Below are 72,089 nucleotides of genomic sequence, written 5' to 3'. Positions count from 1 at the left end.
TTTCTATGACTCATGGGATGTTGCCTTTGAGGTGCGTTTGAAAGATATTGATGATGGTTTGCATGAGGATCTTGTTATTCATGTGTGGTATGCAAAGGAAGATTGGTATGCTATTGCTAGGTTTATTATAGGTGTGATTAATTCAACAAGATTGGATGAGGATGAGAGTTATACTTGGATAAAGTTCATTGTGAAGGAGCATTTCCAGTAGCAAACAGTTGTTCCAGCTAGGTGTTGGAAAAGAATAAATAAGTAAATATATTGGCACCGAATACTTGTTCCAACTATGTGTTGGAGGAAGAGAAAAAAGAATATCAACAGTGACTACTTCATTTTGTGAATCTATACTGACAAAATTTTTCCTACCATGGGAGTAGGATGCAGGAGCATCATGCATCAGAAAAAAAAATGTGGGAGATTTGCATGTTAGTTTTCTTGTTGAGGTGGAAGCTTGTGGTGAAGATAAAGATGGTTCTATATCTTTCTTTTGGTGTCAAAGTGTGGGACACACTTTTCTATCTACTAAGGGAGTCTGATGCAGGAGCATCTTGCATGGCAAAATTTAATTATTAGAAAAGAAAAAAAATTGTGGACGAGAGAGAAAGTGACGAAAATAGAAAGAAAATAATAAAAAAATTGAAAAATAGGAAAAAAGGAGAAAAGAGGAATCTCTATTTTCAAGGTGCATAGGTGGTGTAAATAGAAAAATAATAAAATTAGTTATTATTCCATTAATCGAGGTGTGTAGGTGGCATCTTAGAAGTTTATGGAAAGTTCCTTAAATCATGCATTTAATATTTGTTGTGATCCATAAAGGAAATGTAATTTTCTAATTGGGCCACATGGTGGTGCTTAGTTTTATTTAGGTGGAAATTCTAGAAGGTTGTGGATATTCTAGAATGTTGTGGATAGATCATGCATTGGGTGCTAAGTGCCTATTTAAGGAAGGCTTATGTTCATTTTTAATCAAGCTCTTCGAGTGTAATCTCTTGTAAGGAAGCTCTCAAGGTGTAGCGAACAAGCTCTTTGTTGTAAGCTCTTCTAGTTGGAAGCCCTTAGTGAGGAATATCTCTTATATTATAAGAGTTTGGAGTTTTTTTCATTTGGAGAATATTGTAATGAATTGCAAGTATTAATGGATGCTTTATGAAGCATTTTTGTCATCTCTTTGTCTCCATATTTTTGTGATCTTGGTTGTGAGTTGGTACGGGTGGTGTGGCCCTTCATCATTTTCCAAGGTTCAAATTCCAAATCTTAACATGTAGAGCAAATAATTTTCTCCTTGAAAACTATTTTTTGATGAGTTGCAACCCAATTTTAGATGTCATCACATCTTGAGTCCAATTTCCTTTTTCGTACAAACCCTTGGCTACTTTCAACCTTGGATTGATAGGGACCAAGTTTTTTATTTGTATTGTGTTGTTAGTGGGCTCATTCAATTGTTCTAGAAAATCATCATGAATATTCCTATGCTACTAATCCCTTTGCTCGGAGAAACTATTCTTTGAGGCATTGTGAAAAAATAAATTTAACTATCAAATTTCTTTTAGGAGAGAGAAATTCACTTAATAGGATCAAAATTTTCAACTCATTATTGTGGTAGCTTGTCATTGTAGATGCTCGTAATCTAGCTTTACATAGAGCTTGTTTTCATCTAGCACTATACTTTGATTCATCAACGATCTCTTTTTTAGAATAAACCATCAACTTTTCATTATAGTTTCCATATCAATTTGCATGAGAGGCATTCAATTCTCATAAATGTTTCATAGTGAGCATGAATGCATGTTTTACCTCAAATTTTGAAAAGGGGTCATTGATCTACAAGAATATGATGGACAAGGCTTATTTAGATACTGACTCACTTTTAACCTTTTGATTTGGCCGTCAAGCTTATCACATTATGACATTTGGAAGTTTTTTTCCTTGTCAACATCCCTCATGTAATGGTTACAACACATCAGATACATGTCATCATGTAATTATTTCGCTATGATTAAAAATCTTGCATCTATGTATAGTGACATAATGATGACCATAGATCTATCTTAGATCTTATGGCTAGGAAGATGTAAACCTAACTTACTCCAAGTGGGACATATGCTCCACATGTCATCATTTCATTATGTAACTTTGACTAAAGTTCATGCATTTTGGAAAAATGACATTAAGACAACCCTTGATTGATATTTGATCCAATGGTTGAGAACATACTATGTTTTTTGAACTATACTGGGCCACATGGACACACATCACAACCCATCATTATGTCACTTTGACTAAAAAAACCCCATCTTCTTATAACAACATAATGACAACTATGGATGCATTCTTGATATGGTAGTTGGGAAGGTATTAAGTTTACTAAGTTACATTGGCCCACAGGGACACACATCAGCTCATCATTATGTCACTTTGATTAAACACTTCACATCTTTTTATAATGACATAGCAAGAATCATAGATCTTTGATTTGATCAATGGCCAAACGTAAACTTCAAAAATTGGCTCACCTTGATAGAAGAATGAATCATCATTGAACACCTATAACTTATCTGATGACCTCACCTCCTTTTGGACATATGCAGATTCAAATGGCCCCACCTTGGACATTCGTCATAAGGTCACTATGTCGCTATGGTTTAAAATCCTAAAACTTTTGATCGTGACATAACAATAGCCTTAGATCTCCATATGAATCAATAACTAATATTGCTCTGTGTTATTACTAAATTTGGCTCACTCGAATTGGTCCCACTTATTTCACGTGGTGTACTATCGCTATGTTGCCAAGATTAAAGATCTTGCAACTCTCATTAGTGACATTGCAATAACCAAAACATCTTGAGGAGATCTATGATGATGTTAATTTTAATTGTATTAACAATGGTTGGGCCCCATTGATAGATGTTGCTCTATTGTTATGTTGCCTTACTTAAGAAATGCACAACTATCCAAAGTGACATAGCGATAACTATAGATTCTGAAAAAGATATGATGGATGAGAAGATGCACTTGACTATTTCTTTTTTTTGTGGTCCCACATGATAGATGTCACTTCATCACTATGTCACTTTAGTTAAAACCACAAGATCTTTTCATAGTGACATAACAACAACCCTTGATTTTGAGGAAGATCAAGAGTCATCATAGCAACTCATAATTTGAGTTATAAAAATGGTAATTTATGTAGGACAAGGGGGAACCATGATCAAACCAATGATTGAAACAAAGTCATGAGTTTAGGGAAAAACCTAATTCATGAATGAAAATTTAAAAAAATAAAGAAAAACCTTATAGAATAAAAGCTCAGAAAGATACTAGGTTTTTTCAAAGTTTTTTAACACTAATATTCAAAGTTGAATTCAAATCTCCCGCCCTAACCAAAGATGTGACCGTTAAAACTTTCAAAATACTCAAGGAAATTGTGAGATAATAGGTAACAAATACTAGGGTTTTTCTAGGCAAAAAATACACACGAGAATCGCAAACCCTAACGGCTTAGATGGAAAAATTGGATTTTCACAACAAATTTTGAGGACTTCAACAAGGTGAAAAACCAAGCCAACACAATACTTCCACCATCCATAATTTATAAATAGTTCACAACAATTGTCTTCTCTGTATATGCTTTGGTTCCTTTTTTCTCAACATAAGTCTTCTAAACATCAAAGATTATTGCATCTCTAGTGAAACTTCCCTTTCAACAATCTTTTGCCTCTTTTTCCTCATGTGCTAGTAGGTTTTATTATCCTTTGCTAGAACCAACCAAATATTGAAAAGCTTTATGCCCGTCATTCCCACATTTGAAACAAGTACCTTTGAACTCTTTGTTTCCTTTACCCTTTCCATGAATATTTAGATCAGGTTCCTCTTCAATCACAAGTTTATCTTTTCTCAAGTACCAATAACCTATTTAACCTTAACCCTAGGGATAGCTTGTCTTCTTTTCAACCTTAACTAATCCTCAACAAACTTAACTCATATTGAATGTTAATGTGATGACCCTTTTTTCTATGTGCGTCTGGAATAGTCCTAGAGTGCATATGGAACCTTTATATAATTTGATTATTGGTAGAATTAATCATATTTAAAGTAATTTGTAAGATCCATCACTTAATGCCTTTAGTAATTATAGATATTTTCAATGTTCCCCATGTATTAAATCTCATAATGGGTTGTAAAATTACTTCTTCTTGAGTTTGGACACGATCTACATGGGGTTCCCATATTGCAATTCTCTTGTCCCAATGTGATCAAATTACTCCTCCCTCTATGCACACTCCCTACCCACTACGTATTAATACAAGAATTCCTATAGATTTATCCATAATTTATTAATAATATTAATTATGATTATACTATATCATGATAAATAATAGCAATAATGGAGATAATAATATCAAATCTATAATATAAAGAAAATATCTTTAATCTCATTATCAAGATCAATCCTATTTTTATATTTATATATACAAATATTAGAAACTATTCTTCAATAATTATTTAGATAAATATTAAGCATTTGTATTAGGTACTTGAATGTTTTCTATTCATTACAATAACAACTCATATGCTTATAATAATGCTTCATATGACCTCATTTAGGGGCATATGAGGGATAGTCCTCTTTCGATTGGCAATGAGAACCCTTGTTGGGATGCATCAAATTCTAGGTGGGTCAAAATAAAATTTGATGGCGCTTCCAATGGGATATGGGGCCCTTAGGTATTGGTGCAATTTCCAAGAATGAAGATGGTGATATTTTGTCATTGGTAGAAAACAGAGTGATTAATGGTACTAACAACTAGGTTGAATGTCTAGCGGTAGTTAAAGCAACATTGCTAAGGATAAAGCTAGGATCCCACAAAATTTATCTTGATGATGATTCACAATTGATGGTCAATGGTATTGCTAAGTGGGAGATGGATACATGGTACCTAAACAAACACCTCAGGTAGATTCAAACCTTGTTAGAAAATTTTGAGAAATACAAGATATCCCATGTTCCAAGAGAAGCAAATGATTACGCTTACATATTGTCGAATGTTGGTGTTAATGGTTTTTTGAATGTCAAATTTGTACTTTTTGAATAATTTAGGGAAACCTTGATTTATGATGATGGCTCTAAGGAACTTCCCACATAATGAAATGGAGGCAAAAATATTTGGGTACTATAGTATGGGTGGCCTTTGGCATGTGTGAAGATTTTTGTACAAGATTGATTCATGATTATTTGATCATCATATTTTGGTCCTTTTGGAGGCTCCGTTGGAATTATTAAATCCACATTATTTTTCCAATTATTTTTGTGAATACTAAATTTTAGCAATGGAGCATGCAATGTAAAAGGTGAACAGAATGGAAGAAAATTTATCTTTGCACACCACATGCCAAATCTTGGCCTTTGAAGGTCTGTTTTAGTGAAGAGGCTATGAAATTCTTTTAGGATAAATGAAGACCTATTCTAGAATGCGATGAAACTAATTTTAGATGACTATTACATGGTTTGAGATTGGAAACCTTGCTTGAATCTTGACATTTCCTCTATCTTCTTAGCATTGGCACTAATGGTGGTTGAATCTAAGGTAGAAGTCCTATCGATGGAAAGAGAGTTTTTGGAACCAATATGGGGTGTGGGTGTTGATGAAATTGTGAACAAAGAAAAATTTGGGCTTAGTCTACATTTGGGGCTTCGACAATGGTGTTTAATTGGTGGTGGTTTGGACAAGCTTCATCCTCTTCTGGTTTGGTCTTTGATGACACCTACAAAGGTTCATATGTTGGTTGCTCATATGGGTTGGTGGAAGCTAAATTTTTTCTTGTGGTCCTACACATAGGCTCAAGCATTGGGTGGGGGGTTTTTAGCAAGGAAGAGGGAGACTAGCACTAAATCCTCTTCTCCTATTGATGAATTTTGTTTTCCTATGATGCATCATCAACTTCCTAAGAAGAAGGGCCATGGTGTGGGAATAGCTCAAGGTGCTTCTTCTTTGGTTATAGATGCAGCTATATCATAGGTGGATATTTCTTTGTTGGTTGATCATGTTATGGTATTTGGCAATTCTAGCTCAATGGGTGGTGTTCATGTTGTTGCATCAAGTGGTGAAATCCCCAACTTCACTCACAAGGAAGCAGTCAATTAGTTAAAATGATCTATTGGTCTTGGTGGGTTCAGCATTTTTGTTTGAGGTTTTTTTTTGGGGGAATTTGATGTATGATCTTCTTTTGGGTTTGGTTGGGTTGTGATCATAGTGTTGTATCAATGTATTTACAATGTATTTGTTCTTGATGGATTGGGGGTTATGGTTATGTCCTTGGGGCTTAACTTGCATTTAAGTGGCAATACAACAATATGTAATCTTTTATTATATTAATACAAATTATTTTATTACTAATAAAAAAAAATATTTAATTTTAATATTTTATATCTATAACTTACTCCCTTAACTTTTTGTTTTGGGTGGTGATTTGGGAGTATATTTTGTCTATTGACAGCATCACATGGAATGCATTGAACATTTTACTTTCCACATTCAATGATAATGTTTTGCATTAAATTCTCTTTTCTTTGGTGTTGTTGATTTATACCCTCCACATACTCTCTTCTTTATTTGATGCATGATTTTTCTAAACATCCCCTCAGTATCCATGTGTTAGTGGTAAGTTTAATAATTTATAATGTAACTATTATGTAACATGGATCCAATCACCAATGTAGTGTTGTCCTTTAATGTGTTTGCATTTTATATACCATTTCCATCCTTATTTATTTGTTGTGTTCTTATCCACTTTGTTTGTTGGTTTCTTTTGGTTCTAGCTTCTTTTATTGGTCTTTTTTTCTATTTTTGAATCATGTCTTTTTTGGACTTAAGCTCCTATCTTTATATGTTGGTATGACTAGTGGTGATATGTCATGTTCCTATGTCACAAATTTTCCCTTTACTTCACAGGTGACAATGGTATATTTAGTTAGATTTGTTATAACATCCAAATGTTATATTTCCTTCATTATTAGATATTATTTGATAACATCTTATTATTTTATAGATATTATTTAAATTAATAATATAACTATTTATCTTACAAACCTTGTAATTTGTCCTTGATTATTATCTTAAGACATTTAATGTATATATTTATTTTATTGATCTAATAATAAATCAATGATAATATACATGTCCTTTTTGTCCATTATAAATATGAGTAAATATATTTTATGTTATTAAAGGGATATTACAGTTAAGTCTCAAACCACTAACGTACCTGGACACCTTTTTCTTAGATGATTCTCGGTGCCCAGACCTAATTTTCATTTTATAGAACTCTTTTGTATACTCCTTAGCTATCAAACCTTTTTTTTAAGTTATAAAAATTCTTAAAAATTTCTTATTCATAATCCTTCAATATAAATTGGGCCTTAAGTCTAGAATCCATAATTCTCCATATAGTTATCTCAGGTTCCCCATTATCTTCTCTATCTTTTTTCAACTCTTTCCACCATAAGGCAACATGATCCTTCAACTTAGTTTGTGCTAACCTAACTCTCTATGGATGTCTAACATCTTCAAGATCAAAGTAATCCTCTAATTCTTTAACCCAATCTATCAATTCCTTTCAATGTAATGAACAAGAAAAATATGCAACATCAGTTCTATGTTTGTTACCCATTTGTGCCATTATTCTCCATAATCTCTCTTCCTCTACAAGAATCTCAACTTTAGTTGTCTCAAGATCTTCAACAACTTATTCAAATTCATCTTTATCCTTAGGGTTTCTCCTAACCCTAATCAAATCATTCTAACTCTCAGTCCTTATCTTATTTTTAAGTTCCTCTATCATTTTCTCTAACCTTTTGGAATTATAAAAAATTTCAAACCCGAGTTGCAAATCTTGATCATCGAAAATGTCCTGATCCATAAGTGAAGGGGGGAGTCTAGGAATTTCTACTTGTACATAGAGACATTCTCTTTGAGTATCTTCAATCCAATGTGAAGGGTGGCCTAGGGGGAAGTTTCAGTATCTTTGAAGATCTTGTTGTTCGTTTCTTTCCAAATACACTAGAAGATGTGAGGGGTTATTGATTTCCAAAGAATTTTGAGAAGGGGGTCATTGGAGGTGCATTGTAAATTTATAAACTATTTGATATCCACATTGAGAGCCCAATTGAGTTTGAGTTTGATGAGAACTTGGTGCCAAATGGAGGAAGAAAAAATATAATGGATGAAGAGGTGGTTCAGGCTCTCCTTCATTTCCTTCCACATAATACATCTATTAGAAAGGTTGAATTCACTTTTAATTAGATTATCTTGTGTTATGATTTTTCCATGCATAAAGGTCCACCAGAAAAAATAAATAACTTTATGGCTTAGATGTGGGCCTAAATTTTGAACCAATTTGTAGGACCTCTGATTGTAGTGATAGCCAAGTCATAGGAAAACTTAACTATGAAAAGTCCAAACATAGTGGGGCACCAAATGATCCTTCCTTCTTATCCAAACAAAGGGATTTTGGTCTATTGAAGGTTAGTCATAAGTTACTTGATGGGATTTTGGAAATCTGGGTAACCATCCATCAAAGGGGGCCAAATTTGTACATCTATCCAAGATTATGTATCCATCCATATTTTTTGACCAAGGACAAGAACAAGAAAATTGTACAGAGGTTGGAATCTATGGTTAGCAACTCAAGCCAGTTGTCCTTCCAAAATTTGAGACTTTCCCCATTGCCAAGCTATCATCTAATACCTTTAAGAATGAGATTTTTGCACTTGAGGATGTTGTTACATATATAGGATCCCTGGGGGTAGTTTCCTTTCATGAAAATCACTAAAGGAAACCTATTTTAGGTATTTAGGACACATAATATTACAATAGTCTTTCTTACCAATTTGATGAGCTCCTATTCCATTTTGCCAATGAGAGCCTTGTTTAAGGTAGCCACTTTCTGTAAACCAAGGCCTCCAAATTTTTTGGGGGAGCTGACCATGTCCCAGTTCACTAGTGTTAGTTTCATTTTTTCTTTAGTGCCATCCCATATAAAGGTGTGTTCGATATTCTTCAAGTTGTCCACTATAAACTTAATAATTTTGAGAAGGGATGGGAAGTACATAGGGATACCTTGGAGAGAAGAGCTAAGAAGTTGAATCTTACCAGCATTACTAAGAAGATTATCTTTCCATCTCATTAGTTTCTTTTGGGTGTTCTCTAGAATATTATTCCAAAAGTCTTCTTTAACATCTTTAATCGTAAGTATGAGCCACAGATAAGTAGGTGGTAGTTTAGTATATTGACAACCCAAATTGTTTATCACCTTAGTGTGTATATCAATGGTTGTATTAAAGAAGACTCTTGTCTTATGGAAATTGATAAATTGTCCTGAGGCTTCAACATACTTGTCAAGAAACTTTTTCCATTCTCTAGCTTCAACCAATGATGATTCACTAAAGAAAAAAGTGTTATCCAAAAATTATTGGATGATTGGGGGAGAAAAAGTCGAGATGGGTTTGATAACTTTGATTCTTTGCTGATCCACAAGGTTATGCATATATCTTCCCATAACTTGAGCAACAATAATGAAGAGGTAGTGAGAAGGGGTCTCCCTGCCTCATGCCTTTACTTGGGGGAAAAAACTCATTCAGGGAGCTATTGACAATCACAGAGTAATTGACAGTGTGAACACATTCCTTAACAATAGTGATGAGTTTGTCATTGAATCCTATTCTAGCTAGAACTTTGTATAAAAATGTCCAATTGAATTTATCATATGCCTTAAAGATGTCAAGTTTAAGGGTCATACTATTGATTTTTGGTAGCTTTTATTGGATAAATCTATATATAAATATATATGAGATATAATATGTGTGTGTGTGTGTTCATCATATATGAGACCTAAGTTTATATATATATATATATATATATATATATATATATATATATATATATATATATATATATATATATATATATATATATATATATATATATATATATATATATATATATATATATATATATATATATATATATATATATATATATATAACTATGACTAAGTTTTTATTATATTAATCATTTAATTAATGAATAGGCATGCCTCATAAAGGGACATGTCTCTTCATAACTTATCCTCAATTTAAATAAGAGGTCGATGCTATTTGGAAAACACATACCAACATTTTTCTTATGTCTATGGAGTGGATAATTTAATGGGTGGAAATAGGAGTATCTAGAATTTGTCTTTCAAGAATAAATCCCTTTATGGTTTTGACTGATAATCATATCCAAAAAGGGTTTAACTCAATAACAGTTAGTTTGTTAAGAATGAATATAAAGATGTTTAAAATTTAAATAAAGAAAACTTGATAGTTGATTTGTTAAAATGAAATTTGTTTTATAATCTTTTAGGAAATCTTATCTTAGAAAGAGAACTAAAAAACACGATCTTATCTATGATATATTTTTAGAAAGAGATAAAAATCAAAATATTTCTAATAAAAAAGAAATTTAATGAAAAATATAATCTTTAAGGTCCCACTCCACAAGAAATCAATGAATTAAAAGTGATAATATCATACAATTAAAGCTTCTTTTAAGAATTTAAATAGTCATTCAAAATTTGTATGTAACAATAAATAAATACAAATGAAACTAAAAGTCTTATAAATTTAAAATAGTATCGTTTATAAAATAATAACTTTCTCAAAATAAAAAAATAGAAATTCAAAATGTAGATAAGATATGTTTTAGGCTTCACAAACTCATTTACTTAATAAAAATGTGTATAAGATATGTAGATAGATGAATTTTATTATTATATACATGATTATATAAAATGAATAGATTGCTTAATTTAATCATATATAGATAAGTTTGAATGACATGATATTTATTAGGCAATTTATGTGTTAGTCCCAACTAATAATGTAATTGATAGTGGGAGATTATTGGTTGATAATGTTGTAAATGTATGTAAGAGAGTCATATCAGTTGTTATATTGTCATTGATGTCAAAGTCTTAGTTGACTAGACATTATGCTAACTCAGTAGAGTACCATATCATTAGATTGGTATAGAGGATTTGATGAAAGTATGATGAAAATGAAAGTGATATGTAAGGTATTCAATGGGTACTTGAATGAGTTGGATAGTGATAATATATTATTGATTCATTTGTTTTACAATCATGTATTGTTGCAAAGTATTGAAAGACACAAGTTTAACCCAATGACAAGATTAATGAAGGGAGACTATATTCACCAAGTGACTACACTATTACATGAGGGATCGAAAAAGAAAAAGGAGAAACACGATCTTACCCAAGAAAGTTAGTATTAACCGAGCTCTATGTTACTCGAGTAAATGTTATATTTATTAACTAACTCTTGGATGAACAAGTTTGGAAAATTTGAATTTGAGGCCAACTTTTGATAGAAATTTGGAAAGTTTGAGATGGTCTAAGGCATGAGTCAAAGTTTGTTACAAGATCAATGATTGAGAAAATTCAAGAAGGATCTAATGATGGAGATTAAAGAAGGATAAGGATGTGCACAAATTTCTATAAAATTTATATTTTTAGAAAGTCCAAATTCATTTTATGAAGGAATTACATTATAACCCTAAGATTGACGATGTTGATTAAGCAGAAAAAGATGGAAGGATTTGCAAGCATTGAGAAAACTATTTAACGAGGAAAATGAGATAGTTTTAGGCTATTTATTTCGTGAGTTTGTCGGTTGTTGATCAAGATTTGATGATACTAGTTAAGATATGATTGAAGGTTTTTGAGAATGCAATTTTGTTGAAATAAAAAGAGTAAAGAGTCGAGCCAAGTAAATCAAGAAAATAAGAGGAAAGATAAGAAGTAGGATTGGTGAAAGTGTGAATCAACCGAGTAAAGAGAAGAAGAAAGAGAAAGGAATAACTATCTAAACAAAAAAGGTAGTTTCTATTCTTAATAGATAATTTATATTGTTACTATTTAACTATTGTAATGGAAAATCTTAGAAGTACTAAGTGAACCTAAAAAGTCTATGAAATACTATATGGTAACATTTATTAGTGGTGTTTGTAAGTGCTTTAAATTAGGTCACTCTTTAGTCAGGCACAAGGAGTGACAAGGTCTAGATGATGTTTTAATGTAAATCCTCTAACAAGATCATATTAATAATGTGTATGTAACCTTTGACAAGGTTGGCTCCTAGTAGAGCTCACTTCATAGAAGTGAAATTTTTGGGTTGTTGGTCCTAGGTGGTTTGTCCCTTCATAAGGTTTCCATGTTAAAATTTATTGGGAGATTGGTGTCTCCATTCCCTCTAGGTTGGTGCCTTTGTCCAACATAGACCGACAGATTTGTGACATGTGCTTAATCACCTCCCATGGATCCCTGTCTCTAGTTGTTGTAACAATCATTTATAACTTGATTTTTTGGTGTAATAGCAATAGTGATTCCTACAAGTGGTATCAAAGCATTAGGTTACATGTTCAAATCCCTTGATCATGTTGACGGGGGGATTTTTGGGAGGTTGGTGCCTCTGTCCAGCATAGACTAACAGATTTGTGACATGTGCTTAATCACCTCTCATAGATCCTTGTCTTTGGTTGTTTAAACATTCATTGATAGCTTGAGCCTTTTGTGTAATGGCAACAAAGATTCCAACAAAAATCATGGTGTCAAATGTGTGAATGTTATTTTCGTTGCAAGTTATTTTATATGTTTTATAGTTTACTGCAACTTGGTAGTAACTAAGTTTACTGATACTTGGTAATGCAAGGAATAGTAAGTTAATAATTTGATATATATTAATTAACAAAGTTGTTTAATATTTACATTGTGTGCTTTTTGATAATGTTTATGAAGTTTTATTTATTCAAAAATGTTTGAAGGGACTGTATGATGACTAGACATAATTAATTCCCACCCCATCCCCAATTATCTAATAGTTTGGTATCAGAGCTAAGTGCTTGGAGAAAGAGGTTAAAGGAACTTGAGCTAAAGATCAAATATGTATAAGAGAGAGGTACCAAGGTTGAACAAGGAGAACTTTTCCTCATATCAAGACCAAATGAAGTTACATTGATAGGGTGGATCCTTCCACACTTATAATAATCTCTATTAGGACCTCGCAAGGCTCTCTTCTAGGCCTTCCTAGGGCTCACTCCAAGACCCCATACAAGGAGAATTATTTTATTTCAATCATCCCTCGTTCCTAAGGATCTCTCTACCAAGTTATTCCTCAAACTATACCCATACTATGATGCAAAGATTTAAGCATCAATACCTCCTTACACTCTCTAAGGAATTTACTAAAGTTATGATAGGATGGAGATCTTCATCACAAGTCCACTTGACCAATTTTAAAGTCTTCTTTCTCACAAAACCCATACTTCTTTATCAATCTCTTCAAACCCTTGTTTTAGGGATAGTAGCCCTTTTGTCCCAATTAGGCCTCTAATTGGATCTCTCTACAAATAAAACAAAAAAAATCCTTAACAAGGCTCCAAAAAAACTTTGGTTCTAACACCCTTTTGGAAGAACAAGTAGATTTTCAAGGTTTTAGGTACTCAACTTATCTGTAAACCCTATTCCTACTAAATAGCCCATTTTCAAGGGTTTCAACCTTATACTTCTCTGATTTTGTAAGGGTTCAAAAGATCAATAGATATATTTTTCTTCTTTCCAAATCATGCTAAAAGGACCTTTAGGCATTTCTCTTCATGTTCAAGTGCTTGATTGACACAAACAAGTCAATCAACTCCTTCATCCAAGAAATGAATAGTCAAGACACCTAACCAAGTATGTCTGTACTCACCTAGGGATCGACACTAAAAATAGAAAAATACATCATATGGATTCAAAAATGCATATATACAAATTATTTATAGTTATCTACTTGATTCCAAAGGGTCATGGTAGTTCAACTAGTAGAAATCAAGTAGGATCCATAATTTATCTATCTATCCTATACAGGAGAGTGAACTGGTCACTATAAAAAAGATTTATTAAATGCCTATCAAAACAAATAGAACTTATTAAAAAAATTACATGCCAAGAAACTAGATAACAAATCCTATCTAAGAATACTAAAAAGAACCCCAAGTCAATCCATTATCATGTGGATGTCTAGGTCGCAAGGTGACTATGACAGTATTTACTGGTAAAATTATTTGCTTCAAAAGCCAAAAACATACATAGTGAACTCAAACCCTTAAATATGGTTTGAACTCATATTATATATCTCTAGTGCTCATGGACTAAAAATTTTCACTGACCTCCAATCGATTCTTGGCAAGTTGCACAAATTATTGTCAATGTTGTCATGAAAACTTTGTAAAGTTCTCATTGACAACTTTTGTAATTTTACATTTTCATGGATTTGAAACTCATGACTACTTCCATTGGGCCTAGTTTGGCCCCAATAGTACTTTTAACTATTTTTTATCAAGTGGTATAAAACTAGAGTTGAAAAGGAAACTAGTAAATCATTGAAATGTTTAAAATTTGATAGAGGTGGTGAATCTATGTCTATTGAATTCACCAAATTTTTTGTTGAGAATGGTATTGAAAGACAGTTATCTGTACCTAGGACACCACAAAAAAATGGTATTTATAAAAGGAGAAATAGATCCATCATGGATTATGCAAGGACTTTTATGATTGAGAGTAGGTCTTTCAAATATTCTGGAGAGAAGTAATTAGTACTATTTTTTATACTTTCAATCGAGTTCAATTTAAGTAAGGAACAAACAAGACATCCTATGAAGTGTGATTTGGTTATACACTGAATGTAAGTTATTTAAAAATATTTGGTAGTAGATATTATATTTACAAAGATACAAAGAATGATAAACTTGATGCCGAAGGCGATGAAGGTGTTGGAAACTTACAATTGGAACAATTGTTGTTTTGTCATTGATGTCAAATATACTAATAAGACATATTGCTACTTAATCTAAATGTCATATCTATTTGATTGATGAAGAGTATTTGAGAAATTTCTCATAATAATAGCACCTAGAGGAAAGGTTGAGTTATGGAAAGGAAGCTACAATGGACATTTGATTAGTTAGACTTTGATAAGACAAAGTGATTGTTTATATCAAGAAAATCTAAGCTGAGCAATAGAGTAAAAAGTTAAGGAAAATAGAGTGATGCTAATGTCAACTGAACCATAGTAAGTACCAAATAAATCAAGTGTTGATCGAGCATCAATATCGACCGAGAAAGAAAGTTGATTCCAAGCCAAAAGTTCTATAGTGACTAAGTGATAAACTAATGACTGAGTGTTAGAACTTAGTGATTTTCGAGTAACAGTGTTGAGAATGAATTTGAGGAAATCATAAATTCTAGCTGACTCAGTTGATTCTTGGGAGATGTAAATAGTGTTGAAGATAAGATTGATGAGTTGGATCATTAAATTCAAGGGGAGTATTAGGTATGATACCTATGAATGAGTTTGATGGATGAATAGATTCTATAAAAGGAGGATGAACAAATACAATGAACTTGATGAACATGATCATAAAACCCTAAGATCTACATTGATCATAGAAAAAGGAAAAGAAAGAATTACCTATTTAAAGAGGTATAGAGCCAAACTTAAAGAAAAGTTGCACAAAAAAAGGTGGATCAGAGATGCACAAGGGTGAACACATGTGTGTGAGAGTGAAAGAAAAGAAAAAGAAGACTTCTTGTGCAGATGTTGTTAATATTGATAAGTGAATCTAAGTAGGTGACTTAAGTTTTTTTGAAATGAGAAGATTGATTGTTGGAAGGGTTGCGAAGCGAATCAATAACATAGATGAAAATGGGAAGCTTATTAGTGAATCAACACATGTATCGAATAGTGATTTGACCCTACAAAGTGAGTTTTAATCATACAGATCAAAGCCCTATTGTTCTCTTTCTAATCATTGTAAACAATTTGTATTGAAATCCTTTTAACAGAGGTTGACCTAACAGTCATTTGAAGGACTTAATAGTCTATGTAAAAAGGTGACATTCTAAATGGAATGATCAAAGTTTTCTAACAAGGCCACTCCTAATAAGGTGATTAAATCCTCTAACCAGATCACATTTAACAATGTGTATTGTAAACCTTTAATAGAGTTGGCTCCTAACAAAGCTCACTTTGAAAGAGTGAAAAAGAGGTAACATGTTGCTGGTGGTTTTTCCAAATTGGGTTTCCACATAAAAGTCCTAGTGTCAAACTTGTGTTGAATGCTTTATATGTTTTATATTTGATAAAGTTTATATTCAACAAATTATGTTATGATTATCAGTACAACAAAGATCAAGAAACAATAGAATAAGAAGAATAGTGAATGTTTAATTGTTCAACTAGTACTTATGGACCTTGAGTAACTAATTCATGTGCCACCTCCCCCCCCCCTCAATTATTCTAAACATTTCTAACAATTGGTATTAGAGCACAATATTTATAGAGAAAATTTTGAAGGTATTTAAAGCTAAAGATCATGACTCACAAAAGAGAGGTATCAAAGATGAACAAGGAGAACTTTCATGCATGGAAAACCTTGACGAAGTTGCATATATCTAGTGTCAATGATGCTTCTATCAACTTTGTGGATAATGAGTATGTGAAAGTAACAACTACTCCTCTAACAACTAGACAACTGAAGTAAAAGAAAGATCACAATCAAGCAATGTTGGAGATTGCCTTAGCCCTAAGCTATGTCAATTTTGATGATTTAAAAGAATGTGATAGTGCAAAAAAGATGTGGGACAAATTGAAAATTGTATATGAATGTGATGACAATGTCTTGAGAGCCATGTCAGAGAGCTTGAGAGGTAAATTTGATGAGAATGATGGAAGGTGAGAAGATAGTGCAATAATGCACAAGAGTCAAAGAAGTTGTTAATGTTATTCATGGTACAAATGAAGAAATCAAAGATGAAATAGTAATAAACAAGTTATTGAGGACTCTACTCCCTATATGTTCCATTAGAGTGTCTACAATTCAAAAATTGAGATGCACACTAGGTAACACTTTGACATTGAAAGGTGTAATTGGTAGACTTATTGCTTTTGAGATGTCTAATTTTCATAACTACACACCTACTACTATTGAATTTGTCTTTAACTCACAAAGAGTTGTTAGCAAAAGGAGAGGAAAACACATGAAGAGTGGCAATGATAGTTCTAATGATGAGATTGATGAACTTGCAGCCCTTATTGAAAAACTATTTGGAAGAGGAAAGGGGTAAATACAAATGTAAACTACCTATTATTTGTTTCTCATACAACAAAGTTGGTCATATTGTTTCTAGGTGTCCTAATAGAGAGGATAAGGATGAAAGGAAGCAAAGCAAGTACAAAGGGAAAAGAGATGACAAAGATTACAAGAGAAACAAAGGAGAAAAAGGTAAGAAATCTTGCTATATTGTTGAAGAAGAAATTGACAATGAATCTGAAAGTAATGACGATGAAGTTGTCTATGTTTCTAGAAAAGAAGATTCTAATAAAGATAAGAAAAGTGCACTAATCTCATATGTGAACAAAAGTGATAGATGGATAATTGATAGTGGATGCTCCAACCATATGACTGGTGATAAAGATAAACTTGAGGATATTGGTCCCTACAAAGGTAGATGCGTTAAATTTGGTAATGATATTCCATGTGTCATAAAAGATAAAAGTACTATTCAACTGACGAACAAGATAAAATGTGATAATGTTTACTGGGTTGAAGGACTTAACTATAATTTGTTGAGTGTTTCATAGCTGAACAAATCAAGTTACAAAATTTATTTCCATAATAAGAAGGCCAAGATATATGATGTTGATGGTAAGCTGATTGAAAGTGGTGATCAAACAAGAGGTAACTTGTTCTACATAGATTTATCTAATCAAACATGTTTGTTTTCACAACAAGAAGATGTTTGGTTATGTTTGGTTATGGCACAAGTGGTTACGTCATGAATTTTGACAATTTGGTGAATATCAGTAAAATGAAGAAAGTAAAAGGGTTGCCTAAACTGAAGAAGTCTGAAAATGCTATGTGCAAACAATGTCAATTAGGAAAAATGACCAAGTTTAGTTTCAAGAGAAAAAGATACACTTCTAATGATATTTTAGAATTGGTCCATATTGACCTATATGGACCCATTGATGTTCAAAGATATTTTGGAGATAATTTTTTCATTATATTTGTTGATGACTACTCTAGGATGGTGACTCTGATGTTCCTTAAAGATAGATCTGATTTTTTTTAGTTATTCAAGTGGTATTTAGTTAGAGTTGAAAAAAAAATAGAGAAGAGTTTGAAGTGTTTGAGATCTAACAAAGGTGGTGAATTCATTTCAAATGAATTCAATACATTCTACACCAAGGACCCCTTCTCAGAATGGGATAGCTAAAAGAAGAAATAGATCAATAATGGATTGTGCAAGAACATTAATGATGGAGAAGAGTGTATCAAAGAACTATTGGAGAAAAGGTGTTAATACTATTGTTTATACCTTGAATAAAGTACAAGACAAGAAAGGTACAAATGTTACACCTTTTGAACTATAGTATGGATATGCTTCTAATGTGAAATATTTCAAAATATTTAGAAGTAAATTATATATACTTAAAGCTAATAGGAATGGAAATCTTGGTGCAAAGAGTGATGAAGGTATATTCCTAGGACATTCCACCAAGAGTAAAGCTTACAAGTGTTTGAACTCTAACACTAGCAAAGTTGTGGAAAGTGCAAATGTGAAATTTGATGAGTTTGCATAAAGAAATGAAATTACATGCAATGAAAAACTTAAAGACTACAATAAATTCACATATCTGGATGATGATGCTCTTAGCACTCCAAATGAACAAGCAAATCAAGCTGCAATTTTCTAGCAAATAGGAATGATATAATACAACAATAAATTGTTGAGCAGCAGATAGTGGGTGCCAAGAAACAGACTGAAGATGTTGAGTCATAGACAACAAATGTTGATTATCAGATAGAGAATGTCAAGCATGTAGAAACTAGACAAGAACCTGAACAAGAAAGAGCAAATGAGCTTGAGATTATTTTTCAAAATGAACCTGTAGAAGAATAGAGAAGGAAACCACATGTGCTAGCAAAGTTTGTAAGAAGACATCACAAACCTAAACAAATAATTGGTGATGTTGAATCATGTGTTATGATAAGGAAAAGACTCAAAGATGATACATGCTTAATTTGTGAATTTGAGCCCAAATTAGTAAAAGATGCTTTAGACAATAAAGATTGGATTCAGGCAATGAACAAGAAAATTGAACAGATTGAGAAGAACAATACTTGGACTCTAGTGCCAAGACCTAAAGACAAAAATGTTATTGGAACAAAGTGGGTTTTTAGGAAAAAAAAAAACTCAATGAAAATGGTGAAGTAACATGAAACAAGGCAAGACTTTTATGCAAAGGATATGTTCAAGAAGAAGGAGTTGACTATGGAGAAATTTTTTCTCCTATGGCAAGAATTGAAGGAATCAAAACTCTACTTGCATATTCACCCTACAAGAATTTCAAAGTATATCAAATGGATGTCAAATCTGAATTTTTGAATGGTATACTTGAGGAAGAAGTGTACATTGAATAACCTAAAGGATTTCTAGATTAAGACAAGAAGAATATGGTATGTAAACTAAACAAAGCTCTTTATGGATTGACACAAGCTCCGACAGCATGGTATGAAAGACTACATAGTTATTTAGTGAAGATTGGTTTTGAAAGGACAAATGATAAAAAAAATCTATATTTGAAGAATGGTAAGAACAATGAAGTACTGCTATCTAAAATATTTTTTGATAATATTATATTTGGAGGAAAAGAAGAATTGTGCAAGCCATTTACTGATGAAATGAAAAAGAAATTTAAAATGTCTATGTTTGGTGAAATTAAATTCTTTTTTGGATTACAAATATGTCAAATGAAGTTTGGTATTTTCGTTACTCAATCCAAATATATCAAGGAGATACTAAATATTTTTGGTATGGAAGATTCAAGACTAGTGTATACACCTATATCTATAGGACATAAGCTATGTAAGAATGATGAATCTATTGATGTGAACCAAACATTATATAGATCCATGATTGGAAAATTATAATATGTTGTTCACAATAGACTTGATATTGCATTAATAGTTGCGATAGTTGCTACATTTTCAAAAAATCCTAAGGAGAGTCACATGATGATAGTAAAAAGGATAATGAGATATCTGAAAGGTATAGAAAACTATGGATTATATTACAAGAGAAATGATATATTTGAACTGAAAGTATTCACTGACTCAGATTGGGCAGGAAATATTGATGACAAAAAAAGCACTAGTGGAGGTGCATTCTTTCTAGGAAAGAGATTGGTGTCATGGACAAGCAAGAAACAAAATTGTATTTCCCAATCAACAGCTAAAGCTGAATATGTGGCAGCTATAGTGAATTGTTCAAACATTATGTGGATAAAAAAATTATTGAAAGGTATGAAAGAAGAAATTGTAGATCCAATAGTTATCTATTATGATGACACAAGTGTTATTAACATTTCAAAGAATCCAGTGATGCACACTAAGACAAAGAACATTGTTATCAAGTATTACTACTTAAGCGAACTAGTTCAAGACAAAGAAGTGAAGTTGGAATATGTGCATACCAAAGAAAAAATTGTTGACATATTCACTAAAGCCTTACCTAAAGATGCTCATGAATATCTTAGAGGTAAATTAGGGGTGATTCCCCTAATCAAAATAACTTAAGGAGAAAACGTGCATTGCATCCAATGTGCTAATCAGAATATCTTACACATTGATGCAAAACAACTCTACTTTGGGAAATGCCAAAGGTAGATAGTCAAGTACAACATAACAAATTAGTCATAGGCAGATGACAAAAATTAGCCAGGCATGAAAAAAATCTACATAATTAAGATGTATGATGAGATTGAAGCTAAGAAAGCTATGTATCTTTGGCATTGTTGTCAAAGAGGGAGAGATATAAAGAGATAAAGAGGGAGAGATATAAGAGAAACAAAAGGAGAGATGTACAAAAGTGAGATATTTCTTACTAAAGGACAGATGTATCCAAGAGGGAGATCTATTACCTCATAGGGAGAAAATCAGTAAAGAGAAGCATAATGAAACTAAGGATATTGATCACTCATGATAATGAAATCTTTTGGATTGTATGGTAATAAAGCTAGAGACATTGAGGGTGAGATATTGAGATGTTTCCAATATTGAAATGTTGTCATCAATGTCAAAGAGGGAGATTGTTGGAAACTTACAATTGGAACAATTTTTCTTTTGTCATTGATGTCAAATCTACTGATAAGACATATTGCTACCTAATCTAAATGTCATATCTATTTGATTAATGAAGAGGATTTGAGAAATTGCTTATAACAATAGCACCTAGAAGAAAGGTTGAATTATGGAAAGGAAGATACAATGGACATTTGATTAGTTAGACTTTAATAAGACAAAGTGATTGTTTATATCAAGAAAGTAAAGCTAAGTCGAGCAATAGAGTAAAAAGTTAAGGAATGTCGAGTGATGCTAATGTCAACTGAACCACAGTAAGTTTTGAACAAGTCTAGTGTTGACTGAGCATCAGTATTGACCAAGCAAGATAGTTGATATCAAGCCAAAAGTTTTATAGTGACTAAGTGATTAAGTGATGACTGAGTGTCAAAACTTAGTGATTGATGAGTAATGGTATTGCGAATGAATTTGAGAAAATCATGAATTCTAGCTAACTCGGTTGATTTCTTGGGAGATGTAAATTGTGTTGAAGATAAGATTGATGAGTTGGATCATTGAATCTAAGGTGAGGATTAGGTATGATACCTACAAAAAAATTTGATGAAAGAGAAGATTCTAGAAAAGGAGGATGAACAAATACAATGAACCTAATGAACTTGATCATGAACCCTAAGATCTACGGTGATCATGGAAAATGACAAAGCAAGAATTACCTAATTAAAGAGGTATAGATCCGAACTTAAGTAGAGGCACATAGAAAAAGGTGGATCAAATACGTACAAGGGTGAACACAAGTGTGTGAGAGTGAAAGAAAAGCAAAAGGAGATTGCTTGTACAGATGTTATTGATATTGATAAGTGATTCTGAGAAGATGGCTTAAGTTTTTTGAAAGGAGAAGATTGATCACTTGAAGAGTTGCCAAGTGAATCAAGAACATAGATGACAATGGGAATCTTATCAATGACACATGTACCGAACAATGATTTGAACCTACAAAGTAAGTTGTAATCATACAAATCAATACCTTACTATTTTCTTTCTGATCATCATAAACAATTTGTATGGAAATCCTTTTAACAGAGGTTGACCTAACAGTCATTTGAAGGACTTAACAGACTATGTAAATCTTTTAACAAGGTGACATTCTAAATGGAATGATTAAAGTCCTTTGACAAGACCACTCCTAACAAGGTGATTTAATCCTCTAACTAGGTCGCATTTAACAATGTTTATTGTAAACCTTTAATAGGGTTGGCTCCTAATAGAGCACACTTTGAAAAAGTGGTGACATGTTGTTGGTGGGTTTTCCCAAATTGGGTTTCCACATAAAAATTATAGTGTCAAACTTGTGTTGAATGCTTTATATGTTTTACATTTGATAAAGTTTACATTTAGCAAAGTATGTTATGTTTATTAGTATTGTAGAGACCAAGAAAGAACAAGATAAGCATAATAGTGAATGTTTAATTGTTCAAATGGTACTTATGGACCTTGAGTAACTAATTCAGCGCCCCCCCCCCCCCCCCTTGCCCTAGCTATTATGAACATTTCTAATAAAAGGTATATTTCTTAGTTATTTATCTAATACCAAAGCTTATAAATGTTTGAATAAAGCTACTAACAAGATGATTGAAAGTGCAAATGTTAGATTTGATGAGTTTACATAGAGAAATGATGTGGAAAGCAAGAAGGAATCTGAGGATTACAAGAAGTTTGTATATGTCTATGAAGAGGCTCTTGATACTCTACCTATGTTACAACATAGAGCTACTAAGATCCAGATAGTAGTAACTAAGTCATAGACAACTATACCTAAGCACTAGATAATTCAACCTATATATGAACTAAACTTCTACCAAGTGAAGGAAATGTTGAAAATCAAATAACATCTGAACTTGTGTTGGCTAAATATGTGAGGAAGAACCATTCACATAAAATTATAATTGGAGATAGATGTGTCGGAGTACAAACAAGAAGCAAGATAAGAGCATTAGAAATTTGATTCATGACAAGGCTTAACCACCTCCTGTGTACTATAACTTGAGTGGTTGTCTCAGACATTGACAGATTGATCTTTTGGTGCAATGACAACCCTACTCTAACAAGTGGTATCAAAGCTTAGTCACAGGTTCAAATCCTTAGACCCTCAGGTAACACTGAGGGGTAGATTGTTAAAAATTTGTTCAGTGCTCCCCTCGAGATTTGTGACAAGGGTCACCTCATGTGTACTATAAGTTGATTGGTTGTATCAGGCATTGACAAATCGGTCTTTTGGTACAACAACAACCCCACTCTAACAAAGAGAAGGTACATGTTTAATAGTTGATTTTGAACCTAGAACAATAAAAGATGCATTAGATGATGATTGCTAGGTTAATTCTATGAATGTGGAGATTGATCAAATTTTGAAGAACAACATGTGGACACTAGTACAGAGATATACTAATAAAGTGTGATTGGAACCAAATGGATTTTCAAAAACAAGCTGAATTATAATGGAGAAGCGATAGGAAACAAGCCAAGATTGATTTGAAAAAGTTATGCACAAGAAGGAATAGATTATGGTGCAACTTTTGAGTGAGACATTTGCTGAACAAATGAATACTAAATTTGAAATGTCTATGTTTGGTGAGATAAAAAAATTCATTGGATTGCAAGTTCATCAAACAATGAAAGGTATATATGTTACTCAGTCTAATTATTTGAAGAAAATCTTGAAGACATTTGGAATGAATGAGTCTAAACTAGTTTGTACACCTATGGTGATTGGAGTAAAATTATCAAAAGAAGATACACTGCTGAGGTAAATAAAAAATTATAAATATATACGATTGGAAAGTTATAGTATGTTGTGCATAGTAGACCAAACATTGAACTAGTTGTTAGAATTGTTGCAAGATTTTCATCTAATCCAAATGAGACATATATGATAGCTATGAAAAGGATATTCAGATATCTCAAAAGAACTGAAGATTATGGCCTATGGAATGAACAAGAGGATGACTTTAATTATAAAGTCCACACAGATGTTGATTGGACTAGAAAAGTTGACATAAAAAACACAAGTGGTGGACCTTTTTTTTTAGGAGAAATATTGATTACATGGATAAGCAAGAAATAGAGTTGTATTTCACAAACTATTGTTGAAGCTAAATATTTTGTCATTGCAATCAATTGTTCAAATATTGTATGGATCAAGCAATTGTTGGAAGGTATGCAAGAAGAGGTAATTGAGCCTGTTACTAGTTACTATGATAATACAAGTGTCATCAATGTCTCAAAAAATCTAGTGATGCATGCAAAAACAAAAAACATATCAATCAATATCATTATTTAAGGGAACAAGTTCAAGAGAAACAAGGCTTGAATATGTGAATTCTACGGAACAAATTTTTGACATATTTACTAAGCCACTACCTAAGGATTATTTTGAGTATCTAAGAGGTAAACTGGGGGTCCTGCTCCTATCCAAAATTCACTAGGTGAAGATGCATGTTGCATCAATTCATGGATGAATTGTAATATCAGTTAATGTAGAAGTGTTCACAATTTAGGAAATATTTATGAAGTTGTGAAGTTGAATGTGATGAAACTGATGTAATCAGTACATGCAACATACAAGGATAACTACAAGGTTTTATAAGGTATAAGATGAAATTTATAATGACCTTTGGCATTGTTCTCAAAGGGGGAGAATATATTGATGAGATGGTATGGATGATATGAATGAGATGATATGGGGGATAATATATTGATGTGATGTATGGATGATATGAATGAGATAGTATGGTAGAGAATATGCTAAAAAGAAAGAGAAGTGGATTAGAAGATCATAAGGAAAAGATAATCAAAAGGAGAGTGAAGAGAGAGAAATGGGAAAGAGAAAAGTGTACCCATAGAAGAGAGAACAAACTAAAGAGAGTAAGTTGCTACAGAGATGAAGCTGAAAGAAGACTAAACCTGAAATAAGAGATTATATACTAAGGGGGAGAAATGTTGAAGAAGTTGTTGCTGCTGAAGATACCCACTAAGTTACAACGTTTTTGCAATAGAAGAAAAATAGCTGAAAAGTTGTATTTTTGTCAATAAATATATTTGATTGTTTTATGTAATGTTTTGCATGTATTATGTGTTGCCATCAATGCCAAAGGGGGATATTGTTAGCCCCAACTAATAATGTAATTGATAGTGAGAGCATGTTAGCTGATAACGCTATGAATGTATGTAAGAGTCATATCAATTGTTATAATTTCATTGATGTTAAAGCCTTAGTTGGCTAGACATTATGCTAACTCAATAGAGTACCATATCATTAGATTGATGAAAAAGATTTGATTGATATAGAGGATGTGAAGAAAGTATGATAAAGACGAAAGTGATATGTCAAGTATTCAATGGGTACTTGAATGAGTTAGATAGTGATAATCTATTATGAATTTGATTGTTTTACAATCATGCATTGTTGCAAAGTATTGAAAGATCAAGCTCAACTGAGTGACAAGGTTAATGAAGGGAGATTTTATTCACAGAGTGACATCAGTATTTCCCAAGTGATTGGAAAAGAAATAGGAGAAACACAGTAGTTCCCAAGCAAGTCAATAGTAACAGAGTTCTATGTTACCTAAGTAGATGTTATGTTCACCAAGTGATAGTTGGGTGAACAAGTTTGGAATATTGGAATTTGAGCTCGACTTTTGATAAAAATTTGGAAAGTTTGAGATGGTCTAAGACATGATTCAAAGTTTGTTACAAGATCAACGACTAAGAAAAATCAAGAAGGATATGATTATGAAGATTGAAGAAGGATAAGAATGTGCACACAGTTCTATACAATTTATATGTTTTGAGTGTCTAAATTCATTGTATGAAATAATTATGTCATAACCCTAAGATTGATGATGTTGATTAAGAGGAAAAAGGTGGAAGGATCTAGAAGCATTGAGAAAACTATTTAAGGAGGAGAATAAGATAGTTTTAGGCTGCTAATTTTGTGAGCTTGTTGGTTGATGATACTAGTTAAGATTTGATTGAAGGTTGTTGAGAATGTCAAGTTGTTGAAAGAAAAAGAGTAAAGAGTTGAGCTAGGTGAACTGAGCAGAGAAGAGAAAATATAAGAACCATAATTAATGAAAGTGTGAATCAGTCAAGTGAGTAAAAAGAAGAAGAAAGGGTGAGGAATAGAGATCTGAAAAAATAAAGATAGTTACTATTCTTAACAGTTCATTTATAGTAGAAAATCATGAAAGTATCGAGTGGACCTAAAAAGTCTATGAAATCCTATATAGTAACATTGATTAGTGGTGTTTATAAATCCTATTAATCAGGTCACTCTTTAGTCAGGCACAAGAAGTGATAAGGTCTAAATGATCTTTTGGTGAAATCCTCTAACAAGGTCACATTAACAATGTGTATATAACATTTAACAAGGTTGGATCCTAATAGAGCTCACTTCAAAAGAGTGAAGTTTTTGGGTTGTCAGTCCTAGGTTTTTTTTCACTTCACAGAGTTTCAACATTAATGTCTTGATGTCAAATGTGTAAATGTTATTTGTGTTGCAAGTTGTTTTATATGTTTTACAGTTTACTATAATTTGATGATAACTAAGTAAGTTTATTGATACTCAGTAATGCAAGGAACAGCGAGTCAACAATTAACAATGTGTAAATGTGTAAATGTTATTTGTGTTGCAAGTTGTTTTATATGTTTTACAATTTACTATAATTTGATGATAACTAAATTTATTGATACTCAGTAATGCAAGGAACAATGAGTCAGCAATTAACAATTAATAAAGTCACATTGACAATGTGTATATAACCTTTACCAAGGTTGGCTCCTAGCATAGCTCACTTCAGAAGAGTGAAGTTTTTGGGTTGTCGGTCCTAGGTTTTTTTCACTTCATAGGGTTTTGACGTTAAAGTCTTGATGTCAAATGTGTAAATGTTATTTGTGTTGCAAGTTGTTTTATATGTTTTACAATTTACTATAATCCAATGATAACTAAGTAAGTTTATTGATACTTGGTAATGCATAGAACAGTGAGTCCACAATTTGGGATATGTTAATCAATAGAGTTGATTAATGTTTACATTGTGTGATTGTTGATAATGTTAATGAAGTTTTATTGTACTGAAATGTTTGAAGGGACTGTATGATAACTAGACATAACCAATTCACCCCTCCTTGCTTGTTATCTAACTATGAATATCATGTCTTTACAATTTCATGATGTAATATTTAGTGTTATAATTTTGAGTTAAAATAGATTATGCAAGGTAATTAGGAAATAAGATAGGGGAATAAATATTATGATATTTTTGTGAAGTATGTTGAAAGTGTGAAGTGAAAAGAAACAAAACAAGAAGATAAAAATAACACAAACACATGAATTTATCGTGGTTCACCACAAATTTTGGCTACATAGACATTGTAGGAGAAATCTCTTATTAATGTTAAATTCTAGTTTTACATCACAATTGTAACTTCAACTCTTTGAATACAATGATATATAATAAGACTCCAATAACAAATATTTATAGACACTTGAATGAAATGAAGAGTCACTACAATTTGAGGGAAAAACAATAATAAATTCATAAATAAAATATACAATTGTTGGGCTTCACATGTACATCCAACAAACCCCAACTTGAAGTCCAATTGTCGTAATGTATGAGACTCCCCTAAATTCCCCTATTGTTATTTCTTTACAATGCTTAGAGAAGCTCGAAAAAAATTGAACTTCTCTCATGGAAAAACCTTTGTAAAAGCATCAATTTGATTATCCTTGGTGTTGATCAAGTCAAGACTTGAAGTTTGCCCTCTTCAATTTTACTTTGAATGAAATGATAATGAACTTCAATATGTTTGGTTCTGCTATGAAACACTGCATTTTTTGGTAAGTCAGTGGCACTTATACTATCACAATACAAGGTTGATCCTTGTTGAGGAAAATCAAAATCACCAAACAAACGTTGCAACCAAATCAACTCTTTTGTCCCTTTAGTGGGAGCAACATATTTAACCTCGATAGATTAAAGTGATACCACTTGTTGCAACTTTGATGTCCAACTAATCATTGCTCTAGCAAATGTAAATACATAACCAATAGTGGATCTTCTACTATCTAAATTTTCAGCCATATCAAAATCAGTATGACCTTTTAGTGAAGTATCCTTGCCACCAAAACACAACATGAAATCAAAAGTACCTTTAAGATACCTCAAGATCCACTTAACCACATCTTAATATTGTTTATGTGGATTGCCCATAAATCTGCTCACAACCCCTACTACTTGTGCAATATGCAGACAAGTACATACCATCTAATACATAAAGCTGCCTAGTGCTAAAGAATATGGGATGTTCTTCACATAGTTTTTCTCTTATTGTGTCTTGGGACACATGGCTGAAGATAAACAAAAATGATCAACAAGAGGAGTGCTAACCGGTTTGGCACCCGCCATGCCAAATCTATCAACACCTTGAGAACGTAATGCTTTTGAAGAAGTTTAATTTCCCTTTTGTGTCTGTCACGGATAATGTTCATTCCAAGTATCCATCACGGTGCCCCTAAGTCCTTCATAGCAAACCTTTGTGAAAACTTTTCTTTCAATTCTAAAATCATCTTCATAAATGAACCAATGACAAGCATGTCATCAACATAAAGCAATAAAAGAACAAAGGAACCATTAGGTAACTTCTTATAGTGGACATATGGATCAGATTCAACACGAATAAATTTATTTTCAGTCATGAATCAATCAAACTTGAGATACCAATGCCTCGGTGCTTTCTTGAGATCGTACAAGTTCTTCCTCAATCTGCAATATAAGTTTCCCTTTCCATGTTTGACAAATCCCTTAGGCTACATCATGTAGATTTCTTCATTCAAGTCAACATGGAGGAATGTCATTTTGACATTCAATTGTTCAAGTTCAATATTATGAACAACTAAACCAAAGATAGCCCAGATTGTAGTCATCTTGACCATGGGTGAGAAGATTTCATTGAAATCTATCCCTTTTTGCTGATCAAGACCTTTAACAACCAGTTTGGCTTTCTATCGCTGCTTGGCTTGGCCTTCTTTTTTCAATCAAAAAATCTATCGATTTATGAGTGCTCTCCTATTTGGTGGTAATGGAACCAAATCCCAAGTGTTATTAGTCAATAGAGAATCCATCTCTTCTTGTATCATTGCCTCCCATTTGTGATAATTCAATGATTTACAGGTTTCTTTAAAGCTTGTTGGTTCAACTCGGTCTAAATAGTTGTGGTTCTGCTTCTTCTCTGTCTGGTGGAATTTCTAAGTTTTTGAACATTATCCCCCTTTCGTATATCCATATTTGCACTATTACCAACATGTGCCCTGTTTCCAATATCACGTCGCTGTGAATTATTTTGTTGGAATTATTTTGTTGTAGCTAATGAATACTTGCTTGAGAAGATGTGCCTTTATGACAGTGAGCTCTGGTGTTAATACTCTTTGTAAGTGAATTCTGAATTTGAGAAATATTAGTGGTCTCATCATGAGTGTGGCCAAGAACTCTGTCTCGTCACCTGCGTGAATCTTTGTTGGAATGACATTTTGTTTTTTCGTGAATTGCTCGTTCATGGAACACGGGCTTTTGAGGAGAAATATTTGTCCACCTCACCCGTCGGTGGACCATGAGCAATCGGGTCGCGTCTGCCATCTAAAGCTGCACGCCAATCAGAGTTTGAGGGATTTTTGTTCACCATGTCTTCCATCTGAAATTAGGCGTAGATAGAGTGAAGTAAAAACAACACTTACCGTGTAAGTTATATGTATGGTCATTGTCGGCATTCATAGTTTGATGCGATTCATAGAGAGGAGCCGGGTTGCAGTGGGTAGGAGAAACTTCACTTGATTGCAAGGCAGATCTATAGTGATGTTCTGCAGTAGGCGTGTCAATACCATGAGTGAATGGCATGAGGGGTGGGACTATCAATACCATTATTGTGAGAATCATTATCAGGCTCTGTTTCATATTGATTTGTAGTTGCATGTTCAAATACAGAGTGATGATCTCTGTTTTGATTTGAAATATGTTCTTCACCAGGATTATTTGAATGACTCCACATAGTATCGATGGATGGAGAATATATACCAGGGGAACTAAAACTGATGTGGGTGAAACACTATTTGGAGGAGGAGCAACTTGCAAATTCTTATTAGTATTGTTATAAAAAATAGAGAATGGAATATATTCACTTACAAAAAAAAAAATCTTCTATGTTGAGAGTTGGAAATTTCTTTTTTTTCTTTTTTGATGAATAGTCCCTTCCTTATATTAAGAAATTACAATAAAGTTACATATTCACAAAAAAAGTCCGGGAAAATAGGATCCCCCTGAGTTCAAACAGCCTAAGGCCGGAAATATCTTTTCATTGAAGATGACATCTTTATTCCTGATACTTTTCTTCTCAACCAGATACCAAATTCTGAAACTGGATTGGTCTTCTCCATAGTCCACGAATATTCCTCTGTGATTTTGGATCAAGCTTCATCCCCTTCTCTTTTGGAACATGGACATATGCCTCACATCCAAACACCCGGATGTGAGAATACGAAATTCTCTTATCCAACCATTTTTCCTCTGGTATACAAAAATCCAACCAAGGTGATGGACTTCAATTGATCAAGTAGACTATTGTATTATATGCCTCTACCCAAAACTCCTTGCCTAAACTGTCATTAGAGAGCATACATCGAGCTTCTCAAGGATAGTTCTATTCATCCTCTTCGCTACTTTATTTTCTTGAGTAGTGAATAGAAAAATCTTGATTTTATAGATGTTGTTATCCACACAAAATAAATCAAACTCCAATGAACATAAATCTCCATCATTATCCATTTGCAAACACTTTATTTTGTGACCAATCTGATTCTCAACCAACGCTTTAAAAACTTTGAACTTGCTAAAAATAGTAGACTTTTTATGCAACATGTGAATCCATACCTTTCTTGTGCAATCATTAAGAAAAGTGAGAAGTAATTTGCTCCTCCAATAGAAGTTACCTCGGTAGGTCCAAATGCATCGAAGTAGACCAATGCTAAGGGAGTGCATTTCTTTTCATGCTTGGTCCTCAAGAAGCTGACACACTTTTATTTTCCATAAAGGCAATGTTGACAAAATTGCAAGTCAACTGATTTTAGCCGTGGCAATTGCTCCTTTTTATGCATAACATCAAGACCCTTTTTGCTCATATGACCAAGTCTTTGATGCCATAATTCTGAATTACTATGTACAACAATCATGATTGCCCCCACTTCACCAATATTTTCTATAATATATAAACTCCCAATCTTGTCTCCTTTTCCAACTATCATGGATCATTTTGTGGCTTTCCATGAGTCGGTTAGAGAAGTGAGGAAACCATGTGTGTATAGCTGACTTATAAAAATCAAAATTCTCTTTAATTTTGGAACATAACACACATCTCTTAATAGTCATTTAACATCTCTTTTCAAAGACAACAAAATATCACCTTTTCCCACTATTTCACATGCTTTATTATCACCTAAATATACTTCACCAAACTTACCTTCTTGATAGTTTGTGAAGTATTCAGTACATGGAGAGGCATGAAATGACGCATCAAAATCCAAAACCCAAGAGGCTGAAGTAGTTTTAGTTGTAGATAATATCAAGACATTGTCATCTTTCTCATAGGCAATGGCCATTTTTGCCACAAAACCATCGATCTCCTCTTATCCTTTATCTTAACTTCGAGCGCATAGTCGTTTTTCATATTCTATAATGGTTGTTTCTCCCCCTATTGTAGCTTTTTCCTCTGGTTTCAATGTTGACTATTGTCATGGCCTCACCGGATGAGGATTTCTTGTTGCTTCTTCTCATATCCTCACTAAGTAGAATGGTCACTACTTCATCACAGACCAACTTGCTCTTGGCAGAATTTGAAGTGCTAACTATTGTAACTACAACATCCCAACTGTTAGGTAAGGAACATAACAAGATGATAGCTTTAGATTCGTCATCTTGAGTCATACCATCTGAGGTTGCTTGACATAATAATGTCTTCAGCTCATTTATATGATTTGACATCATAGTCCCTTCCTTCAATTTTGGCTTGTCGAGCTTCTTCATAATAATAAAAATTATTTGCAGTGGACGTTGTTTCGTACATGATTTGAAGTTTATCCCAAACTTCTTTTGTTATCTTTTTGTTCAATATATTGAACAAGACATTTTGAGATAATGAAAGAAAAATTGTCGTCATTACCTTTCCATCAAGCTTTTCACAATCTTCAATTGACATTGCAATCGACTTCTTGGTTTTTCTCCAAATCTCTAGTGAGACATCTTGCTTGACTAGCAACGAATGAATCTGAACTTTCCACACACTGAATTTTTGTACTGAGAATTTCTCCACTCACAACTCTTCCATGACTCTGGAATTTTAAGCACTAAAATTGATCCCAACAACTATACCAAGCTCTGATACCAATTGTGAAGTATGTGAAAGTGTGAAGTGAAAAGAAATGAAACATCAAGGTAAAAAGAACACAAACACACAAATTTATCGTTGTTCATCACAAATTGTGGCTATGTCCGCACTGTAGGGAAAACGTATTATTAATGTTAAATTTTGGTTTTACATCACAATTGTAGCTTTAGCTCTTCGAATACAATGATATCTAATAAGCCTCCAATAATAAATATTTATAGAGACTCGAATGAAATGAAAAGTCAGTACAATTTGATAGGAAAAAATAAAAAATTCAGAAATAAAATATAAGGTTGTTCCGCTTCACATATACACCCAACAATTTTCAGTCTAAAAACAAAATAAAATAATTTAGTTACTGAACCATTTATTTATTTATCAAAAAAATAGAAGAAAATATCATCTTGTTTTATTTATAGGTCTCCATGATTGTAAGACTTGTTTTATTTAAAGGTCAAAATGACTAAATCTTATTTTCATGATTATAAAAAAACGCGTTGAAGATCTTGATATGGAACTTGTCCCTTTTATGCTTCCCCTACCTCCCCTAACTCTTTCTTATAATGAATCACAATGTTAGATTGAGGCACTTCCATTAAAAATCTTTAACATAAATCGAAAAATTGCTCAATATTAAGATTATTAAATTAAAATTATTACATATAATTTAGATTTATTGGATTTTGAAGTAGGATGTTCTAAGAAAGGGGTTCAGTAAACCCAATACTATTATTTGGTCATTGGTTGCATAATATATATTTAACTAATTTGCCTTTAATTATTGCATCACTAAGCAGTGACATTACCAAGTCATTTTAGGAAGTGATTTGCTGTTAGATCTTGAATCATAATGAATGGCTCATATTACTAACTCCTTCTCTAACATAAGAAGTCAATAAAAATATTCCACTTCAATCTTAAAAGGCACATGGCTTTTTTTAAGCATGAATAAGCAAGACTATAGATATAAAGCTCTTCAGAAAAATAAAATTGCTGAGTCTTATTGAAAATTTTGGGGCATTGTCGATGGGCTTTTCATCTACAGGTGAAGTTGAAAGGTTCTTAATGAACCTACAAGGAATCATGTCTGGCTGAGTGCATGACTCTGACATTGAAAAGGGGTTCTGAAGCATCCTCTCTGTCTACACCCAAATGAAAGCACTGAACAACAAACAAATCAAAAAAAAATTAAAAATGAAAGATTAAAAAACAAAAAAGTAGAATAATAAAAATATGTTAGAATTTAGATTGTTGGGGAGCAACTGAACAAGGAAATTGAAAATTTGCTGGTACACACAGATCTTCGAAGCGTTAAGTAATAACTTCCCTCATAATTGGACTGCTCAATAGCATCAGCTTAAATCCAAATTTGTGAACTATAAACCTTGAAACAACTTCTAAATTTGTTTGGTATAGTAAATTTGAATTTGAGCAGCTCGAGTTCAGGATGGGACTCCACATTAAAAGACATGAAACGAATCCAGCCTAAGAATCGCGATTGGGGATTACATGGAGCTTCCCACTCTTTAAAAACAACGAATCCAAACTAGTGGAACAAAATTTTAAATCCATATGAAATTGAGTTTTTTTTAGTTTATAATAACATATAATGAAGTCATTGCACTTCCACCTCAGATCCTTTTAAACAATTTGGAGCAACCAAACCAAGCTTCTCAAGAAGCATGTCATAAGCTCTTAAATTCCACCATATGTGATAAAAATTGAAATAAAACTTAATTCAGAATTTGAATTTGACCAAAGCAATCAAATTCCTTGTTATGAAAATGAGAAAAGATGGAGGTAACGACCAAAATAGTACTATGTTTAGATTCCTGTCTTCCTATATTATGATTTTAATGTCCATAGCATATCGTGCATATGTTATCCATTGTTTTTTCTGACGTGCATTATAAATACAAATTTGTATGGAGACACGTCTTCCCCTCTTACACAAAAATTGCTAACAATGTTGTATTTGCTTATTAATTATTGTAGTTTATTCACGTAATGGAAATGGGGCAAAAATAAAATAAAAGGTCTGGACGGAATTAATGACATTCTAGTAACTGCACCAAGAAAAAAGCTACATTTTGTGAATAGCCGTCACTGTTGGCTTGTAATAAATGATCTATGGCCATTCATAATATAGATTTACAGCTTCCACGGGAGAAAATAACAATTCTGCAGATGATAATCATTCAATATTTACGTATTACAAAATGGTTAAGTAGGCCTCATATCCAAAGGCCATCAAATGACAAAATTGCAAGCGTGTAGATGATTATAATCATCAAATCTCTACAAATAAAGCATAAGGGATCAGACCCTTTGATCCTAACCCAACCACAGAATTTCACTCAAGGGGGTAGGTTAAGAAGATAAGTAAATTCACCATTCTGATATGTATAATCTGCTATGTCTTCATTGTAAGCACTGAACGCATATGGAGAACATTGTTAATGAAATAAGGGTTGCTCTTAGATACAAATACTTTCCAAGGCAATCCAAATATATTTGAAGAACCAACCATCTTCTTAGAACCAAATCTATGCATGCCACTTAGCTTGACAGAAAAGTTACTTGATGGCTTTGACCGAGCAGCAAATTCATATTCCAATGCTAGGATCACCTCATCCTTATTTTCCATCATAAGCCACAGCCCAAAACAAGGAAAATGAGTGTCATTGTCCATGCCACAATGAGCCATAAGGCGAAATGGTTCGCCTCCTAAATAGAAAGCTTGAGAAGTTAGCCAGTTATTAGGAAAAAGTGTTAAACAGTCATCTCTCTTGATATCCCAAAACACCATGCACTCCCTGTGGGGTGTATCGAACTCCACTACTTTGATAGGTTTGTGTGTGTAAGACCTTTCACAAAACCTTTTACGAAGAATTCCATCTGAGGAATCATTCCTCCTTTTATGGGGTGGTTCTGTTTTGAACAGAAGTGCCTCTGAGACTAGATTTAATGAACTTAAGAAATCATTGTGTCTATGGGCGAATATTTTTCTAAGTTTTCTATCTGTCATGTGTGGAAAGCGTATCAAGTGGCTAAGCCTATTGCTTAAAACTTCTCTCCTCTCTTCATGATTGGGATAATGTTTTCTAGCCCAGGTTATAACTATATCATAGAGTACATCTTCTGATCCAACTTGCAATTCATCTTTTGACAAAGCATCTTCGATGGATGCCAAAGGTAGATCCATAATCTCTTCTTCAAACCTGAAAAACCATAAATCATCAATTAACTACAAAGTGAGAACCATCAATGAGATTAGAATAAGAGCTGGAGCATCTGATACAGAACATCTCACTGTCGTATCTAAATCTCAAAGGCCTACAGGAAATCATTAAAACCTTATTTTTTTAGCCAAACTAACCTTTTATTCTTTGCAAGATGCTTTATAAGAAGTTCCTTTGCGTTTTCTGATAATGCAGACTCTGGTGTTGACAAGTTCTGCAAAGCGTCAGCACAAAATTGCATACAAGATACAACCTCAAACTTGTCTGCAATCATTAGGACTTTCAAAAGTGCAGTTCTGGTGCATGCTTTGAGTGTTTCACAATAGATGAATTTCAGTAAATCCATAAATGCCACTTCCTCTGCAATCATTAAAAGCAACTTGGTATATTAGTTATTACCAAATGCGAAATAGTATTCTAAAAATTGAGAATCAAAAGAAAACATCAAATGAAGTTTTGTATGTCCAAAATGCCACTGCCACTTCTTCTCCAATTAACAAGAGGAACTTTACATATGCCAATAACAAAATAGCATGCTGAAAATTCAAAAAAGCATAAATCAACAAAATATACCTGTACAAATTAAATGAATAGTGACATCTCTTTGCTCCGACTCTCGCATACCATTCGAGAAAAGCTTCATTTGTTCCAAAAAGGTTTATAAATAGAGGTCTAAGAAAAAAGGGTACATTAGAGAGACTGAAAGTATGTGCAAGCTATTCTTACTTTGTAAAAGAAAGGACTCTTTGCCGCCAATAGTAGTGAGCTAACATGTATGCTTCTGACTCTCACTGCAGAAGCAGAGCAATCCATGCTACAAGAACACAAAGTCTTATCACTTCCATTTTGATTATCTGCAAAACAAGGAAATGGAAGAAAGTATCACCACACAACAAGCACAAGTTTTTTTTTATCAGATACATAGACATCTAAGCAACCATTGTAGCACAGATTGCAGCTAGGGCTGATATATCCTGATACTACTCAAATGTTTCATGACATCAATAAAGAAAATGGAATATAAATTTTGAAGCAAGGCTATGGTCATGAAAATTAATCATAACTAGTGTTGTATCTAAATTTTTTTGTTAGCTCACAGAAGTATCACTCCTAAGATTGACCACTCAGTCAAGACCTGATGGATCATTTCTTAAAATTTGAAGAGACTTTACAGTCGAGAGAATTTATTGGCTGTGCTTAAGGTGTAGGAGTTTCTTTAATCGTTTCTATAAATTCTTAATTTAGTTTTGTAATGTATACTATTGTGCATAAAAAACACTCCAAATTGGTCTCTTTGTCAAGCCCTAAAAATTTCAATCTTTGAAAAGATTTTGTGATAGAGAAGACATATTAACCACAACACTTAAGGTGAAGAAATTTGTTCAAACCATATCCAAAACTTGCTGATTGATTTTTTGAAATCCAAATTGGTTTGCACAGATTTTGCAGTCAACAAAGAATCAAGCTGTACTGGTTCAAGGTACAAAGAGGAATAAAGGAAACATGCAGGTAAACAAGAAGGCTACTACCCAAAGGCAATTATTGATGAACGCCCCCTCTTAAATCATGGGCATATGATGATGTGTGCCAAATTAACAGAAGCATCGTGGTGGTATTGCATTGCCTTCTTTAGCAGACAAAATGCCATTTGTAATACAAACATCCTTTCAAGGTTCCATCATTATGTTCTGTTGCTGGCATAATTGCAGTAGAAAGTCTATAACTTCTAGAGCATTGTAAGTTGTTTCTTGATCATGTTTTAAGGTTTTCTTATCATACTTACCGAATAAAATAAACAGGGTCTTCAAGAACCCAGATTTATCAGCTCTGGTAGTTGCCCACATCTTGTTTGTTTAGATTTCATTCAACATTTGTTACACAGGTCCCCGTACTAATAATGCAAATATGATACTTTTTTTATTGATTTTTTTTAGAAAGACCCAATTAGGCACACATGGCCAAGAAATGAATATTAATATCTTACAGTTGGTTCAGGAAATGTTTGGATTGTATGTATCCTAACACCTTCATAATGGAGAGATCAGAATAGTTTTAAAATAGATATATAAAATTGTCAGAGAGAGTTGTATAGTTTAACTAGCACAGACCCATCTTAATGGAACCTGATATTATGATATATGATGAGGCATATAGAAAATGTTTTGAGTGTCAAGATGACATCCTGGATTCTGGAAGCTTTCTAGCTTGTTTGAAGGAATATTTTGTTGCACAATACATTTTAACTCCAGTTTCAATAGTTACCAAAAAGTTGTCAAGACTTTCATTTAGGTATTGCTAGGAAAAGAATAAATGGAGTTCAAATCTTTTGTACCAGTCAAAGCTCGTAAGCATCAAAATGGCAGATTCTTAGGTTGGAAAAGCAAAACTAGAACCAATGTTTGAGACGGAATTTCCCTCTACATAATAATCTATATCCATTATCTTGATTTAGAATTTTTTTATTTCACATAACGCCTCAGTGGTTGTGTATATGCCATGGTGGCTGTGTCTTGAACTCGAAGGCAGTTTTGTCAGTTTCAAACCAAAAACAAGAGTAACAATACAAAATGGCGCCACTTCAAGTTCCTGTTTGTGGTATCTCTTCTTCAACTTATCTGCTCATAAATGCCATCTAAGGATCACAAATATGCACTACAAATAATTCAAAGGCAACAGAAATGCTTTACAGTATTGCCAAAGGTGATCTACAGGAGTTCTTGGGGACAAAGACGACTGTAACAGTGGAGAGCAGCAGAGAAACATATTAAAGAAGTAATTCTCATCAATGTAGGTTGCAGAGAATTGTAGGGATGCTCACAAAAACTACAACGCATTTTAAAACTCAGATGGAGTGACATGATTCTCAAGATGACCGTGGACACAAGGAAGCGCATATTCACTATTCTAAACTTATCCTACAGTGAGGCTACCCAGGCTAAGCCCCAGTAAGTTGTGTCTATCTCTGTTTTATGTGTTGATACACTTGCTTGTGTACTTTCATTCAATGAAACTACTTCATTATCTTGAGTACTTAAGAAAGCATCAGAATGATATGTTCAGATGAAGACAGTAAAGTACTTTATACTCCCTTAGCCAGGCTTGATCTGCATATTTTACTTTTCTTTTCTTGCATTCCCTCATCCTGATGATGGATCACAGAGTGTGATCTGAAGCGTTGATGCTAAAAAACATACACAATCAAATCGAGAAACAAAATTTACATTGCAAATGGATTGTGGAAATCTAATAAAGTTAATTAGTATAGTACTTGTTCATGATAGAAGACATACAATTCTCAAATAAGGTGTATAAAAATGTTTGATTTTGTGGCACATTTACATTTTTTGGTCCCAATAGTTACAAAAATGTTATCAGACTTCCATTTAGGTATTACTAGGAAAAGAATAACTGGAGTTTCAATTTTTCTATGCCAATGAGAGCCTGAAAACCCCTAAATGGAAGAGCTCTAGATTGGTAAAGAAAAATTAGAACCAAAAATAAGAATGACAATAGGGAACGGTGTCACTTCAAGTTCCTTGTTTTGTGGGATCTTTACTTCAACTAATTTTCTCATCCCTTTGCATCAGCATGCAATCTAAGGATTACAATTAGATGACTGAAACAGTAGAGAGCAACAGTGAAACATATTAAGCAAGTAATTATCATCAAGGTAAGAGATCAAGAATTGTAGCGATGCTAGCAAAAGCTAATGTATTTGAAAGCTCAGATGGAGCAACATGATTGTCAAGATGGTAGTCAAGGCAAGTATGTAATTAAATTCACTCTTCTAGACCTATCCTGCATTGAGGTAATCTAAGCTAAATCCTTGCGTCTATCTCTGTTTGTATATGTGTTGATTCAGTTGCTTGCTTACTTACACTCCATGAAACTACTTCATTAACTCTAGAAGTTAAGAAATAATAAGAATGATATGTCCAGCTGAAGACAGTCTAGCACTTGTTCATGATAAAAGATAAATACAATTTGAATTCTCAAATTAGTTGTATATGAATGCTTACATCCTAGAAGCTTTATGGATTGTCAGAATTAATATTTTGTTGCACAATACATTTTAACTCTGGTTTCAATACTTAACAAAATGTAATCAGACTTCCATTTAGGTAATACAAGGAAAAGAACAAATGGAATTTTAATTATTTTTTAAACAAACTGAAGCTTGAAAACACGTAAAAGTAAAATTGGAACCAAGATTTGAGATTGAATTGCCCTTGACATGATAATCTGCCTATCATCTTGCTTTATGGATTGTTCTATTTCATGTTAACACCTTAGTGGTTGCAGATTATGTCATGTCCCCTTTTCAAAAAAATTAAAAATAATAATCTTTTCTAAGGCAGGCAAGCCCAAAAAGGTGAAATTTCGGAAAAAGGGGATAATCTTTGGAAGCTAATGGACTAATAAATGAAAATTATTATTAAAATATGTTTTATTAACCCCTCTTGGACGTGAGTTAGGGTTATGCCCTTTTTTAAGGAGTTTGGAGGCATTTTGGGCTCATTCCAGAACTTGATTTTTGCTCATTTCTTTGTTGTTCTTCAGAGGTTGCCAAACCTGTGGAGAAGGAGACCCAAGAACGAGCGTTTGTAGGTTTCCAGGAAGGCTAAGGACGGGAGTTTGAAGCCATTCCATGTGCATGCTCATGCAGAGTTTGCCTTTGTGCTGAACAGTGCAAATTTGTGAATTTTCGGGTGTGTTTTTTGTAAGAGTTTGGTGTTTCTGGTTGAGTATTTCATATCAGTTTGGGTTGTTGTTGCATATCAGACATTAAGATGTTAAAATAGAGCTGAATATATGTATTTGGCTATGATTATACTTCTGTGATAGATTATTAGTGTTTTTGTGGTGTTTTCGGCTATTTTGTGTTGTTTTCGGAAGCTCGATGAGCATTGTTTTTGTCCTCCATTTGGGAGCTGTTGTGTAAATGTTATACAAATCTGGAAATGTCATTTTGTAGGCTGTTATGCTGCTGAAATTTCTATAAAAATGTCCACTTTCAGATTTATTAATAATATGTGAAGCTGTGAAGCTTTTGGCACTATTTCCGGCATACCCGATTTGGGGTTTATTGAGAAATTGGTGGATCTTTGAAATATTGGTTGTTTGATCTTAAAGATCTGATTAGAGGCTTGAAATATCATATAAAATCAGAAAAGAGACATTTCAGTGGTATCAGAGCTATGATCTTGCTAGCCTGAGGGTTTGTAGAAGTTTGCATGTCAGTTTTGACAACTACCCAAATCTTGCATGTCATAATTTATGATTGCATGTTGCTTCTAATCAGCTGCATGTCAAAATTTATTGTTGCATGCTACTTCTAATCATTTGCATGTTAGTTCTTGGTGAATTTGGTGGTTGCATGTTGCTTCTAATCAGCTGCATGTCAAAATTTATGGTTGCATGCAACTAAGTGAAAGAGAAAAGGATATTTGCAGCGAGAAAAGAATAAAGAAATTTTGATCAAACCTCCAGTTGAAAGTAAAAGTACAAAATCCAAAGAAGGAAAAAGTATGGCTTATCCAGATGAGATGGCAAAGAAATTCTTCCAAGACATCCAAGGTATTTGTCATAATTACTAGTTGCTGTAGCTGCATATTGCAAGTAGTTTAAGTCTCATATTTGTATTGAATATTGCCAAATTAGTTGCACATTCATGTTAAGTTATTGTTTAGACAATCTAGAGTCTTTTTTGTAAGCATTCTCTTTGATGCAAATCGAAACAAGAGTCCTTACAGCAATCTAAAAATTATATCAGTCATATGACCCCTTGCTTGCAAAGTGTTTGACGAAATGTCAAACAACTGAAGTATAAAGATTTTTGGTGTTTGAAGAAGTTATAACATATTGGGGTTACACTCTACTTTCTCTAGAATGGACAGGTATAGTACAGAGTCTCAGAGGACACAATCTTGGACAATTGATATCCAGAGTCAGAACAGTAGAAAGGATGGTTATTTAGACATTCAAGATAAACTTAGGAAAATAAGCCATGACATGTCTGAACAGTTGGTTAAGCACCACCGTATGAGGAATGACATGCTGTCTGACCCAGCTAAGGTGGATAAGTTGACTGGATTTCTATTTGGCAGTTTTTCTCATAGGGCAGATGACACAATTACCAAGAACTTGCATGAGGAGTTTGAGAAACTAGCTTATAGCCAAGTAGAGGTCTCAGATTCTACTCCGCCACAGGAGGTAGTGAGAAAGGATATTACGCAGATTGACAGTAATGGTCAACTTGATACTCAAATTGAGGCAATTGTATATAGGTCATCAAAGGGTGATGTCACAGGTATTCAGAATGGTATAGTTACAACAGGCAGTGACTACAGCGTAGTGGGTTCAGATGATGATTATGAGGATATTGTTGTGCATGATGGTGAGATACCTGGTAGAGATGAGCAGACATTGAGCATTCATGACTTTGCTGAGAAAGAGTACCAGCCACAGTTAGATGCTTCATCACATGAGGTTGAGGCTGGTAGTACTTCACATGATATGTCTAGCCAGCTGAAAGTGAACAAAGATAGTATTGTGACTTCATTATCTCATCATGACAGGTATGTGGAGTTAGTTGGTATTGGTCATATTACTCAGGTGAGGAGTTTGCTTGAGTTACCAGCTGATTCTAGTTTACGGATATGGACTCGAGATTGTTATATTGACATTTGGGATTCAATTGACTGGAGATCTTTAACACTTTTTGGTAGCAGTGTTTGTTTGGGTGCTATCATGGATTTGATTAGCAGATTGCACGGTGCTGTCTTTTCTTGTGCTAGCAGCTTGTCCGATGTTGGTATTAGTTTTTATACACCGGTGTTGGGCTTTGTTCATATATCCAATCGATCATTTTTGCTGGAATGTGTTGATGATCTTTCATATTTGGCAGTGTATACAGATGAGTCCCAAGATCATATTAGCATTGATGACATCCAGGAGGATGCAGTGGGCAATTTTGAAGACTTAGTTTCCTTGGCGGTTTCTTTTGGTACAGAGGAGTTGGATAGCAGTGCTACAGTTTTTGATACTCCGTATGTTGATATGAGCTTTGGAGTTGATTCGCAAGATATGGATGGTAATACTCTAGAGACCAGTAACCTTGAGGATACACCTTTAGACAATGCGTCAGAGGAGGTTTGTAGGATACAGTCTAGCCAGTGCCATCATGTGTCCAGTCAGTTGAGAATTAGTGAGCGAGATATTGCTATCGCTTGCCAGCATTTCGATGCTGCTTATCAGTTGTTAGCAGTTTATGGATGGGGTTCTCCTACTAGTGATGAGCAGGGAGGCAGTTATCTTTTCTTGACAGAATTCCACTCTTTATGGGAGGCTATCCGGATTCTGAGACAGGATTATATGCAGTTGGTAGCCGACAGAGATTATCTTATGGAGTGGGGGAGTACAACATACGATGCATTATTGGCCAAGGAAGATGAGGTGAGTGAGCTTACTCAGCAGCTCGAGGTGACTTCTGAGATTCTTGAGAGTACACAGTTGGCTTTCAAAGAGTCACAGTTTCATTTGGCTAAGGTGACCATGGAGTTAGAGAAACTACAGTCTTTACCAGATTCTATACAGTCACAAGCTGTGGTGCCTGGTGATCTAAGGATGTCCATGGTCGAGATTGTCAAAGACAGTGGAGATGGGGATGCATCCATCCTTGATACTAACATTGGCATATTAGGTTCGTCCCCACTAGAGTTAGGTTCAGTTAAGTTGGGTGTTGCAGCAGATTGTTGTGGTATGCCTGACATGGTGGTGACCTTTAGTACTAATGGCACAAAGACTAGAGATGTTGTATCAAAGACCATGTGTGATGTTGGTGAGCTGACAGTTGGCTTGGTTCCTGCTAGTAATACTACTCCCTTGACGATGTCTTCAGAGGTAGTAATCAGTTCCAACTTGGTTAGTGATCGATTCCAGTTAGTTACATCTGGATTGCAGTCTGAGCCACTAACTGAGATTGGTGCATTCTATCGACATTACATTGTGAGATATGCTCATCAATTCACCTTTGATGACCATGTTGATGATATGATGATACAGAGATGTACTTTGGTTCCTAGTGCTTATCATCAGTTATGGGATAGTTTGACGCCTCGGGATGAGAGTTGTAATGGGCATGACATGGCGATAGGTTCTACGGTTGACAGCTTGATAATACATGACTTAGAGCAAGAGTTTGGGAGTGATGCTTCAGCGATTGTTGTTATTGATTCTACTCCTTTGGCTATGACATCTCCTGACTTAGCTGGTGATCAGTCACAGTGGGTTGTATCACTTGTTCATGGTGAGTTGTTGGCTGAGGTTGGTTCTTTTTATCAGCATTATACTGCAGGGTATGTACATCAGTTAGCATTTGATCCTTGTGTTGAGGAGTTGATGGCAGGAAAATTTGGTTTGGGTTCCATTTCTTGTTGTTTATCTTGTGATGTCTTTTCACCATCAGCAGTGCATGGGAGTTATGGTTATGAGACAGTGGCCAGTGATCTGCAGAGTTGTGTTGACTGCAGGAGTTGTACAGTGTGTGGATTCTCCATACTTGGTACAATTTCATTCGGGAGTGTTCACCATTGTTGTAGAGTTGGACTGTACATTCCGTATAGGCTAGTGGGATGCGTTGATAGTATTTATTGTGTTAGCAATTTGATTTGTCTACTTTACTTGGGTTTTGATGTTCTAAGAGTTTGTGTCTCATGGGTTTCTGACTGTGGAAGTTGTGACTTTGGAGTTTGGTTGAGCAGTAATTGTCAGTTTGATTATGGATTCCTCTTGGTTATATTGCAGAGGATATTGCAGGAGCCTGTGTTAATTGAGAATAGTATAGTTCATGACTACATTTGGGATCCAGGTGGATTGATTGGTTTATTGTTCAGCCATTGCTTGAGAACAAGCAATATTTGGAAGGGGAGGACTTGTCATGTCCCCTTTTCAAAAAAATTAAAAATAATAATCTTTTCTAAGGCAGGCAGGCCCAAAAAGGTGAAATTTCGAAAAAAAGGGATAATCTTTGGAAGCTAATGGACTAATAAATGAAAATTATTATTAAAATATGTTTTATTAACCCCTCTTGGACATGAGTTAGGGTTATGCCCTCTTTTAAGGAGTTTGGAGGCATTTTGGGCTCATTCCAGAACTTGATTTTTGCTCATTTCTTTGTTGTTCTTCAGAGGCTGCCAAACCTGTGGAAAAGGAGACCCAAGAACGGGAGTTTGTAGGTTTCCAGGAAGGCTAAGGACAGGAGTTTGAAGCCATTCCATGTGCATGCTCATGCAGAGTTTGCCTTTGTGCTGAATAGTGCAGATTTGTGGGTTTTCGAGTGTGTTTTTTGTAAGAGTTTGGTGTTTCTGGTTGAGTATTTCATATCATAAGATAAGTAGGAGATGATTTCCACAGCTAGTCAAATTGTGATGTGAATATCAGGATTTAACTGTGTGATTTTTGAGTCAAACTCGATGACCCATGTTTCATGAGTAGTGATTCAACATGAATCCATCTCTCATGAGAATAAATGGAACACTTTAGCACTCATTGGATCTAGGTGATGCTCACAGGGGTGAAGCACCGGGACTTCCCGGGAGGTCACCCATCCCAGTACTACTCCAGCCTGAGCGCGCTTAACTACGGAGTTTCCTCCATAGTTAAACCCAAAGCTTGCAACCCCTGTGAGCATCACCTAGATCCAATGAGTGCTAAAGTGTTCCATTTATTCTCATGAGAGATGGATTCATGTTGAATCACTACTCATGAAACATGGGTCATCGAGTTTGACTCAAAAATCACACAGTTAAATCCTGATATTCACATCACTATTTCATATCAGTTTGGGTTGCTGCTGTATATCAGACATTAAGATGTTAAAATAGAGCTGAATATATGTATTTGACTATGATTATACTTCTGTGATAGATTATTAGTGTTTTTATGGTGTTTTCGGCTATTTTGTGTTGTTTTCGAGAGCTCGATGAGCATTGTTTTTGTCCTTGATTTGGAAGCTGTTGTGTAAATGTCATACAGATCTGGAAATGTCATTTTGTAGGCTGTTATGCTGCTGAAATTTCTATAAAAATGTCCACTTTCAGATTTATTAATAATATGTGACGCTGTGAAGCTTTTGGCACTATTTCCAGCATACCCGATTTGGGATTTATTGAAAAATTGGTGGATCCTTGAAATATTGGTTGTTTGATCTTAAAGATCTGATTAGAGGCTTGAAATATCATATAAAATCAGAAAAGGGACATTTCAAATTAACATAGTGGTTGTGTCTTGATCTTCGGGACGGTTTTGTCTGTTTCAAATGAAAACCAAGGTTAACAATAGGAAATAGTGTCTCTTCAATTCCTTTTTGTGTGGGGTCTCTTCTTCAGCTTATCTGTTCTTCCCTTTGCATAATATGCCATCTAAGGATCACAAAATAACACTAAAATTAATTCAAAGGCAATCGAAATGAATTGAAGAATCGCCATGGGTAAGGGCAAAAAATGACTGTAACAGTAGAGAGCAGCAGTGGAACGTACCAAATTAACAAGTATTCTGATCAAGGAAGGTTATAGAGAATTTTAGGGATGCTAGCAAAAGCTACAATGCATTGGAAAATTCAGATGAAGTAACATGATAGTGAATGCAAGGAAGTATATATTCACTCATCTAGGTATTAGAAACAACTTAATCATTGTTGCAAATTTCGTCTTGTAAAATAAGCTGTGTCCCAACTTGCTATCAGCATAGAAGAGCTATTTTATGCTACGCTTGTAGCCTGTAAGAAGATATGTGGGCATTGTGCATATTTGCATAAGTTATACATAGGGTAGATGGCAGCCTTAAAAGGAATCACCTTGCAGTCTTAAATTGTTGTTTCAATGGCATAGGACTTGGGAAAAGTACATAACAAAATCAGAAAAGTGCAATGCTTGTTGCTGAACCTTGCATTGGAATATCGAGGGCCCAAACAGATTACGGATCAAATGTAACTCATGAACACGAAGTATAACTATGATGTTTTTATGTTAGAACAGAAGTGTCGTAATTCGACTCTTGACTCAACATCAAATACTAGCTCGAAGGACTAAACAACCCAAAACTACCTAACGAGTGTGTGTAAGTATAAATAGCCATGCGAAAAATAAATACCCCCACCAAGGAGCCAATAAAGTTGAAAAACATATGGCAATGTTAAATGAAAGCTAAGAGCTATGAATTTAACATACCGTGATTCTCTTCACTGTCTTCAATGCTCGCTGATGGATCAGGCGTGACCTCAATCTGCAATACTCGGTCTGAAAAGTAACAATTATCAAAGGCAAAGGAGAAATCTAGGGCACACTTAATATTCCTATCCGAGTCACCTTCCACAATCATATTTGAATCTGACTCGGACCCTGCCCAACCCTCCATTTCTTCCGCCTGCAACTCTGAACTTAAATATTTATCCCAAAAGGCAACCCAATACTATATCCAATGAGGTTTATTGTCTGAATTTTTCGCTGAATTGTGTCAAAATCTAGTATAACTGTAAATTTGAAACCATTGTAATGGGTTGTTTAAATTCCATGTGAACTATGTCAAAATCCAGTGTAAATTTGAAACCATCGTGTAATGAATTGTTCAAATTCCATCTGAAATATGTCAAAATCTAGTATCATTTGAAACCATCGGAATTGATTGTCCAAATTCCATCCGAATTGTGTCAAAACGAAAAAAAAAAAGTTAAAATCCAATATTATGGGTTGTCTATATTCAATATAATCATGAATCATGCCTAACCCTGTACTAAAAAAGCACCCTATTCAATGGGTCGTCTTTCTCAATCTGAATTGAGCCAAAGCATAAGCCAGCTAGCGTAGAAAGATCTGAATTGTCAAACATTCTGCCCTAATCCATCATTCAACAAATTGCTGACTCGCTAGGTATAAACGGGGAGGTACAAGCACCGACCGAGAGAACCTAGAATCTTCCAAGATAATTAAAAATTGACTCGCACATGTAGAAATAAAATGAGCTGGCAATCTCGGCTGCTCGAGTCGCTATCACTCGTGGACTAAAAAATGTACACAATTACAACATAAAATGTAGGGAAATGGACCCTTAGCTGAAGGGAACGTCTAAATGGGAAACTACAAAAATAATAGTGGGGCTAGAATTAACTCTACCAACTTAGAAATATATTTCTAAAATCTGCATTCCCATTCCAATAAAATTTGAGGAGGAACATCAAGTTTGCCTATTTTTTTTATCAATACAAAAATATATTTTTAATATATATTTTTAATTTAAAAATAATAAAATTCATAAATCCTAATTTCTATCAATTTTGAAGTTTAAATTTTTAAGTTGGGTTCTTAGAAAATCATGGGGCCACTAAATATTCTTAAAAAATCTAAGCACCGCCCACTAATTTTTTCTAGGAAGCCTCCTCTAGGGGACCTCGTCCTTGTAGGTAACACCTACGTTTTCAGTAGTTTATTATTTAACTAAAAGTTCTTACAACTCCATTTGTGAAACCTTATACAAGTGTTGTGTTATATAAATTATTTATTAGAAAGTCTCTTAAGCTCGTCAATTGATAAGTAGAGAAATTGTGATATTGCTATCAAGATTCAATTGTTTAGTTTTTGTTGTCTCATGTTTCAATAGTTGTTCATAAGAACCTGTTTCATCTAGTATCATTTCATGTCATTCAAATATTTTGGGATTTTATATATTTGTTAGGCGCTCCTTATTTTCATTTGCATCAAAAGAAATATTATGAAGAGTATGGCTTAACTGAGGTCAAGATGAATTCTGACCTACATCAAATCCCACCATTGCTTTAGAAACCAAGGTTATAATCTTGTTAAGCACAAAATGACTAATTACCAAAGAATTTCAAAGCAATATTTAGGAAAAATGACATCACTTAGGAACATCTTTAGCTTTTAAGCACTAACAACCAATTAATAGACACAATGATAGCTTCTTGAAATGGGTGCTAAAAATCAAGACAATAATTGGCTCTAATTGAGGATCAAGACTTCTAAGGATGTAGAAGGGACCTCGAATCTTTGGTTTAGATTATATTTGGAAACAAAGTCTAGAAACAAAATTAACTTTAAAATGTGCTTGAAGGGACAAAGTCACACACCAAAACTGAGGCACAATAGATAAACTAATAACTTAAAAGAACATGGGATGCCTACTTTAGAATTGGTATAAATTTAAGTCTCGCCATGTGGAAGTGGCCATACTGATTCATCTATACATGCCAACTTGAACACACTTGACTCATCTTGAAAGCATCCTTCCATAAAGGAATATATTTTTATATTAACTCCTAATTTAGGTTCCTTTCTCTTATCCCATAATAATACCACATATATTTAATGGCCTACATTTTCCACTCTTCTGTAAAATGTTATTTTTGCATTTCTCTACCTTAGCCTAAGACTTGAATTCCACATAATCCCTATCACTCATTGACATTAGCCAATTCACCGCCCTCTCAGAGATTCATGTCATGTGGCTTGACATTTTTAGACAAGTACACATCGTGAAGACATTTGTGTGGCACACTGATGTTCATGAATCTACAAAGGTGTGGGTTATTGTTGGAGCATTACAAACTGTCAACTTGCATTAGTAACACATGAATGATGGGCTTGTCTCCATAGGGTTCCATCTGATTGTATTTTATACCTGTTGTAAGGACAAGTCTTACTCCTTAACCCTAACTTCTCTTAGGGTCTCCTCTAGGCCACTCCTTTAGCCTGTCAAGGTTCTTACACTAACCCTAACTTAAAAGGATTACACTCCTAATCCTCCCTTCTTTCAACTTTTCCACACCAATATAGAAATCAACTCCATCCTAGCAATACTCCTAAGATGCATAATTAGGTCACTCACATCAAATGACAACACATGATCACAACCTACCCAAAATGAAGAGAGAAAATTGTTCTTAGGACATCAGGGCCATTCCAATGCATATCAACCAAAAATTCATAGAAATCTCTATCAATTTCAAGAAATTGCTCCAAACTAGACCTAATAAGGCTACAAGGAATTGGGCCTCCAAACTCACCAAATGACATATAACTTGGAAAAATAGCTTAATGAGGGGGCAATCAAACTACATATCTTGATACCCTTTTGGAAGACCATTGATATTTACCTGGTCTCACTTCCCCAACCTATATGTATAGTGGGTTGATGTATTTCAGCCTAAATTTAAGGGTTTCCCAATATGTTGACAGAGTTCACAAGGGTTTGTTCAAATCCCTATTAAATCATGTCACCATAACTTCTCCTTGGGCACAAGACTTCTCCACTCTCATATCCTTCTCTCCATCCACTTCGATTGAAGCATTCATTGCACTCAATCCCATTAAATGTTGTTTCAATCTCTATGATCCCTAACCATGCTCACTTGGCTTGCCTAGGGCATCACTGCAAAAAGGCCAAACTTTCTTTCCAAGGCCCAAGCACTTGCATGCCTATAGTACAAGGAGTCTTCTCACACATTCCAAGAGACCATACAAATGTTATGGTGGAAAGGTGAGTTAAGAATCCATCTTCCAAAACTGTCTGATTTAAACTAGCGACTGTGCAAGAACCAAAATATTTACAAAATGAAAAGGAATGCAAAAAAAAGACCTAACTAACCATGAAAAAAAGTTATTAATCACATCTATTTACTCATTCATAGGTCATAGTATAGAGTTTAATCCATTAACTAATCAAATGAAGTAAAATGGCTTTGACTGTGGCAAAATTGCTCAGCAAAATGCTTGTTCATTAACTAAAATTTCATCAAAATGTCATCCAACCCCTGTCATAGGTCGAGGGAGGCCTTATATAGTTCTAATACTAATGATCCAATTTCTTTGAGGTGGTTATTCAACCCTATGCCTACATTTGTGCTTTTTGCAATAAAAGTTGTCATGACAACTTTTGGTTTTTTGCAAAGTTGTCATGCAACTTGACAACTTTTTGTCTAATTGGACCAAGCTTGGTCAAAGCCTCCTGAAACTCTACTAAATTCTTGAACATGTCACTTAGGACATGAAATTACCATTCCACCCTTTCCTTGTCCAATCTAGCCCTCCAAATGCACAAATACCACTTTTAACAAGAATGACAACAATTGCATCACACTTAGCAACACTGGACAACTAAGTAATATTGCATGTTCCTAAGGACCTAATTAGACCTCCTAATGGAAAAGTCACACTCTAGGACTTTCTAGCCTCTTTATTACACTAGTGGCTTGGCTAAGGCTACTACAAGCCAAAACTCAACTAGGAACCCTAGGTTGCCAATTAGCCTTACCTAGGTGCTCCTGCGCCATGCTCCCTACAAGAGTAAATCATGTCACTCATGTAGACAAGATGTTCTCAGCAATTCCCAACTTCTTGAAATCTATAGTTGCAACCCATGTTGCCTCTTACTCTAGCTTAGCTTTCCACTTAATGAGATGTTCTATGTACACCTTATGTCTAATATTCCCCTTGACTCTTGAATCCAGTACTTTCCTTGCCTCTAGTTCTAACTTAGGAGGAAAAAAATTAGGTGTTACATCCTTTCCAACCTTATGTTTGTTCATGTCTACTACATTCAGAGGTCCCATAAACTTGGTTAGGTGTACCACATTGAAGACAAGTTAGATGTTCAAATCACTAGGTAGATCCACCTTGTATGAATTAGCTCCATATTTAGCTATGATCTTATAGGTTCCCACTCTCTTCATTTGTATTTTGGTAGGTACTCCTTTCTGCAACCTAGATTTGTTAAAGTGTACCTTGACATAGTCACCTACTACAAGCTAAACATCCTTCCTCTTCTCATCCACTTTGGTCTTCAACCTTTGTGTAGTTTCTTGTATAGTCTTCTTCACCTATTCTTGAATCTCCTTCATGGTTTGGGTGAAGTCTTCTTCCTCGCCACTCCTAAATTCCATAGCTTCAAGGTCCCCAAGTTCACACACACCCGTTGGATGCATTTGATAAACAATTTCAAATGGGCTTCTACCTGACGCAAGCAAAGGGTGAATAACTAGGGCCAAAGGCTCACCCACCTATCCAAACCACCATGCAAGAGTTAACACAATGGAAGCAAACATAAAGAACAACAACCAAAGGAGGAAGAAGAGACAAATACTTTTATTGATTCATCAAAACATCTTCATACATGCCCAGCTGTAAGGCCTTCTAGGTTATGGCCAAATACAAATACATTCACATTCAAAGATCCAACAACAAATTTGCACTTTCAGTTCTGCTCTCTAATCCTCTTCCAAAAACTTCTCCCAAAAAATTTTCTAACTCTAAGCCTAAACACTCTATATAGACTTGCCAAAATGGCTTACATATTATTCTAGAACCTTACATAAGAGGAAGGCTGACCTAATAATGGTTTGGACACATCCCTATAAAAGATCTTAACACAAATGTTGCGATCAAAATAAATCTCATAAGTCGGCTCACAGAAATCACGTCCAAATGCTGACACTCATCATACACTGGGTAACTCAGCACATGAAGAGTCACTCAGCATACACTGGGTAACTCGGCACATGAAGGGTCACTCGGCATACACTGGGAACTAGCACTCAAAAATAACTGGAAACTGGCACTTGGCAATAATTGGAAACTCGATAGCAATTGGCAGAATGAGAAAAAGGTGTAAGATTACAAGGAAACCCAAGATGCTCCTACATCAGACAACCAGGGTTGGGAGAAATGATTCTCCTGAATCATTAAGATGTTACAACCTAAGCTAAATCCAACTTAGATTGAGAAATCCATGAAGCATCTTCAATAGGTATGTTCTTCCACTTCACCAAATATTCATAGTAATCTTTTCCTCTTGTGCTCTTGCCAACTCTTTGATCCAATATCTATTCAATTTCTTCAATCTACTTCTTAGGATAATCTTTTGATACAACAACTTCATCATCTGACTCATGATACTTATACAAATTAGAAATATTGAATATAGGAGATATATCCATGTCATCAAGTAACTCAACCTCATAAGCATTACCACTATCAAACTTCTTCAAGATCTTACAAGGTCCAAATTTTTTCGTCTTCAACTTACTATATGTTCCAACTGGGAATCTTTGTTTCTTCAGATGAACCATCACCTCATCACCGACTTGAAAATCATGGTGCCTTCTTGACTGATCAACATTCTCCTTACATTTCGAATTACTTTGTTCCAACCTCAACTTCACTTCCTTATGCAAAGACTCCATAAAATCGACAAATTCTTCTCCTACAACGCTTCTCTTTTCTTCACCAACAACATCTCTCAAACCTGATATACCTCTAGGATGCATTCCAATAACAATCTCAAAAGGTGTCTTCCATGTACTCCTATTCATAGAATTGTTATATGCAAATTCAACTTGTGCCAATACCATCTCCCAATTACTTGGCTTATTCCCAACTAAACATCTCAGAAAATTACCCAAGCTTCTATTCACAACTTATGTCTGTCCATTTGTTTTTGGATGGAATGTAGAACTAAACTTCAGCTCAATATCCATCTTCTTCCACAAAGTCTTCCAAAAATAATCAACAAACTTACTATCTTTGTCAGAAATAATACTTCTTGGTAATCCATGCAATCGCACAATCTCTTTAAAGAAAATTTTAGCAACATCCTCAGCATCTGATGTCTTCTTACTTGGTTTGAAATTAGCCATCTTAGAAAATATGTCCACTACAACAAATATGGAATCATACCCTTTCATTGTCTTAGGCAATCCAAGAACAAAATCCATACTGATGTCAGTCCAAGGTTTCTCAAGAATAGTAATAGGTGTATATAAACCAATATTTTGACTCACCCTTTTGCAACTTGACAAATTCCACAACTCTTTACAAATTTCTGAACATCCTTATACATTTGTGGCCAATAATACTTCTCTTTCAGCAAACTCAATGTCTTATCAATTCCAAAATGTCCAACTAATCCACCACTATGTTTTTCCTTAATCAGATTCAACCTCATAGAATATTTAGGAATACACAATTGAATACCTTTGAACAACATACCTTCTTGAATGAAATGCTCATCATACTTACTTATGTGATCTATCAAATTTAGTGCCCTGCACTCTCTCCACACCTCAGAAAAATTAGGATTAGCATCATACAACTCTTTCATTTCATCAAAACCAAGAACTTCAACCTTCATTTCAGTCAACAAAGAATGTCTTTGACTCAATGCCTCAACAACTCTGTTAGTAACTCCACTCTTATGCTTGATAACAAATGTAAAACTTTGCAAGTACTCAACCCACTTCATATGTCTTTAATTCAATTTATGTTGACTTCCCAAGTATTGTAAAGCTTTATGATCAATATATGGTACAAACTCTTTAGGAATCAAATAATGTCTCCACTTCTTCAATGCTTGGACAATAGCATAAAATTCTTGATCATACATAGAATATTTCCTTTTAGCATCATTCAACTTTTCACTAAAGAAAGCAATAGGCTTACCTTCTTGACTTAATACAGCTCCTATTGCATTATCACTTGCATCACATTCAACTTAAAGTACTTTGTTGAACACAGGTAAAGCCAATACAGGTAATTCAGCAACCATTTGTTTCAAAGTCTCAAAACTCTTATTAGCTCCATTTGTCCACTTGAATTCATTTTTATCTCCCCTCATTGTTTCAGTCATAGCATTACAAACAAAACTAAAATTCTTTATAAACTTTTTGTAAAAACTAGCCAAACCATGAAATGATCTTACCTCACCCACATTCTCAAGTGTAGGCCATTCCAAAATTGCTTTAACCTTCTCAAGATCCATCTTCAATCCATCATCTGAAATCACAAATCCCAAATACACAATCTCCTCTTGCATAAAAGAACACTTTTTTAGATTAGTCAGCAAATTTTCCTCTTTCAACCTCTGTAATACTTGTCTAATATTCTCAAGATGTTCTTCCTTAGTCTTGCTGAATATCAAAATATCATCCAAATAAACAATCACAAACTTACCCAAGAATCTTTTTAGAACTTCATTCATCAACCTCATGAAAGTACTAGGTGCATTAGTCAAACCAAAAGGCATAACTGACCATTCATACAAACCATCTTTTGTCTTGAAAGCAGTCTTCCATTCATCACCTTCTCTGATTCTAATATGATGATAGCCACTCTTCAAATCAATCTTGGTAAAATACTTTGCTCCACTCAAACAATCCATCACGTCATCCATCCTTGGCATAGGAAACCTATATTTCACTATGATCTTGTCAATAGCTCTGGAATCAGTACACATTCTCCATTCTCCATTCTTTTTAGGTGCTAATACAATAGGTACAACACATGGACTCGAGCTTTCTCTAATCAAAATTTTTTGTAACAACTCATGCACTTGTCTGTTAAGTTCCTCATTCTCTGTAGGTGTCAATCTATATGGTGCTTTTTTTGGAAAACTAGCTCCAGGAATTAGATCCATACAATGACTTATACTTCTTACTTGAGGTAAACCATCAGGAATATCATCAGCAATAATCTCTTTATACTCATTCAGCAATTCTATAATTTCTACTAGTACTCAGCTATCACTATTTGTTGTCAATTGGTCATTACTAGCTTCTGCTACTCTGTCATTACTACCAACACTTGGTCCTCTAGGAACTATAGCAAAAAAAACTTGATTCTTCTTTACTTCCTTTTCAAATTGTTTCCCATTAACCATGCAAACTTTTATTGTAGTGCAACTAACCTCATTTCGAATTTCAATCAAAGGCAACAATATTTGCTTCTTCCCATTCACGTAAAGAGTATATTGATTCAATCTTCCATCATGTACATCATATCTATCATATTGCCAAGGTCTACCCAACAAAATATGAGAAATATCCATAGACATAATATCAGACAAAACTTCATCAAAGTAATGTCCAATCTTGAACTTCACAAGGCATTGCTCACTTACCAGTATCTTATGCTCATCTATGATCCATGAAACATGATAAGGTTTGGGATGTTTCAGCCTCTGCAATTGCAACTTAGTAACCGGCTCCTCTGATGCCAAATTTGTAGAACTTCCACTGTCAATGATCACTTTGCAGCATTTTCTAGCCATCTTACATCTTGTCTTGAAAAGACTCCTTAAAATAGGTTCATCATCACTTCAATTATTACATAAGGTTCTTCTCACCATCATATTTTCTCCAACCTCAGGTCCACTTGGTGAACCCTCATCATCTCCTTGAATCACAGTATTTTTTTTACCTTGCCCACTTTCAGAGGATCTACATTCAAAAGATCTATGTCCCTCTTTACCACGTCTGAAACGATTACCATGAAATCCACCTCTAGAATAAGAATTACTTCTTCCTCGATAAGAATTACCACTTTTCCATTCAGTCTTGCCTTTGTCATAATTCTTCCATTCATATTTACCTTTATCCTACACAAAACTTTCAGATCTACCACCTTCACCATAAGATCTACCTCTACATCTATGGAATCTACCACCTCTACCTCTTTGTCTTTGTTCATGCTTCTTTGTCAAGATCTCCTTAGCTTTCAAGGCATATTGATATGCTTCTTCTATACTTTCCAACTTCACAAAACTTATTTCATATTGAATTCTAGATCTCAATCCATTAATGTAACTTGAAATTTTCTTAACATTATCATCCACATGTCCAAATCTGATGTCCAATCTATAGAATTCCTTGGTATACTCTCACAATCATGTCCTTTTGTTTCAAATTTTGCATCTTTCTCAACAAGCTAACTTGGTAATTAGTAGGGAGGAGCTTGTTTTTTGCCTTGTTCACCATCTTTGGCCAAGTTCTGATCTTCTCCTTTCCTTTGTCTATCAGTTTGCAAGTGCTCCCACCATAGTGATGCATGACCTTTCAACCTAGTGACTGCAATCTTCACCTTTCTATTATCAGGAGTGTTTTCATACTCAAAGAAATTCTTTTTATCAGAGATCCAATCGAACACAACATTGGTATCCAATTTTCCATCATAAGGAACAACTTCTATAGCAAGCTTTGAATTTTCCCTAAACAACACTCGCAACAATCTTTCCTCATCTTGATCTTCTTCAAGTTCTGGATTATGGTTTGGTGTTGTTGCTTCATCATCACTTACATCATCAAGATGTGCTCCTCTCCTTTGGGCTATCTCTACAGCATCTAATCTGGCTATAATTTGTCTCAACTGATCCAATATAACATCATTGACATTTCTTCTACCACGAACCATTTTTACAAATCAGGTTCCTATATAGGTCAAATTTGTAGATCTACCACCCTACAACAAAATCCAAATTATGGTTCTACATGATCCAATCTCCACAAGGACGAACCTCAAGCTTTGATCCCAATTGACAACAGAAAAGGGTGAATAACTAGGGCCAAAGGCTCACCCAACTATCCAAACCACCCTGCAACAGTTAACACAATAGAAGCAAACACAAGGAACAACAACCAAAGGAGGAAGAAGATAAATACTTTTATTGATTCATCAAAACATCTTCATACATGCCCAACTATAAGGCCTTCTAGGTTATGGCCAAATACAAATACATTCACATTCAAAGATCCAACAACAAATTTGCACTTTTAGTTCTACTCTCTAATCCTCTTCCAAAAACTTCTCCAAATTTTTTTTCTAACTCTAAGCCTTAACACTCTACATATACTTTCCAAAATGGCTTACAAATTATTCTAGAACATTACATAAGAGGAAGGCTGACCTAATAACAATCCCAGTAAAAGATCTTAACACAAATGTAGCGATTGAAATAAATCTCGCAAGTCAACTCGCATAAATCACATCCAAATGCTGACACTCGGCATACACTAGGTAACTCAGCACATGAAGAGTCACTCAGCATACATTGGGTAATTCAGCACATGAAGGATCACTTGACATACACTGGGAACTGGCACTTGGCAATAACTAGAAACTGGCACCAACTGGAAACTTGGCAACAACTAGCAGAATAAACAAAAGGTGCAGGATTACAAGGAAACCTAGGATGCTCCTATATCACTACCTATTGTTCTATTCACACTGTCATTATATGGATACTCTGCTTAAAGAATAATCACATCTCGTGTCTGACCATATTCTTTAGTTGGGCATCTTAACAAGTTACCCAATACCCTATTAACCACCTCACTTTGGCCATCAATATGAGGATAGTAAGCTGATCCAAAAGATAGGTTAGTTCCCAAGCTATTCCACAAGGTTTTCCAAAAATGGCTCATATGTTTGACATCCTTATCCAACACAATGCTTAGGGGTAGTCCATGGATCCTCACAATCTCTTTAAAGAATAGATGTGCAATGTGGCTAGCATCATGGGTAGTCTTTCAAGGTATAGAATGCCCCATTTTACTAAATCTGTTCACTACAACATAAATGCTATCACATCCATGTTTTGTCTTAGGTAATGCTACAATGAAGTCCATGCTAACACACTCCCATGTCCTATTATGGACTAATAAAGGTTGGTACAAACCTACATTAGTAGCTCCTCCTTTTTCCTTCATGCACAATACACACTGTTCCACATATCTTATCACATCTCTTGATGATTTTGGCCAATAGTAGAACTTGTGAACTAGTTTTAGGGTCTTGTTGATGCCAAAATGACCACTTAGTCTTCCATTATGCTTTTCTTGGATAAGGTTCTCTCTCATGGAACCCTTAGGAATACATAACCAGTTCCCCTTGAACAATAGGCCACTTTGCAAAGTATAATAAAAAAAAGAACTATGAAAGTGATTATAGAATTTAGAGCATACCTTATAAGATCCATCAAAATCTCCATCATCCTTGTAGATGTCCTTGAAACTCTCTATGCCAATGCTATGTAGTTGAACTTCTTAAATGATCAGCATCCTCCTACTTAGTGCATCTACAACCTTGTTCAATTTCCCCTTGTGCTTAATGGTGAATGTGAATGCTTGGAGATATTCCATCCACTTCAAAAATGTTTATTGCTTTACTTTTCTTGGGTATTGATGTAGCTAAAAATATCACAAACTCCTTGGGTAGAAGGTAATGCCTCCACTTCCTAAGAGACTGAACCAAGGCATACAATTCCAAGTCATAAGAAGAATACTTCTTCTTGGCTTCATTTATCTTCTGACTAAAGAAGTTTATTGGCCTACCTTCTTGAATTAACACACCCCTTACTTTCATACCACTTGCATCACACTCTAGGGTAAATAGTTTGTCAAAACTAGGCAATTTAAGGATAGGTTGTGTGGCTACTTGTTCTTTCAAATTTTCAAATGCATTTTCTGCTTTAGAAGTCCACCTAAACTTGGTCTTCATCCCACCCTTAATGGTTTCTAGTAATGGTGCACAAATAACATTGCAGTTCCTAATGAACTTTTTATAAAATTAAGCTAACCCAGGGAAACTTCTTACCTTTGTTGTTGTGGTAGGTGGTGGCGAGTTTAGGATAGTTGCAACTTTGTCTTGGTCCATCTTCAAAGACCCTTTGGATACTACAAATCCTAGGTATACAAGCTCTTACTTCATGAATTTACATTTCTTCAAATTGATTGCCAACTTCTCCTTATGCAACTTCCTTAGCACCATCTCCACATGCTCAAGATGTTCTTTTCTTGTCTTACTAAAGATGACTATATCATCAAGATATACCACTACAAATCTCCCTATGTAATCTATCAACACTTCATTCATGAGTCTCATGAATGTGCTAGGAGCACTTGAGAGCCCAAATGGCATCACATGCCACTCATACAATCCATCTATGGTCTTAAAAGTTGTCTTCGACTCATCACCCTCCTTTATCCGTATCTGATTGTAACCACTTTTGAGGTCCAACATTGTGAAGTATTGAGCTTCTCTATGAAAATCCATCAAGTCTTCAATTCTAGGTATGGGAAACCTATACCTTATAATGGTCCCGTTTATGGCCCTTGAATCTATACAAAGCTTTCATTTTCCTCCTTTCTTAGATGCCAAAACTATTGGCATTGCACAAGGGTTGATGCTCTTCTTTATCAGACCCTAGTCCAAAAGCTCTTGTACTTGCCTAGCTACCTCTCTATTCTACTCTAGGGTAAGTGTAATCACATAAAGATGGTCATCTAGACTATTATCCCCTCTTCTCAGCATTTTGGATAAATTAATTAATCATTTTCCTAGACCAAATTTCTAAAAATCAATTAATTTGGCTATGACCTATAGTTTGACTATGCTATCCTAAGTTCATTATTTGATTAAAAGAACATGTCCCCTTTTAATTAAATAAAAGACCCCATTCTTCTAACTCATTCAATGTGCACACATAAAGTCTTATTTCTATTTTGCAAATTAAAGGAAAAGAATTTTTTTGTCTCAAATGCAAAGTCAACTCTTTGTTTATTGGTTGACTTGTGGGTGTGCATGGATCAATCTCATTTTCAAACTCCACCCTTGATCATCCATCATTTGATCTTGATCTCCACCATCTATACATCTTTAAAAGAAAGAGCTCTCCCCTTGTCAAAGGATCTACATTCTTGAGTATTGTTATGCTATAGGTTTACCATTCGAATCCTTGAGAGCTTTTGTGGAGAACTTCCATCTTCTTTTCTATATTCTCTCATATCATGGAATTTTAGTGTAGTTGCATGTAGTTTAGTTCTCTTTTGCAATAATCTAGCTCACTTAGTAATTAGTTTGGATCTTGTAACACTCTCATTCTTGATAACATAGCTGCATTTTGCATATTCATACTAGTTTAATCCATACTTGCATTGCATACTTGAGGAACTCATTATGGGCACTTACATTATTGCTCTTGTCTCAAGGAACCTCCCATTGCATGGTTTACTAGCAAGGAATTTTTTCCTAAGGGTCAACTAAGAGCCCATTATATTTCTCAAAACACACTTCTTGCACTCCATGGATAGGGAGCTCTAAGCTGGCATCCAAGCATTCTAATCTCATGGAATCCCTTGGATAGAATGGTTTAGAGCATGACACCTTTTGAGTGTACATTTTTGGTGCCCATTTTCTACATTTTATTTTTTTACAGTCACAAATTTTGGGTGATACTTTTCCAGTATCATGTGACATTTGTTTTTACTTTCATGTGATACTTTTACTGCAATACTTTTCTAGTAAAAGTATCACATGCTCTTATTGAACTTTATCTCTTCAACATAGTAATTTTTATCACCCAAATTAAGAAGAAATATCACACAAAGGAAAATTTTCGCACAGGTATATTTTGAAGTATCGTATTATAGTCTTCTAGAAAAAATTGTTGCGTGGCTTGGATTTGCTTGATGTTTGGGTGATTTGGTCAATTTTTTAGTTGTCACTTGTTGTTTGTCAGATTTTACATGTCTGTGATTATTTCAAAGAGGTGTTTATAGGTTGTTTCCTTGAAATTCTTACATAACTTGAAAAGAATGCATGTCAAAGCTTCAAATGCATAAGGGCTACTAACACTTGTTTGTAGAGCTGTCCAAAGCATAAAAATCAAACTTGCTTGTTTTTCTTTTATTCCATGTGCGACATTCTACTAGTTGTTTTCATTTTGTAGGCACATTAAACTTGTGATTGGGATTCTTTGGTGATAGGAGAGTATGCTCTTCACCCTTGTGGTGAATCAAAAATATTGACTTGCCTTTGGATTTCAAAAGCAAGTGGATAATTGAAGCTTCTTGGCATGTTTGGGGAAAATGATCAAGATAGGAGAGTATGCTCTTTACCCTCATAGTGAATCAGAAATCTTGACTCTTGAAAGTGGATCCAATTTGATTTTAGTTAGAATCCTTTAGAGGGTCTTCTCTTGGGAAACCATAAGGAATGACCCAAGTAGGGAAAAGAAAACCTGGCTATTCCAACCCACTATAATCTCAAGGCTATCAAGAACATAAAACCTTGGTAGATATATTGTTTGTCTTTGCTTAGTGTGATTACTTGTGGGATTGGGACCATGAGGAAAATGCTAAGAAAGAATGCTTAAGGTACTCTTGTAGCCGCGAGGTCTATTATCCACCACAAGGTCGGGTGTCCCTTAATTGGGTGCAAGAGAAACATTATGAATGGAAGTCCTAAACACTCTAATTTAGTAGCTACCCTTTTTTGCCGCTCAACTTCTTGGTGCAAGGATCGATCCTAGTAGACCACCCAGATCACCCAAGATTTTATACTCACCATCTATGTTCCTTTGATTTTTCTTATGGCACTTCCATGAAAAAACCAATATCACTTGTGGGCAACCACTTGGTGTGAGGTGAAGGAGCACTTAGCGTGGGCCAAGTTGTTGAGTAATGAATTGTGACTTTAAGGTAGATTGTTTAGCAAGTGTTTTTGAATGTGCTAACCTATGTAAATGTTCTAAAAAATCAAACATCTTTGTAAAATTGGTAGGAAGGTCGTTTTGATATCAAAAATTCATATTGGCAAGGTTTTTTTGACCCTTGTTCAATTGTTTGAGGCATGTTAAATACCCTTACTATTTGCAAACCTTGATGTTCTTTGACATGAACTGAAGTCCTAAATTATCTGATTTGAAAACTACTTGATTGACCTACTAAAATGCAAAATTTTTAAATCAAAATTATATTTTTTCACATTTCACTAGCAAACTATCGTACTATCAATAGAGAAATATCATTTAACATTTTTTTTCCAAAAAGGTATTGCCTAGTTATGTTGAGTTTTATCACCCTAATTAAGAAAAAAATTTGCCCACAAAAAAAAGTGTCGCTCGGTTACTGTGAACTTTGTCGTACGATACTAATTGATGTCCTACTATCACCTAGATTCTAGAAGAATATCGCCTAGGTTGTTTTTCTGCCAAAATAGAGTCTATAGTGCATTTTAACTAATCTAGGGTCTTGTCGCTTCACTCCTTCTTGGTTCTGGTCTCAAATTTGTATGTTAGGTACTGTCCTAAGTTAAAAAGATGAGTCTAGTCTATGAGATTTAAGTCTCAAAATGTCATTGATGATCACTTGTCAAAATTTGGTTACTATTCTATGCTAGCTATTTTCTACTAAGCTTCTTGCTCGCTCTCTCGGCTCAAGTCACAAGTGTTGCAAATTCTTGAACACTCTTGAAAAGCCATCTATTTTACTTTGAAAAGTGATTATTATTGATTATGTGAGCTTCAAATTTGAACCATTTCTCTCATCCTATTAAGCAAAAATACATCCTTACATGTCGGTCACAACTAGGTTCCAAGTTGGTAATGGCAGTCATCCCTCTCTCATTTTCACATAATTGGAGACTCCATGTAGGCACCCTCGTGAACAACCTTATGTAGAAGATCCTAATTCTAATCAAATGTAAACAACCAAAATCTGACACAATCTACTTTACAGCTTTGAGATCCCATTTGGTATACCCTTTGATACACCCATAGGTGAAATTATTTTGACCAACATGCATCTTGAAGAAATCAAATGCCACTTAGAAGGGAAAGTGTGTGAAAATGAAAGACTTGTGGAAGCCATACGTACTAGGGAGAAAGCTTATCAACAAGATAAAATGGATGCTCATGAATGTACTAAAGAAACTAGGAGGGATCATTATCATAATCCTTTTGATCACATTCCCCTCAATGGCAACGATGGCAACAACACACCTCCAAGGACTCCTAGAGTCCATGCAAAAGCATGTCCATCATGACCTAGACAATCAAAATCACATCATGAAAGTGACGATGAGGTCACTAGTGAAGATGTCATCAGATTTCAACAAGATGAGGTTGATGAGAGTAATTTATGTCCTATATCATGCCATATTTTAGCCTTCATATAACCCTTCATGCTCATTTCAATACACATTTTAACATTCCATTTTCTCCTTATATGTTGCATATGATCTAATATATGTAAGTAATATTTAATTTAGTTATTAGATCAAGTTTATGAATACATAGATGTGATTGTCTTTATCTAACATGTTGATTATAAGTTGCAGATCTTCTTGTCACTAATTCAAGCTCCATCAACTTTAAAATGTCTTGAGATTACTTCCAAGGAAGACAACAAACCTTACTTTGTATTATTATTATTTCTTGTTGGCATAAAGATGTAGTTGTTGTAGATATCATCCACTCTATAGGAACATGTGGAGAGGACATTGAAGACTGGTGGAGGATGCATTTTCCAACTACATAGTTTTTATTTCTATTATGAAAACATATTACTATAATACTTATTGCATCCATGTGGAATAATAATGGGGAAATATTCTCTCCTAATGAAATTGTCACCTTCCCAATTGAAATGTACTATTGTTACCTTTGTTAAAATTTGAGGAATAAAATTATAGTTTTCTGATCAACTCAACGTAGAATGTCATAGTTTCTTTACTCACCTTGCAGATTAGAGAAAGGGCCCGCTCTTGGAATGTTTGGTGAGATTGTTAATAGTGTGAATTATTTTGGATTGTATGTTAGTGATTTCTATAATTAAGTATGATGTTCTTTCTGATTTTATATTTTAGTGTTGTGTGTGTGTGTGTGTGTGTGTGTGTGTGTGTGTGTGTGTGTGTGTGTGTGTGTGTGTTTTAATATATTTTTTAAGCATTTAATTTCATAATTAGTCTATTTGATAAATTATATGTTCATGTTTTTATCCGTTTGTTGATTTTTCTGATTAGTTAACTTAGATCTAAATGTATTATTTCTATAACTATTAGCGCTATCATTATTTCTTTCATAAATTATTGTTTTAATATTTAATAGATTAATGTTTATTTTTGTTTCTGATGTTCCTGTCACCAAGAAGTGACAAATCCTGTCACTGGGATTTATTTAGTTTTTCATAGATTTTCTTCGCATGTTGTAGCTACATTCATAATCCTTCATCTCACAATTATCATCCCTTGATGGCATACTACTCAAACACCTTTCACAAGCTTATACTCTCAAATTGACATGTATAGACTAGCCAAACTCCATCATAAATTGTTAATTGTTTCTTAATTATTTTCCCTAGTCTTGGCCTATCATTTTGGCATCGTTTCCAGGGAAAGGTGTCAAAGGCATGTTAGTTTGATGAGTTGAGTTAGGGACAATGCATTAGGATGAAATCTTTTGCAATTGCTAGCATTGCTTAAGTAATTAATCTTAATTTGTGTTGCTTAAATCATATGCATTGCTTTAGAGTTTAAAAGTAGATCTTATAAGTTAATTCAATTTTATTCTATTACTAGTTGGTGTGATTTATTGTTACAAAGAAGCTATTTTGAAGAAAGAAAAGTGTTAAAAATGATGCATTTTCAAGTTTGTTCAAGTATATCAATTTTGGCTGAAATTTTCTTCAAAAACACAAAATTTGAAGGGAACACAAGAAGCAAATTGTGCTTGGCATCAGGGAGCAAGGGGCGTTTCCCTTTGACCCCACTGGTGGTTGCCACCCCTAGACCCCTGCCTTCAAATTTAAAAACAAAAGAAGAAATTGGTGGGGAAATCATGCTAACCAAAGATGATGTTTTAATACCCTCTCTACCTAATGAATGCATCCTAAAAGATATCAAACTTCCATCATCATAGGTATCTACAAGTGGTAATTTTATGTCTAACCAAGAAAATATCATTGATGAATTATTAGAACAATGTGAATTTGATGATAAAAATCTAACCACCTGTTGTTCTAATTGCTACAGGAAAGATGACCAATGTATATGCCCGAAAAACCACAAGCACATGGTGAATGAGGTGCAAGCTATTTCTGATCCTTATCATGATAAGGGTGGAAGTGACCAAGTATTCCTTATAATGGATGAAAAATCTCAAGCACCAACTTAAGAAGATCATGGTATGAATTATGTTGGTAACATGTATTATCACTCTATTTCATTACAAATCGAACATGTTTCTTCAAAACATACTTCTTTACATAATATGCATGATAAATGGAATCAAGATTACTCACAACAACCACTATACCCATCTTTACCATCCTCATTATACCCATCCTACTTATTCTCATCTATTGTATCTCCTTCTCACTTCTTACCATATTCATTATACCATTCAGATTGCACTTCACCCTATCCACCAAAGGAAACTATATTGCCTCATACAACACTTCATAATAAGGTGGTTAATAGTACATATAAACTTTCATGAATCCTTTTACCATCTAATGATATGCTTAAAATTGATAAATCAATATTGGAATGTATTGATGCATATAAGGAATGTGATTTGGTTTAATTAAATTAGAAGAACAATATCATTTATTGAATTATAATTACCTTTGTTCTTCTTTTCCACTTAGTGAATTCTAAATACCCACAAATGAGCCCATACTTCAAATTGCATCAATTTTAATTATTGGACTCATAAGTATGTGTGATAATATTAATCATGAACTAAGTTATATTAAACCATATACATTCCTCATTCCACACATGCATTTCTAGATCCTTCAAGGTCTATATTTTATTAGTTTTATACTTATACATATTAGTAATTGGAGGCCTATGGTTAACATGTGCATGCCTCACATACTTGTTGATTTAGGACCAATAACTGATTAAGCACAATTATAAAGGATTCTATGCATTAATGGCCAAAATGTTAAAATTGGATGATTTTTATTCCTCATTGTTGATTCTTTCCATTGTCCTAAGATGACCAAACACACTATGGATGATTCATTTATTTAACAAGGATCAAAGTATTAATATCCATATATTCTTCATTCTTGGTTCTTGTATTTTATGATGATCATTCATTGATAACAAGTACTACTTCCATTTCTTGATTCCTTGGATAATTCAAATTCCCTATGCTTTTATAACCTACAATTAATTTGGGAGTACATCCATTGAATTATTGAAATATTTGATTTATCTATCATTCAAAAGGGCTCACAAAATTCTAATGATGTGTTACTCTCTCTAGGGCTGCCTAATTTCTTTGGTTATCCTAACAACTTCATGACCTTGTTGTATGAAGTTGGGGGGGGGGGGGGGGGGGGGGAGGGGAATCCCATCGATTTTGTGATGCTCTGATGATTTCCAATCAAGATTCATTAATTTTTTCAATGGCCCTTTTTAGAAAACTTCACCTCGTGACATCTAAACAATTCAAGGTATGTATTCTTATGTTGATTGACATTGGTATAATCATTGTAATCACATTCTTTTGTTTTTATCAAGTGTTTATTTATATTAATGACTCTACTAACCATTTGTATAAATGCATTACTTACTTAATGGTAGGGTTATTAATTGAATAAAATTACTTTACTATGCTTGATATCCTTGATTTTGAACAATGATGATGATTCTCTACATAAGCATTGCATAACACACCATGTTGGCTTTGTTAACATTGTGTGGGCTTGCTAGCTATCTGTTGCATGTCCATTTCACATGTGCTTCACTATTCAAGATCAAATGAAGATTTTGGCATAAGGTGTTCATAACCTTGAGATGATATTTCCTTTATTTGGTGATTTCTCACATGGAGGAAAATATGCAACTTGATCTATGAGATTCATGATCATTTTTGAGCTACACATCAAGAAAAACTTTCACGACATTGCAGATCATCACACTATTTCCTCAAAGTTGTGTCTCATCTTCTCTATAATTATATGGACACATTGGAGACTATCATTGGTATTTCACTCTATGACCTTATCCTTGATAATGAAGGTTTTTTTTATTTCAAAAAATGGATATCTCTCATTCTTTACAAGGATTGGATATGTAGCACAACTTCATGCTAGATTATCTAGTTCTATCATTATTAGAGCACTATGTCTTATAAGTATCATCATCCTTATGTGTACTTCTTTCATCCAAGTGTGCTAGTGTGTTCTAAAGTTCTCCAAGAAGCTTTCAAATATAGTGGCATGAGATACATAGATCAAGGTTGATTCATGTAGTGTTTATGTATTCCCAAGTTTGTGGAGATTATTCATAGTCATCATTCCAAGTTCATTACCCAATCATGTTTCAATTGTGCCTTCTGTGAGGTCATGAACAAAACTCTAGTTTTGGATGGTATCATTTTTCACTATCCATGTCAAGATTTCATTTCTTTGGTCATTCTATGCAGTTATTGAAAAATTGAAAAAAAAGAAAGAAAGAAAGAAAGAAATAAATAAAGAAATAAAAGATCCAACAATGAAAACCTTTGGGCGTTGTTGGCCAATTAATGTCTAAAAACTAGTTTTTGGCAACTGTTAATTGTAAAATAAATTCTTAGTGGTGAAAACTATTTTACAACACCATTAAGTGGTGAGTAATTGAAAATTGGCTTGCCAATGGTCACTTATCATTATCAAAATTTGATCCAAAAGAAAAAAGAAATAAAATGAAAAAATGAAAAATGCAATAATTAGTGTTCCTGGTTTTTCTTCTACTCATTCTTTTTAGGAACACTCATTGGCTTTAGTGGTTCTTTTCATTCTTGGCACCTCCTTTTGCTCACTCTTGCAACTTTGCTCCTCTTTAGCATGATCATCAAATCTTTGATCACCCATAGTATGTGTTGCTTGTTCAGTTGAGGTGTTTTGAATGAAAAGTGTTATCTACTGTATGCTCTACAATGCTTCAATTTATGATGGTTGTCCCTCCAATTTCCCTCTTTGTCCCATTTTTATGATTCATTTTGGTGGTGTGCACTCTAGAGATTTCACTCTTTTGTGGTGTTGTGGTTCTGGATGCCTTACTTCATTCTCCGTTGTTAATTCATCCATTTTGGAGGTGGTTGTTGCTCATTTGCTCAATGTTCCAACCTTGGTCCCTCTAAACATGCATGTTGGTAAAAAAAATCAATTTTGTTTTTCATTATTTTATCTCTTAAATTTATTTATATTGCTTAGTATGTTGATCATTATGCAACACCCCTCCCTATCCTCTCCTTATTTCTTGTGGACAGTCAACCTTTAAATTGGGGGGAGGAATGTCACCCTATTATCTTCCATACATCACCCTTAATAATCCCATCACACTATCAATTGTATCCATCATACAATAGCCTTTGTTTTGTCTCTTATCTCTCCTATTTCACCTATTTAAACTACTCTTGTGCATCATAAGTTACAATTTTCATGAACCCTCCTATATGTAATCATATGAACCCTAATGTTATCAGTGAAAAGAAAAGAACAAAGAGGAAAAATGGTGATGAATCAAACTAGGAGGTATTAGTATTGGAAATAAAAATATTTTAAAAAAGAAGAAGAAGAAAAGAACTCATCTTGTCATGTGACTCCCAAAATGGGCTTTGTTCTCATATATGAGTTATCATGATTTGGGGTGAAAATAAAGTCTAAAGCTATCAATCCAAGTGCTTTTCATTCAAACCAAAGACCTCCTGCTCATAATGATTGCACGAGGATGTGAAATAAGCTAAGTTGGGGGGAATGATGAGAGCAATTTATGTCCTATATTATTCCTTTGAGATGGTGCAAGAATTTGATGATCTTGTTGCTCAAGATCGAGCTCCTTGTTGAGCTCTCCTTGTTGTATTCCTTTCTGTCTTAATAAATTTTTACCCCTCTTTTTGCAAAATTTATGTCCTATATTATGCCATATTTTAGCCTTCATATAATCCTCCATGCTCAGTTCAATACCCATTTTAATATTCCATTTTCTCCTTATATGTTGCATATGATCTAATATATGTAAGTAATATTTAATTTAGTTATTAGATAAAGTGTGTGAATACATAGATGTGATTGTCTTTATCTAGCATGTTGATTTTAAGTTGCAGATATTCCTATCACTAGTTCAAGCTTATTCAACTTTAAAATATCTTGTGATTACTTCCAAGGAAGACCACAAACCTTACTTTTTATTATTGTTATTTCTTGTTTGCATAAAGATGTAGTTGTTGTAGATATCATCCACTCTATAGGAACACATGGAGAGGACATTGGAGACTTGTGGAGGATGCATTTTCCAATTGCATAGTTTTTATTTCTATTATGAAAACATATTACTACAATACTTATTGCATCTGCATGGAATAATAATGGGGAACCATTCTCTCCAAAATAGATAGTGAGGGAGAGAGGGAGAAAGGGGGGGAGAGAGAGTGAAAGAGATTTTTCTCTATGGATAGAAATGAAGAGATTATAGACCATTCTATTATTTATATTGGTGGTTGTACATGCAAAAAATCTATATAGTTTGTGTGAGGAATTGATATAATAGATATTGCAGCTGGGATTCATTTAAGTATCACTTGGACAACAAGCTAAACAATCTGATTTTGTTGGAACAAATTGCCTATTCTTTGCAAATTGTAGATTTCTAACAGATTTGTTATGTAATCACCATTATTAATGTTGCGTATATATAAGCAGCCTAATGCATATTGAAATGTACTACAGTTACCTTTGTTAAAATCTAAGGAATAAAATTACAATTCTATTGATCAACTCAACATAGAATGTCATAGTTTCTTTACTCACCTTGCAGACTAGAGAAAGGGCCCGCTCTTGGAATCTTTGGTGAGATTGTTAATAGTGTCAATTATTTTGGATTGTATGCCAGTGATTTCTATAATTAAGTCTGTTGTGCTTTCTAATTTTATATTTCAGTGTTGTTTGTGTGTATTTTTCTAATATATTATTTAAGCATTTAATTTTGTAATTAGTCTATTTGATAAATTAGATGTTCACATTTTTATTTGTTTGCTAATTTTACAGATTAGTTAATTTAGATCTGAATCTATTATTTCTATAACTATTAATGTTATCATTATTTCTTTCATAAATTACTGTTTGTAATATTTTATAGATTATTGTTTATTTCCATTTATGATGTTCCTATCACCAGGAAGTGACAATTCCTATCACTAAGATTTATTTAGTTTTTCATAGATTTTCTTTACATGTTGTAGCTAGATTCATAATCCCTCATCTCATAATTATCATCCCTTGATGGCATACTACTTGGATAGCTTTCACAAGCTTATGCTCTTGAATTGACATGTATAGACCAACCAAACTTCATCATATATTGTTAATTGTTTCTTAATTGTTTGGCCTAGTGTTGGCCTATCAGAGGTTGCTCAAAAATTAATACTCAAAGCTTTGGAGAAAAATGGAGACCAATACTTCTTGTATATGATAGTGAAGGGATGGAAACTCCCTCATGATTTTGATGTCTAATGAATAATCAAAAAATGAGAGCCCACAAAGGCTGAAATTTTGAGAGAAGAAATGCAAGAATTAAGGAGACAACTTGCACAATTACAAACTTCCAAAGAGCTACCTAAAACTTTATTTGTTGAATCAGTATGTGCTCACCCATTTGATAGGAGTTTATACATGCCTCCATTTCCTAAGGATATAGAGGTTCCTAAGTATAAAAAATACAATAGAAATGGTGACCCTCATGATCATGTGAAGCATTTTTATGCCATTAACATGGATCTCATACATGAAGACACCTATCTTGTGTGATTGTTTCCTAGGAGTCTAAGAGGGCAAGCTATGGAGTGGTTCACAAAATTGACTCCCCCTCTCAAAATATTTGATGAACTCACAGAACATGTTATCCAACAATACTCCTATAACACTCAACATCTTGTAAATGTGTTGGATTTGTGCACCATCAAGCAAAAATAGAGAGAACTTTTTGCAATATACTTTCAGAGATGGAGATCCCTATACTCTAGGTACCCTTGGTAAGTTTTTGAGGCTGAGAAAATTGACATCTTTATCAACACACTTGTACCAGAACTATATTTTGACTTACAAAAATAATTGTTCACATCCTTCAACACAATGCTTGAGAGTGCATATCGTATTGAGGATGTTGCTATCAAGAAGGGTGGCATTGTTGTGAACAAAGAGAAAAATGGAAATTGAAATGGCAAGGACAAAAAAAAACCTTGGAACAAAAATGAATATGTTGTCAATGATGAAATAGTGGATGCTCCTAAGACCAAGGAGTTTGCGTTCAACCTTTCTAGTGCTATTTACACTGCAAAACAACAAGAGGGTTTGAAACCACAAACATTTGAAAAGAACACCATGTTTACTAAGAAAAGATGTGTTTACACACCAATGGTTGAATCTTACGATGTGGTCTTGAAGACTCTAATTGGCAGCAAATTGGTCACGCTTCCAGACAACTCCCACCCCCTATGACCC

General features: G+C 34.1%; 1 protein-coding gene across 1 annotated transcript; it reads right to left on the bottom strand.

Moving 5' to 3' along the window:
- Window positions 1–34,823: 34,823 nt before the first annotated feature.
- On the bottom strand, window positions 34,824–47,941 carry LOC149576028 (BTB/POZ domain-containing protein POB1-like). Its single transcript, XM_089816155.1, has 5 exons — window positions 47,206–47,941; window positions 36,704–36,831; window positions 36,551–36,614; window positions 36,115–36,337; window positions 34,824–35,956 (listed from the first exon to the last, which is right to left on the bottom strand). The coding sequence occupies exons 1-5, from the start codon at window positions 47,390–47,392 to the stop codon at window positions 35,149–35,151; spliced, it is 1,410 nt and encodes a 469-aa protein (XP_089672281.1). The 5' UTR covers window positions 47,393–47,941; the 3' UTR covers window positions 34,824–35,148.
- Window positions 47,942–72,089: the final 24,148 nt, after the last annotated feature.

Source organism: Cupressus sempervirens, chromosome 1, assembly GCF_028749045.1.
Source record: "Cupressus sempervirens isolate cs-2001-9-10 chromosome 1, ASM2874904v1, whole genome shotgun sequence".
NCBI classification, from domain to species: domain Eukaryota; kingdom Viridiplantae; phylum Streptophyta; class Pinopsida; order Cupressales; family Cupressaceae; genus Cupressus; species Cupressus sempervirens.
Note: the sequence above shows the minus strand (reverse complement) of the source record. Positions and strands in the feature narration are given on the sequence as shown.

Coding starts and splice junctions, on each gene's coding strand:
- LOC149576028 (XM_089816155.1), bottom strand. CDS start 47,392: ATGGAGGGTTGGGCAGGGTCCGAGTCAGATTCAAATATGATTGTGGAA. Junction 36,832..47,205: donor AGACAGTGAAGAGAATCACG/GTATGTTAAATT, acceptor CTTGTTTTGCAG/ATAATCAAAATGGAAGTGAT. Junction 36,615..36,703: donor AGAGTCCTTTCTTTTACAAA/GTAAGAATAGCT, acceptor GAACAAATGAAG/CTTTTCTCGAATGGTATGCG.